A 72,089-nucleotide genomic window follows, 5' to 3' on the forward strand; every position below is an offset into this window, starting at 1 on the left:
GTTTAGGTTAGAAACTTGCCCAAAGTTTTGACTTAACAAATAACAGAACCAGAAGTTGAATCCATATCTAACTACAAAGACTATTTACAGAGTTGACTGGATGTATACAAGGGATATATCAAAGAAAAAAATCAACAAGATTTTGTGAATAATTATTTATAAGAGGGAGTAATGAGTCATGTAAGATACCAACTCTTCATGTATTGATTTTGTGGAGAATTACTCTGCCACTGAGACAGCTATGTCAGAGGGAGAGGAAGAGACGACTTTGGATTTGGATCAGATTGAACCCAGGTTGATGGAAAAGCATGAAAATGTAAATATTGGATAACTCTCAGATAATAGGATACAACTGGGAATATAGATTTGGGAGTTTTAAGCACATTTTGAATGAATAATCCAAAGAACATATAGAAGGGGGGAGAGTTAAAGAAAAAGCTTAGATAAGAGTCTATAGTTGGGTAGTGATGGTGAGAGGGAGAGAAGTAGAAGCCAAAATCAGAAGGGCAGGTAAGAGAAGTGGGAGAACTAAGAAAGTAGTGTCTTGGAAGCCAGGGTTAGGGTTGCAGAGAATTTTAATGGGACCAAGTATGGAAGAGATTTAGGAAAAAAAGAGGGAAGGATAAGACTGAGAAAAGACCATTATATTTGGAATAAAAATATTTTATTGATTATCTGAGAAAGCAGTTAAATGTGATGGGGTACAGTGGTTGAGTTGAAAAAGTCAATGAAGAAAGGAGTGGAAAGGAACTGTGGGTAGCAGACGTGCTTTCTATTGATAAATATAGCTGTAAAAGTAACAGTAATACAGTGCAATTAGAATGGGCAGCAGTTTTAAACTAAGAATTTCTTTAGATTCTGATTTACTTGTGTGGAGCAAGAGGGGAAGTTGCTAATAATAGGTAGGGAGAGATTTTAATGAGTTGTTAGGATAAATGCTTACCTGAGTCAACATTCTATAATTTTTCAAACAGAACATTATATTTCATTGAGGGGATTTAGACGAGAGAATAAAATTTATTATTTAAAACTCTCCAGTAGATGGAACATCTTCATCTTTATTGCTTTTCCAGAAGGAATTTTCACAATGGAATAAGGGGTAGTGGAGTTGGTAGAACTCAGGTATATTTTTATGAGAGTAATTAGGATATGCATAAATGTGAATGTAAATGCAAATAAGTTGATTTTCAGGTCTCAGTAAGGTGGTGTTTCTAGGTTTCCACAATTTTACATAAGAGAATCTACTATCAAGTTGAAGTGGATCAGCTCTTTTGACCTGTCACATTTTCTTGACAGTCATAGCAAAGCAGTGCTAGCAAGACTAATGATAATTTAGCCTTCATATCCATTCTCTCATACCTTCCTAAAAAGGGATAGCTAATAAATATAAACAAGTATAAGAATAAAGCTTCTAAATCTCTCATATCATCAAATTTACATTAAATTAGCCTTGATGACTATCATTAATACTAATGAGCAGCATTACATCACATTATAATAAAATTGGTTATGCATATATGATCTGAAGTACTTAAGCAAAAAAATCTGAAGTATCTTTTTCATTTTAATAATCTGTGAAACAGCTTAGGTTGTTGGGAATTGAGGCAACTATTTACATCATTTAGTATTAAAAACATTTTCACCAGAAATATACCAATAATGAAGGCAGTTTGGGGGACTATTTGTTTAATTATTGTGAACAAGTTATAAACCATAAATAATTTATAAATTATAAATAAAGTGAACTCTTTATTTCACCTTGTATATGCAAAGTCTAAGAGCATAAATTATCCAAAGACAGCATTTTGGACAGAAAATATTAATGTGCATTTTATTTGAAACTAAATAAATGAGTCACTCTCAAAACATTTTGTTGAATGAAAACGTATTTGAATTCTTATACTTGCTTTTCAAGAAGTTTTGAATGCTGAATGCGAAATTGAATTTTGACGATTCGAGTGGTTTTTGTTGTCATGTTAAAAGTTAATATCAGTTTTAGTGCTGTTCTCCACAATATATTTTAAACTGTTATTTCACAAGCGGAATGGATAGCCTTAAAAAAAAAAAAAACAAACCCAGCCCCTGACAGGTTCCCTAGCCTGGTTCTAGGGCTTCTGACCCCAGCACACCCTTCTGGGGCGGTGGGATGCTGGGTTCTCGCTTCGCCGCGGGAGGGAGGAGGGAGCGCCGCCGCGCAGGTCTCGCGGGGAGTTGCGTGTTTCTGTTCAGCGCGATCTGCAGCTCCCGCCTTGGGCTTCGCCGGGCCGGGTGGAACGGAGCGGGGCCGAGCGGTGTCGAGGTGGGGCTCTGGTCGTTCTGTGTCGCGACCTGCTGTAGTTTCCTCGGCGCTCGCGACCCTGACTAGAGTCTGGAATCGGGGAAGGAAGGGTGGGCGTTCGGGTCCCAGAGGGGCCGCTGAGGTGGGTGGGAAAGAACTGCGTGTGGCGGTTATTCCTTAGGCAGGCGGCCCTGAGGGGTTTGGGGGGCTGGCGGGCCCTGTCCGCGAAGTACGACCGGACGTCGCGTTCTGGGGGCTTCCCAGCGCGTGGCCTCGCCCTCGGCCACACTGCCGCCCGAGGCTTCGGGGGCCGCCGTGTGGCTGGAGTGTCGGGCACGGACTCGGGTGAGGAGAAACGAGTAGGCTGTGAAGGTAGTCGGCGAGCGAACTCCCCGCTTCAAAACGCGCGGGAAGAGTAGCTCCTCGACTCTGCGGGTAACGAGTGATCCAAACCCCGCCGTACGCGTATTTTTTTTTTAATGCGGCTTGGTAGTCCAGTGAATACCTCCACTTTTGGATTCTCGGTGGTAAATTCTCAAGTGTCGAATTGCACGGTTCCTGTAGGTTTTACTTCGCTGTTGGTGACTGACTTTCTCTAAGAATTTTTCTGCGTGTAGTAGTACACACGCCGAGAAAGGACATATTCAGAGATATTATTTCTTTTAAAGGCATATCCTTTTAAGAAATCTAGATGTCCGTGGACTCCAGAACATCCAATGACTTATGGCACGACCATGTATAAACAATTATGAAGTTTCAGTCATGCAACAACATTCAATTTATTTTATTATAGATAACTGTATACATTTATTTTAATATATATAACGACTTTCATTTATTAAATACCTGCTAGGGCTCTGCCCAGTACCGGGATGAAGGTGTCTCTTCCCTCCCCACTTCTTGCTTCACCCACATTTTTCTGTAATAATGCTATGTCAAAAGGTTGTTTTTAGAAAACCCTTCCTTATTATTCTTTTTTAGCAAAGTATCCAAGATGAGTGACAGCCTATTTGTCAGTTTGGACAGACTTTTGCTAGAATTTGGTAGGTATAAAATGGAAATAAAAAGTAGATAACTATTTGTATTATCATTGGACATTTTAACAATGAAATGAAGTCACAAAAGAGTAATTTATTTTAGTTTTCCAGTATGAGCAAGATATAAGTACTAAAGAAGATATGATTCAACGAATTAATAGTAAGTAGTTTTGCATGACAAAGATGTTTTTATTTTTTTATGGAATGTAAGATATTATGCTGTTGCCTTGTTTAGGGTAATTTATAGTTGGCATTAGAACTTTTCCCCTGGTTCTATCTAGTGACTAATAATGAGCTATTTACCCTAACTATTTTTTCAATAATTTTCTGTATTCAGCGTTTAATTATTTTGTGTTTAAGAATTTTGTTCTAAGTAGAAATCACCCTTAATTAAATACAATTGAAAATGTTATTTTTCTCAAATAACACAGGTTATTTTAAACATTTGAGTGAAAATTTTAAAATATTTTTAGAAATCATCAAAAGTCAGTGGCCAGGATTAATGGAAGCCACATTTTCAGGAATGCTAATTATGAAAATTAATATTATGAGTGGAATGACAAAGCAAATTACGTAAATATAGTATTTTAAGATCCTACATAAAAACTATCAAAAGAAACTACACTCATTAATTTCTTAATAGTTCTGAAAGGTATTACAGAATTTGGTTATCTTTTCTGCAGCAAAAAAGAATATTGGATATTAAGAATTTATTTTAATCTTTTTAAGAAATTACATTTTATTTTTAGCTTGTGTTTACTCACTATAACAAAGAAATAAGTGAGTTGAAGGTGCATTAAATAATGACATGGAATTGATGAATAGAAATTCCACATTTGTCAAAAACAAAACTCTTATGTTAGTATCATATGAGTAAATGTTTACATGAACTCATAGCATCATAAGATGCCATTGATCTTAGATATTACTTAATCCAGCCCTCTTACATTAAAGATGTGGGACGGGGACGTTTATTTCTCTTCAATCTAAAGCACTAATCCTTAGCTTCTGGGTCTAGGAGCAAGCCTGACTCTGGTCCTGTGCTTTTTAGTATAGGGCCCTTCCCATCTCAAGCCTCACTTCCTCTCCATTCTCTGGTTCTCCTTTTCTAGGTCAGTTGCCATACCTTTTTGTCTACTGTATTTATTTTGAATTTATGATTTCCAGAATGCTTTGAAGATATTAAAGAAAACAAAGCGACTATTTGTAAGATACATGAAACTATAAATACAACAGATGAGGAAATCGGTCATTACTGTAAACATAGTAAGGAGATCAAAGACAACTGTAGTAAGTGAGTATTTTAAAGAAACTTTCAATAGTTGTCATTAAATTCTCTTATTCAAGGTTTTTGAGTTTATAGTTGAAGACACTGTTGCTTTAAAGTAGTATTTTATATTAGGAAAATGATGAATCAAGTGTTACATTTCCTTGTTATATGCCACTGTAAAAGGGATCACAGAAGTTTCAAAAGAAAAATAGAAGAGCTGTAAGATCTCTCTAATTCAGATCCACTTAGTCTAAATACAGTATGTTGAATAATCTAGGCTCAGTATAGAAAATTCCTATTAGATAAATAAATTTGAAATAATTTCCATCTTTGAATTTTCAAGATCTTATTTTTGTCTAAGGGAACCTAGCCTAAAATTAGTAGCTTTTCAAAATAAAACTATTTAGTAAGTTAAGAATTCTTTCAGTATAGCTTCAGGTTCCGGATTCTAGTAGTTACATCTATTATAAGACAAATATTTTGAAACAAAGACTTGTTAATGGAACTTAATTGTATGGACAGGTACTTACAAAAATAAAATGTTTAGTTTTCTGTATTTAATTTTATGTGGATCACTGTCTTTGTATTAAGTACTATATTAAGAATCATATTTGTTTTAAAATATTTTGTTATTTAAAAATTTCATAAACTTTTTGGTTTTCCCTCATTACTTTTTTTATATTGGTTTTAAAACTTTATAAAAGTAACACATGCCTAGTATAAAAATTCAAAGACTATACAAATGTATGGAGTAAAAAGTTTTTCCCTGCCTGTAGTCCCCATCCCCACCCTGTCCTCTTCCTTACAGGTGATCACTCTTAACAGTGAGTACCCTTCCAGACCTTTTAAAATATATATTCAACATCACTATTACATATGCTTATATATACATCTACCTGTATATCTGTCTTTCCTTTTTTAAAAAATGCGATCATACCATACTTATTTTTCAACTTGTTTTTTAACTTTAACAATATGTAATGTAAATGGTACTATACATGTAATGATTATGTATGGATTGCATTCTTTTTTTTAACAGCTCCATAGTATTTTATAGTATTGATGTATCCTAAGTTATTTTACCATTCTCCTATTAATAGACATTTAGGTTATTTCCAGTTATTTCCTATTATAAACAACATGTACAGGTATCCTTCCATATTTCTAGACCAGTTGCTATAGAATGACCTCGTGGAAGTGAGATTGCCAGGTTGAAGAGTATGCATGTTTAAATATTTGATAAGTAATGCCAAACTGCTCTCCCCAAAAAATTATACTAATTTATACTTTCACCAACAATATATGAGAGTTTCTATTCCTCACACCATTGCTAACACTGAAATTATCAATGTTTAAATTTTTTGGCAATCTGATCAACGAAAAAACTACATATTGTTGAACTTTTTCTTTTAGTTTGATTTAGGTTTATGGTAGTTAAGTTTTACCAGTGGTTTCCCTCAAGTAGCTGCAAAGGGTGCTGGAAAAGTACTGGTATCTTCCCCGCAGAACCTACTGTGTCCAAGATGTACTTTACTTTATACAAGATTATTCTCTGCTGGGTTCTGAGGGCAGTTAGTAGGATCTGTTGATTTTAATGCATGAATACCTCTAGTTCATGATTTCAGCATGCTGGTTAAGAGGTTTAAATGTGACATATGAATTCATGAAAGTATTAGAAGAAAATATAGGTGACTATAATCTTTGAGAGAGGAAGGCCTTTCTAAGTATGTCATCAAAGGTAGAAACCACATGGGAAACAATGGATAAATATGACACATGCAAATTAAAAAGAAAAACACCTCAAAATGATACAAAAAGCAAAAGCGTAAGGTAGGAAAATGTCAAAGAAGGGTTAATTTTTAAAATATAAAGTGCTTGTAGAAATTAATAAGAAAGAGCCAAAGTCCCATTAGAAAAATAAGCAAAGAAGGTGAACAGGTAAATACCAAAATGAAGAAATGTATATCTAATAAACGTGAACAAATGCTCAATCTTACTAATAATCAAAGACATCCAAATTAAAGCAATAATAAAATACTATATATTCTTTTGCCTTTAAGTTTTGCAGAAATTTAAAGAAGGATAATACCCAATGTTGGCCAGGAAATAAGAAAATCACCTCTTTCATACACTGTAGGAATGTACACTGGTATATACCTTTTGGATGACATATAAGTATACTTTAAAGGCTTTAAAAATAAACATGACTTTTGATTAAACGGTTCTATTTCTGATAATTTTTCGTAAGGAAACAATTAGGCATTTTCTCAAAGATGTAATGTACAACAAGGTATTTATTTCAACTTTTTTTATGATAGGAAAACATTGGAAGCAACTCAAATGTTCAACATTAGGTGATTGTTTAAATGAATTTTGGTATATCCATATGAATGAACAGTAGGCAGCCCATTAGTTTATGATATAAGTGAATATTGACATGGAAAGGTGTTAACAGTATATTACAAATTGAACAAAACATTAAAACAACATTCATAGAATAAACTCAATTTAGTAATTGTGTATTTATGTATAATTTAAAAAGTCTAGAAATATGTACATCAAAATGGTTACAGTGAATATCTTTTCAGTGAGTGTGTATTTCTTATGGAATTTTAAAAATATTCAGAATGTATGTATTTATAACCTTTGACCTTATAATTCCATTTTGGGGAATGTTGCCTAAGGAAATGATTGTAAACTCAGACAAGTGTTTAAGTACAAGTTCTTAAGAGAAACTTAGACTAACCAAAATGGCCAACAATATTGGAATGGTTAGATAAATTGTGTAATATGTTGTATTTATTAAAACCTTTACAGTGAATTCTTAGTGACAAAGAAAATGTATATATTGATAGTTTAAAAGTAAGTGATAAATGATGGTATGTTGTATATGTGAATATGAACTCAAAGATGTTAAACTATATACTTATAGTAAAATCTGGAGATAATTTATTAAAATAATATCAGTATTAGTAGTTATTATTCAGTGTTGAGAATATAGATGATAATTATTTTCTTATGTATACTTTTCTTTTCTTCCAAAATGGGTATGCATACTTTTTGAATCTGAAAAAATAAAAAAGATTAGAGAAAAGAGCTAGAGGAAATATTTGAACAATACTTAGAATGTAAGCTGCCATGGTGTATACTTAATTTTAGATTTTTCACACTGGCAACATTTTTCGAGTCATGTAATAAAACAAATGTATAAGTTGAATATTCATTTTATTCTTGCTATCTGATTTTATAATTCATTATGGTCTAGTTTCTTTCTTTCAAGTTCAGGAGGGTATAAAACCTGACTTTCTAAATTTCAAAGGAGAAAAAAGCCTCTCTTTATCCCTTATCCTAGCTCTTTAAATGTTTACTCCAAAAGAATTTCTTAGCTAAGATCTTAGAAGTATGATGAGAAACAAAGCCTGATGTTGGAGTGTTGCAGAGTATATTCCAGAAATGCCATAGTAATACACAGTCCATCCATGTCACATTTGTTCCTTCCCTAGTCATGGTTCCAAAACAGGCTTTATGTAAAAATTAATCGATATTGATATTTGAGCATATGTATGATTGCATGAATGGTCATAGTGGTGGTGATCGGAGATGGGAATGTTTTTCTTGATGTAAGCTTGTTTCTTCCAGGAAAGGAAAGAGTTGTTTATCTTTAAATGGTTACATTCATTTTTATTATTTCTTAAATTTGTTTATCATTCTGAGATGCTAATTACAGTATTTTTTTTCCATAGCTGGAGGCCAACATGTGATGTATTTCATAAACATGAAAACTATATGCAGGACCAGTTTACTATTTATCAAGAAACTGTTGAAAAAGACAAGTACAGTACATATATTAATTTAAGCTTATCAATTCTATAGCTTAGTATTAAGATATTCTTTGCAAAAATATTAATTGAAAAATACACAAAATTTTATTTATTTATTTATTTATTTATAAAGTAAATTCAGTGTTTTGGACTCTGGTTGTCACTGTTGGCCTACCTATTTGTTGTAAAGCTCTATCCAACCTTGGATATGTTTAAATATGTTCTTAGATAGAAACTAATTATCAGTAGCAGTTATAAGGCAGAGTGCTTCAATTAATATTTTTTATGACTGAATTGCTATAGTCAAACATCTGGGGGAGTAGTTAGCTGTATAATTAGCTTATGAAAAATTTGGAGTATTGACTTTTGAAGGGTATTTTTATATTGAACTTGTCTTTCAGAGTGCTGATTTAGTGGGGTGTTATATTCTGACAGAGAAATACTATTGGGTTGGCCAAAAATTAAGATGTTATGGAGAAATCCGAATGAACTTTTTGGCCAACCCAATAATATTTGTGTGGGCTTATTTTATTATGTGTTAAATCACCTGGTTTGGGAGACTAAATGTAATTAATGAATATAATGAAACAAGGTGAGGAACTTTGAACACGTTATATAGCATTATAATTTCGCTTAATTTAAAAAATTGAAATGTTTTTATTTTTAACATAACTGGACAAGAGCAGTGTTGATTTAATTTTTAATTTTTATTATTTATTTATCTTACTACTTTCCCCCCAGCTTTATTGAGGTATAATTGACATATAGCAGTAAGTCTGAGGTGTAAAACATGATTTAATACCTGTGTGTATTGTGAAATGATTACCACAATAAGGTTAGGTAACACATATATCACTCTATTATATTTTTTGTAGTGAGAATATTTAAGATTTATTCTTTTAACAACTTTCAAGTATATAATACAGTATTATTATATTCACCATGCTTTATATTAGATCCCCAGAACTTATTCAGCTTTTAACTAGAAGCTTGTACTCTCTGACCAATATCTTTTCATTTCCTATACCTGTCAGCCCCTGGAAACCACCATTATACTCTCTGCTTCTATGAATTCAGCTTTTTAAAAAGATTTTACATATAAGTGAGATCATAACAGTATTTGTCTTTGTCTGACTTATTCAGTTAGCATAACACTCTCAAGGTCCATCTGTGTTGTCACAAATGGCAGGATTTCCTTCTTTTTTAGTGGCTAAATAACATTCCATTTTTATATACATCACATTCAAAAAATCTATTCATCTGTCAGTGGACACTTAGGTTGTTTCCATGTCTTGGCCATTGTGAATAATGCTTTAATGAACATGGTGCAGATATCTCTTTGGGATAGTGATTTTCTTTCCTTTGAATATATAACTAGAAGTGGGATTACTGGATCATATGGCTTTTCTATTTTTAATTTTTTGAGGTGCCTCCATACTGTTTTCCATGGTGGCTGTATCAATTTACATTCCCACCACCAGTATACAAGGGTTCCCTTTTCTCTACATCCTTGCCAACACCTATCTTGTCTTTTCGGTAATAGCCATTCTACACATATGAGGTACTATCTCATTGTGGTTTTGATTGGCATTTCTCTGATAATTGGTGGTGTTGAGCATCTTTTCATGTACCTGTTGACTATTTGTATGTCTTCTTTGGAAAAATGTCTCTCAGCCCTTTGCCCATTTTTAACTTGGATTATTAGTCTTGCTATTCAGTTGTATGAGTTCCTTATGTATTTTGGATATTAACCCCTTATTGGATATATGGTTTGCAAACATTTTCTCCCATTCTATAGTCTGCCTCTTCATTTTGTTGATTGATTCTTTTGCTGTGCAGAAGCTTTTATAGTTTGATGTAGTCCCACTTGTTTATTTTTGCTTTTGTTGCTTGTGCTTTTGGTATCATATCCCCAAAAATCATTGCCAAAACCAACATCAAGGAGATTTTTCCCCTAGGAGTTTTATGATTTCAGGTCTTACATTTAATTTAAGTCTTTAACCCATTTTGAGTTCATCCTTATGAGTGGTATAAGATAGGGGTCCAATTCCATTCTTTTGCATGTGGCTATCCAGTTTTCCCAGCACTGTTTATTGCAGACTATCCTTTCCCCATTGAGTATTCTTGGCTTCCTTTCCAAATATTGGCTGACTGTATATGCATGGATTTATTTCTGGACTCTTGATTCTGTTCCATTGGTTTATCTGTCTGTTTTTATGCCAGTACCATACTGTTTTGATTACTATATCTTTGTAGCATAGTTTGAAATGAGGAAGTGTGATGCTTCCACCTTGTTCTTTTTTGAGATTTCCAGAAATTGACTATTTGGGGTCTCTTGTGGTTCCATACAAATTTTGGGATTTTTTTTCTATTTCTGTGAAAAATGCCATTGTAATTTTGATGGGATTGCATTGAATTTATAGATGGCTTTGGATAGTATGGATATTATAACAGTATTAATTCTTATGATCTGTGAGCACAGAATATCTTTCCATATTTATGTCTTCTTTAGTTTCTTTCATAGTGTCTTATAGTTTTCAGTGTACAAATCTTTCACCTTCTTGGTTAAATTTATTCCTAAGTTTTTAAATGTGTTTGATGCTACTGTAAATGGGATTATTTTCTTTATTTTTTTTTCAGGTAGTTCGTTGTTTGTGTATAGAAGTGCAACTGATTTTTGTATGTTGATTTTGTATCCTGAAACTTTATTGAATTTATTGATTAGTTCTAATAGGTTTTTGGTGGAGTCTTAGAATTTTCTATATATTGATATAAGGATATACTGTTTACAAACAGACCATTTTACTTTTTCCTTTCCTATTTGGATGCCTTTTATTGCTTTTTGTTGCCTAATTGCTTTAGCTAGCTCTTCCAGTATTATATTGAATAAGAGTGGTGCGAATGGCACCTTTGTCTTGTTTCTGATTTTGGAGGAAAAGCTTTTAGCTATTTACCACTGAGTATGATATTAGTTATGGACTTGTCATATATAGCCTTTATTATGTTGAGGTATACCCAATTTATTGAAAGTTTTTATCATGAAAGGGTGTCAGATTTTGCCAAATACTTTTTCTGCATCTATTGAGATCATATAATTTTTATCCTTCATTCTATTAATGTGGTATTTCATGTTTAATGATTTGTGTAAATTGAACCATCCTTGCCTCCAAGGATAAATCCCACTTCATATTCATGTATGATTCTTTTAAAGTGCTGTTGAATTTGTTTGCTAGTATTTTTTTTTGAGAATCTTTTCATCCATATTCATCAGGAATATTGGCTTGTAGTTTTCTTTTCTTGTAGTGTCCTTATTTGGCTTTTTATCAGGCTAATGCTGGCCTCATAAAATGAATTGGAGAGTGTTTTCTCCTCTTCCATTTTTTGGGAAGAATTTGAGAAGGATTGATGTTAGTTCTTCTTTAAATGTTTGGTACAGTTTACCAGTGAAACCATCTGGTCCTGGGCTTTTCTTTGTTGGGAGGGTTTTGATTACTGCTTCTATCTCCTTACTAGGAATTGACCTGTTCAGATTTTTAATTTTTTCATAATTCAATCTTGGTAGGTTGTATGTTTCTAGAAATTTATCCATTTCTTTTAGGTTATTTAATTTGTTGTCCTATAATTGTTAATAGTAGCCTCTTAAGAGCTTTTGTATTTCTTTGGTGTCAGGTATAGTATCTCCTCTTTCATTTATAACTTTGTTTGAGTCCTCTCTCTTTCCCTTGGTTAGTCTAGCTAAAGGTTTGTAAATTTTGTTTATCTTTTCAAAAAAGCAACTTTTTGTTTCATTGATGTTTTCCTGTTGTCTTTCATGTCTCTAGTCCATTTATTTCTGCTCTAACCTTTGTTATTTCCTTCTTTCTGCTATCTTTATGGTTAGATAGTTCTTCTTTTTCTAATTCCTTGGGAAGTGACCTTCTTTGTCTCTTGTGACTGATTTTGACTGAAAGTCTATCTTATCTGATATAAGTATAAGCACTTCTGATCTCTTTTGGTTACATTTGTATGGAATATCTTTTTCCATCCCTTCACTTTCAGCTCATGTGTTTCATTAAAACTAAAGTGAGTTTCTTGCAGGCAGCGTATTGTTGGGTCTTGTTTTTTTTAATGCACTCAGCCACTCTTTGTCTTTTGTATTTAGTCTATTTACATTTAAAGTAATTATTGATAGGTATGGACTTACTATTGCCATTTAATTAATCGTTTTCTGAGTGTATTTTTAGTCCCTTTGTTCCTTTCTTCCTCTCTTGCTGTCTTCCTTTGTGATTTATTTTTTGTAGTGGTATGCGTTAATTCCTTTCTCTTTCTCTTTTGTGTATCTACTATAAATTTTTTCTCTGTGGTTACCATGACGCTTACATAAAACATCTTATAGATATAGCAGACGTATTGATAACAAGTAACCTTCAATTGCGTACAGAAACTGCACTTTTACTTCTCCCCCCCCCACATTTAATGCTATCGATGTCATACTTTATATCTTTTTATATTGTGCATCCATTAACAAATTATTGTAGCTATAATTTTAATAATATTTTAAACTTTCATACTAGAGATTAAAGTGATTTGCATACTATCATTACAGTATTATGGTATTCTGAATTTGAGTATATATTCACCTTTACCATTAAGTTTTATTCTTTTATATGTTTTCATGTTGTTACTTAGCATCCTTTTATTTCAGCTTGAAAAACTCCCCTTAATATTTTCTAAAAGGCAGTAGTAATGAACTCCTTTAGTGGTAATGAACTCCCTTAGCTTTTGTCTGTCTGGGAATGTCCTTATTTTTCCTTCATTTCTAAAGGACAGTTTTGCTGGATGTAGTATTTTTGGTTGGCAGCTTTTTCTTTCAGTACTTTGGATATGTGATCCCATTCTCTTCTGGCCTGGAAGATTTGTGCAGAGAAATCTCCTGATGACATTACAGGGGTTCCCTTGTGATGAGTTATTTTTCTCTTGATGCTTTCAAAATTCTTTTTGTCTTTGCATTTTAACATTTTGATTATAATGTGTCTTGGAGCAATCTTCTTTGGGTTGATCTTGGTTGGGGTGGGCTTCCTGTACCCAGATGTCTATCTCTTTCCTAATATTTGGGAAGTTTTCAGCTATTATTTCTTTTCTTTTTAAAAAAATTTTTGTTGGGGTATAATCAGTTTACAATGTTGTGTTAGTTTCAGGTGTACAGCAAAGTGAATCTGTTATACAAATACATATATCCACTCTTTTTTAGATTCTTTTCCCATATAGGCCATTACGGAGTATTGAGTAGAGTTCCTTGTGTTATACAGTAGGTCCTTATTAGTTATCTGGTTTTTTAAAAATAAATTTATTTATATGTTTATCTTTGGCTGTGTTGGGTCTTTGTTGCTTTGCACAGGCTTTCTCTAGTTGCAGCAAGCAGGGGCTACTCTTCGTTGTGGTGTGCGGGCTTCTTATTTTGGTGGCTTCTCTTGTTGTGGAGTATAGACTCTAGGTGCGTGGGCTTCAGTAATTGTGGCACATGGGCTCAGTAGTTGTGGCTTGCGGGCTCTAGAGTGCGCGCTCAGTAGTTGTGGTGCACGGGCTTAGTTGCTCTGTGGCATGTGGGATCTTCCCGGACCAGGGCTCGAACCCGTGTCCCCATGCAGGTGGATTCTTAACCACTGTGCCCCCAGGGAAGCCCTAGTTATCTGTTTTATATATAGTAGTGTGTATGTGTCAATTCCAATCTTCCACTTTATCCCTCCTCCCCCAACCCCTGGTAACCATAAGTTTATTTTCTACATCCGTAACTCTATTTCTGTTTTGTAGATAAGTTCATTTCTAGCCTTTTTTAAGATTCCACATATAAGTGATATCATATGATATTTGTCTTTCTCTGTATGACTTACTTGACTCAGTATGAGAAGCTCTAGGTCCATCCATGTTGCTGCAAATGGCATTATTTTGTTCTTTTTTATAGCTGAGTAATCAGCTATTATTTCTTTAAATAAGCTTTCTGCCTTTTTCGCTCTCTCTTTTCTCCTTCTGGGACTTCCGTGATGCAAATATTTGTTCGCTTTGCAGTGTTCCATAATTTATGTGATTTTCTTCACTCTTTTTCATTCTTTTTCTTTTTGTTCCTCTAAGTAGCTAATTTCAAATGAATAGTCTTTGAGTTTGCCGATTGTTTCTTTTATATGATCAAGTCTCTTATTGATGCTCTCTATTGAATACTTCAGTCCTGCTATTGTGTTCTTTAGCTCCACAGTTTCTGTTTGGTTCTATTTTATGGTTTCTATTTCTTTATTAAACTTCTCATTTTGTACATGCATTGTTTTCCTGATTTTGTTTAGTTGTCTGTGTTCTCTTGCATTTTACTGAGTTTCTTTAAGATGATTACTTTGAATTCTTTGCAAGGCAAACTGTAGATCTCCATTTCTTTGGGGTCAGTTACTGAAGATTTATTACTTTTCTTTTGATGGTGTCATGTTTGCCTAATTTTTGTGATATGCTTAGCCTTGCATTGGTGTCTGTGCACTTGAATGAACAAACACTTCTTCCAGTCTTTACAGTCTGGTTTTGGGAAGTAAAGACCTTCTCTTGTTGGTTTCCTGGGCTGATGGGATTACCTATAGAACTGCAGTTGTGCTGGGTTGGAGCTGATTTTGAAGCTGTCATTGAGTTTGTAGTGGGATCCATGGTTGGTGTGCTTGTTACCAGGGGCTCAGGCAGGTATGGATCCTGTCTGGCCCCTGGGTGGGTGAGACTTCCTCCAGTACTTTGTTCAGTAGGATAGTACTGGGACAAAGGTCTGATTCAGGTTCCACAGTTGGGTCCTTAGTCAGCAGGCATATTACCAAGTGTGTAGACAAGTTTGTCTCCCAGCAAGTCCCTGGGAGAGTTCATGCCTAGTCACTGAATGGATTCATGGGTGGTCAGAACTGGCCCTGGACTGTGGCTGAGAGGGGCTAGAACTGAGTCTCAGGGCTGTTTCAGATTCTACAAACAAAATTGAGGTCTACAGTCCTGGTTCTCAAGGCACAGATAGGCATGTCTCCAACCAGGTCCCTCCGTGGGCTGGACTGCTCCCTGATTGTGGCTAGAGGGGCTGGAGCCAAGTATAGGGCCCTTTCAAGATCTCCAGGGGAGCATATAGCAGTATCTCTTTGGGTCCCTGGGCCAGAAGTTCTGTTAATGCTAGACTGCTTGAGATCTAGAACCAAGTATGGGTCCTTACAGGATCTATGGGGTGCAGACCAGGAGTGTCTCTTGCTTGAACCTTGGACCCTCAGTACTGTGGACAAACTGTGCTGTGAGAGGGCTGGAACCAACTATAGGGTGCTTTAGGATCTTTAGGGGCATAGACAGGAGTGTATCCTGCTGGGTCTCTGTGCCAGCAGGATTCTTCAGTGACTGTGGCTGGGACAGGTTGGAATCCAGTTACAGGGCCCTTTCAGAATCTACAGTCTCACTGAGTTTGGCAGGTTTATCTCCTGGTATTCCCAGACCATGGCCATGAAGGGCTGGAACTGGTTCACCTGCCACTTCTGAGACCACAGCCAGGACCAGGGTCTGTATGCCTATTGCCTGACACACAGGTGGGTGTGACTTCTCCCAGGTCCCTTGGTTTATGGGGCTGGTTACAGACCCAAAGCTAGATAGGCCTGTAGCTGAGTTCTCAGGGGTACAGAGATATTTTCTGGTTCTGTAGCCAGGACCACAGTCAGCAAGTTAAACCACCAAGATGTGAGTCCGTCTTCTCAAAATGGCTCTCCCCAGTCTTGGACTGCACCAGGATTTCACAGTCTCCTACCTGGATTCCAAAGCTTCCACAAAGGCACTTTTGTCCATGGTTGGATGACAAACTTTTATTGCTGAGGGGGTGATATGCTCAAGGGACGTTTTATTCTGCCATCTTGCCGATGTCACTCCTATTCTAATTAAAAACACCCACACAAAATCTAGAATGCAATACATTTCATATTAATAAATGGGTCTTAAGGTAGGGACTGAGGTATAGATTTGGACTTCATTGGCATTTGAAATCATAAAAATAGATGAGATTGCCCAGGGAAAGTATAAAGCAAAAAGAAGAGAAAGCTGGAGTACATGATCATCCAAGAAATAGGCAGAGGGTAGAATTAACAAAGGAGACTTATTTTGTTATTTATAGGCCCCACTTCAATTCAAAAAGAATTTGAAATGATTTATATAAATAATACCATAGTGTTAAAGTTAGACATACAAATTGAGGCTATAGGGAAGTAAGGGTAATGTAGGAAGATGAAGCCTTTGGTCTGGATAGAAATTCATACTATATGGTCTTACACATTTGTTAGATATAGGCAAAATTAAGCTTTGAAATTCCTAATAGTAGTCAAAACATTGTGGAAGTGTCATCAATTTGGAATTCAGAATATTCATTTAAAAAACAGTTCAGTTGCTTAGGATAAGCAGAGGTTTTTTCCCTAGTACTCAGACTTGAGAGAAATTTGTTCCCTGGATTCTCATAAAGGGGAAATTGTGCAATATGGTAGTCAGTATCTTCAGTGGCCTCCCCCAAATAAACACAATATGTATTACTGCTTCTTATAACATCTCTCAGTGTAAGCTATAGCTATAAAATATTATTTAAAATGATTCTATGAGGGGCTAAAACAAACCAGTCCAATAAGTACTTCTCTGATAGTGTTTGTTGTGGATGACTTCTCTTAGCTAGCCAGAGGTATGGAGGTGAAAACAGCTATCTCTTTCTTTCTTAAACCAGCCACAGAGGTTGATTGACTTGATGACTCAATACTATGTATTTATAAGAGGAAAAGAGTCCATTTGTTGGTATCATGGGTAATGAAGGAAGTAGAGGCACCAGCTACTTATTTCTCCTAATCACCCATCCCTGTCCCAGGCATTCATGAAGACTAGCATTGCTGGCAAGAGATGAGATAGTAATGGCTCTTCTTGAATCATGGCTTGGGCTAGCAAGGTTCTTGTATGGAGTATATTAGAAGAGTTGCCATGAATATGCAGTCTGAACAGGATAGATGGGGTATGCTAATCTCATCTGAAACTGGTGGCCCAGACTCAGTTTTCTTATAGGTATTTCCCTCCTTTTGGACTATTTTCCCAAGAAGTGAAGGCTTAATTAGCAAATATGCATTTAGAAGAATAGGAAGAAACTTGTTTTGGGCTAAACTACTTTATCCTGCCTAAGGGGGCAGAGTTTAGTAATATTAAGAAATTAAAACATTCTTAAGATTCAGACCTGCTGACCAGTAGAAGAAGGCTGTTATCCTTACTTTTCTTCTTACTATACAAGCAGTTTATGAATACTTCTTTTCTCATCTGCTAAGGCGAGATAATCATTGAAGTACCTTTTAAGAAATTCCCCCATATAGTATGGCTTGATTTAGAAAATTTATAAAATTTTGAGGAATATAAGGACTATATATTTTTAGAAAAGTTTCTATGAATGTTATTTTTTGAAAGTATGTATTTGTTAATAACTCGGTAAAAAAAGGATCCAAGAATGTATTTTCTTTTTTAAAATTGAAGTATAGTTGATTTACAATGTTTACAATATTGTGTTAGTTTCAGTGTACAGCAAAGTGATCAGTTATATATATGTATATATATATAAATACATATATATACATATACATTTTCCGATTGTTTTCCATTATAGGTTATTATAAGATATTGAATACAGTTCCCTGTGCTATACAGTAAAGCCTTGTTGTTTATCTGTTTTATATATGGTAGTGCGTATCTGTTTGCTTTCTATGTCTATGAGTCTGTTTCTGTTTTGTAAATAAGTTCATTTGTACTTTTTTTTTTTTTTAGATTCCACATATAAGTGATATCATATGGTATTTGTCTTTCTCTGTCTGACTTACTTCACTTAGCATGATAATCTCTAGGTCCATCCCTATTGCTGCAAAAGGCATTATTTCATTCTTTTTTATGTCTGAGTAATATTTTATGATATATATATGCCACGTCTTCTTTATCCATTCATCTGTTGATGGACACTTAGGTTGCTTCCATATCTTGCCTGTTGTAAACAGTGATGCTGTGATCAGTGGGGTGCATGTATCTTTTCAAATTAGAGTTTTCATCTTTTACAGATATACGCCCAGTAGTGGTAACTCTATTTTTAGTTTTTTAAGGAACCTCCGTATTGTTTTCCATAGTGGCTGCACCAATTTACATTCCCACCAACAGTGTAGGAGGGTACCCTTTTCTCCACACCCTATCCAGCATTTATTATTTGTAGACTGTGAGGTGATACCTCATTGTAGTTTTGCTTTGCATTTCTCTAATAATTAGCAATGTTGAGCATCTTTTCATGTGTCTGTTGGCCATCTGTATGTCTTCTTTCGAGAAATGTCTATTTAGTCTTCTGCCCGTTTTTTGATTGGGTTGTTTGTTTCTCTGATATTGAGTTGTATGAGCTCTCTGTATGTTTTGGAAATTAAGCCCCTGTCAGCTGCATTCTTTGCAAATATTTTCTCCCAGTCCGTAGGTTGTCTCTTTGTTTTGTTTATGGTTTCCTTTACTGTGTGAAAGCTGTTAAGTTTGATTAGGTCCCATTTGTTTATTTTTGCTTTTATTTATTTTGCCTTGAGAGACTGACCCAAGAAAACATTGGTGCGATTTATGTCAAAGAATGTTTTGCCTATGTTCTCTTCTAGGAGTTTTATGGTGTCATGTTTTATATTTAAGTCTTTAAGCCATTTTGAATTTATTTTTGTGTGTGGTATGAGGGAGTGTTCTGACTTCATTGATTTACATGAGTCTGTCCAGCTTTCCCAACACCACTTGCTGAAGAGACTGTCTTTTCTCCATTGTATATTCTTGCCTCCTTGGTCGAAGGTTAATTGGCCATAGGTGTGGGGGTTTATTTCTGGGCCCTCTATTCTGTTCCATCTCTATATGTCTGTTTTTGTGCCAATACCACCCTGTTTTGATTACTGTAGCTTTGTAATATTGCCTGAAGTCTAGAATGGTTATGCCCCCAGCTTTGTTCTTTTCCCTCAGGATTGCTTTGGCAATTCTGGGTCTTTTGTGGTTCCATATAAATTTTAGAATTATTTGTTCTAGTTCTGTGAAAAATGTCATGGGTAATTTGATAGGGATTGCATTAAATCTGTAGATTCGTTTGGGTAGTATGGCAATTTTAACTATATTAATTCTTCCAACCCAAGACCATGGGATATCTTTTCATTTCTTTGAATCATCTTCAGTTTCCTTTATCAGTGTTTTATAGTTCTCAGCATATAAATCTTTCACCTCCTTGGTTAGGTTTATTCCTAGGTTTTTTTTTTTTTGCTGCAATATGATTTTAAACAGGATTGCTTTTTTACTTTCTCTTTCTGATACTTCATTGTTAGTGTAAAGAAGTGCAACAGATTTCTGTATATTAATCTTGTATCCTGATACCTTGCTGAATTCGTTTATCAGTTCTGGTAGTTTTTGTGTAGAGTCTTAAGGGTTTTCTGTATAGAGTATCATGTTATCTGCATATAATGACAGTTTTACCTCTTGCCTTCTAATTTGGATGCCTTTTATTTCTTTTTCTTGCCTGATTGCTGTGGCTAGGACTACCAATAATATGTTGAATAAAGGTAGTGAGAGTGGGCATCCTTGTCTTATTCCAGCACTTAGTGGGAAGGCTTTCAGCTTTTCACCATTTAGTATCATGTAAGCTGTGGGTTTGTCATAAATGGCTTTTATTATGTTATGTTCCCTTTATACCCACTTTGGTGAGAGTTTTTATCATGAATGGATATTGAATTTTATCAAATGCTTTTTCTGCATCTATTGAGATGATCATGTGGTTTTTGTATTTTCTTTTGTTGTTGTGGTGTATCACATTGATTGATTTGTGTTTGTTGAACCATCCTTGTGACTCTGGGATGAATCCAATTTGATTATGGTGTATGGCCCTTTTTATGTGTTGTTGGACTTGGTTTGCTAATATTTTGTTGAGGATTTTTGCGTCTACATTCATCAAAGATATTGGCCTGTAATTTTCTTTTTGGTAGTGTCTTTTTCTGGTTTTGGTATTAGGGTGATGGTGACTTCATAGAATGACTTTGGGAGTGTTCCCTCCTCTTCAGTCTTTTGCAAGAGTTTGAAAGGATAGATATAAGTTCTTCTTTGTATGTTTGGTAGAATAACCCAGTGAAGCCATCCAGTCCTGGACTTTTGTTTGTAGGGAGCCTTTTTTATTACAGATTCTATTTCACTTCTAGTGATCAGTCTGTTCAAATTATCTGTTTCTTCTTGATGCAGTTTTGGCAGACTGTATGTTTCTGGCAACTTGTCAATTTCTTCTAGGTTGTCAAATTTGTTGGTATATAACTGTTCATAATATTTTCTTAGTAATTTTTTTGTATTTCTATGGTTTTGTTACCGAGTCCAAGCTCACTCTGCTTGCCACATGGCAGGCCAATAAATCGGGAGAAGAGGTGTCAAGGCAAGGAATAGTGACTTTATTCAGAAAGCCAGCAGACCAAGAAGATGGCAGACTAGTGTCTTAGAAGAACCATCTTATTGGGCTGTGGATGCCAGTTTCTTCTATAGAACAGAGAGGGAGCAGAGGTGAGGAAGTAAAGTAAAAAGGCCATAAATCTTGCAAATATCTCCTGGAATAGCCAGCCTTGGGAAAGGGATGTGTTAATTTCTTCTTTCTTGCAGCCATTCACAGGTGGACAGGGTCAGGATGTTTCCCTGAACAAAGGCACTTTGGTTTAACATTCAGGCAGAGGGGCAGGTTCCCTGAAGCAGACCATTATGTATAGACAGTAACCTTTTAGTGAACAAAAGCAGCAGGAAGCAAAGGTTAAAGTAAGAGAAACAGATCCAACATGTAGTCAGATTTGTTCTTCCCTGTAACAATATCGGTTGTTATTTCTCCTCTTCCATTTCTTATTTCATTTATTTGTATCCTGTCTCTTTTCTTCTTGGTGAGCTTGGCTAGAGGCTTGTCAATTTCATTTATCCTTTCAACTATCTCTTGGTTTTATTGATTTTTTTCTATTTTTTAAATCTCCATTTATTTATTTCCTCTCTGATCTTTATTATTTCCTTCCTTCTGCTGAATTTAGGTTTTGTTTGTTTTACTTTTTCTAATTCTTTTAGGTGGTGGGTTAGGTTTAAGATTTAAGATTTTTCTTGTTTTTGGAAGAAGACCTGTATTGCTATGAACTTCTCTCTTCGAACTGCTTTTTCTGCATCCCATAGATTTTGTATGGTTGTGTTTTCATTGTCGTTTGTTTCGAGGTATTTTTAAATTTCCTCTTTGATTTCATCACTGACGCATTGGTTTTTTAGTGGCATGTTGTTTAGTCTCCATGTAATCATTTTTTTTCTCATTTCTCTTTCTGTGGTTGATATCTAGTTTCATACCGTTGCACTCAGAAAAGTTGCTTGAAATAATTTCTGTCCTCTTAAATTTGTTGAGGTTTGTTTTGTGTCCTAGTATGTGGTCTATCCTAGGGAATGTTCCATGTGCTCTTGAAAAGAATGTGTATTCTGGTTTTTTTGGATGTAGTGTCCTGTAGATATCAATTAAGTCTAACTGTTCTATTGTGTCATTTAGGATCTCTGTTACCTTATTGATTTTCTGTCTGGAAGATCTGTCCATTGATGTCAGTACAGTGTTAAACTCTCCTACTATTGTTGTATTCCCATCAATTTCTCCCTTTTTGTCTCTTGGTATTTGTTTTATGTATTTTGGTCCTCCTATATTGGGTGCATATGTGTTAATGAGTGTGATATCCTCTTGTATTGATCATCTTATTATATGTTGACCTTCATTGTCTTTCTTTGTGGCCTTCGTTTTAAAGTCTGTTTTGTCTGATGTGAGTATTGCTACCCCCACTTTCTTGTCATTTCCTTTTGCATGAAATATCTTTTTCCATCTGCTCACTTTCAATCTATATGTGTCTTTCACCCTGAAGTGGGTCTCCTGTAGGCAGCATATTGTAGATACTTGTTTCATTATCTAACCTGCCACTCTATGTATTTGATTGGTGCATTTAGTCCATTTATGTATAAAGTAATTATTGATAATATGTATTTATTGCCATTTTAAACCTTGTTTTCCAGTTGATTTTGCACATCTTTGTTCCTTTCTCCTCCTTTTTGTTTTCCTGTTTGTGGTTTGTATTATGCTTGAGTTCCTTTCTTTTTGGTTTTTGTGAATCTATTTTATGTTTTTGATTTGTGATTACCCTGATTTTCAAGTATGTTATCTCATAACTGTATCTACTTCCTTTAGATTCATAATCATATAAGCTCAAACACATTCTAAAAGATCTGCATTTTCTTACTCCCCTCCCCCACATTTTGTGATTTTGATGTCCTAGTTTACATCTTAATGTTTATCTTTTTGCTGTTCATTGTACTTATAATTGCTTTCACAGAATTTTTTTGATTGTTTTTTAATCCATGTACTGGCTTATTTAAGTGATATTCAATCCTTTTATATATTTGCCTTTCCTATTGTGAGTTTACCTTTTTTATTGATTCCTGCTTCTTTTCTATTTAGAGAAGATCTCAATATTTCTTTTAGGGTAGATTTAGTATTGCTGTCTTCTTTTAGTTTTTGCTTGTCTGAGAAATTGTTTATCTCTCCTTCTACACTAAATGACAGTCTGGCCGGGTAGAGTATCCTAGGTTGCAGGTTTTTGTTTTTCAGGACTTTGGATATATCTTGCCCCTCCTTTATGGCCTGCAAAGTTTCTTTAGAGAAATTAGCTGGTAGCCTTATGGGGGTTCCCTTGTAACTGACTCTTTGTTTTTTCTCTTGCTGCCTTTAGAATCCTCTCTTTATCTTTCACTTTTGCCATTTTAATTATGATATGTCTTAGATTTGGTCTGTTTGGGTTCATCTTGTTTGGGAACCTCTGTGCTTCCTGTACCAGGATTGCTGTTTCCTTCTTTAGGTTTGGGAAGTTTTCAGCCATAATTTCTTTGAAAACATTTTTTTTTAAATTTTATTTATTTATTTATTTATTTATTTATTTATGGCTGCGTTGGGTCTTCGTTTCTGTGCGAGGGCTTTCTCTAGTTGCGGCAAGCGGGGGCCACTCTTCATCGCGGTGCGCGGGTCTCTCACTATCGCGGCCTCTCTTGTTGCGGAGCACAGGCTCCAGACACGCAGGCTCAGTAATTGTGGATCACGGGCCTAGTTGCTCCGCGGCATGTGGGATCTTCCCAGACCAGGGCTCGAACCCGTGTCCCCTGCATTGGCAGGAGGATTCTCAACCACTGTGCCACCAGGGAAGCCCCTCTTTGAAAACATTTTTGATCCCCCTTTCTCTTTCTTTTTTTCCTGGGATTCCTATTATGCGTAGATTGGCTTGCTTTTATTATCCCATAGATCTCATATGTTGCTTTCTTTCTCTTTTTTTTAAATTTATTTATTTATTTATTTATGGCTGTGTTGGGTCTTCGTTTCTGTGTGAGGGCTTTCTCTAGTTGCAGCGAGCGGGGGCCACTCTTCATCGCGGTGCGCGGGCCTCTCACTATCGCGGCCTCTCTTGTTGCGGAGCACAGGCTCCAGACACGCAGGCTCAGTAATTGTGGCTCACGGGCCCAATTGCTCCGCGGCATGTGGGATCTTCCCGGACCAGGGCTCAAACCCGTGTCCCCTGCATTGGCAGGCAGATTCCCAACCACTGCGCCACCAAGGAAGCCCTCTTTCTTTTTTTCATTTGTCTTTCTGTCTGCTGTTCTGCTTGGGTGATTTCAGTTATTCTGTCTTCCAGATCACTTCTTATTCTGCATTATTTAGTTTACTATTTATGCCTTTTGCTCAGTTTTCATTTTGGCAATTGAGTTGTCTAATTTCTATTGGCTTCTTTTTATAGTTTCTAATTCCTTGTTACAGTGATCTGCGTTTCTATTGATTTTCTTAGTTCCTTCAGCATTTTTATTACCTCTCTTTTGAACTCAGGGTCTGGTAGATTGGAGAGGTCTGTTTCATTGTTCTTTCAGGGAATTTCTCTGGTTCTTTTAATTCAGAGTAGTTCCTCTGCTTTTTTCATTTTACTTATATTTCTCCAACTCTATGAATTTTGGAGAAACACTTATCTACTGTGGTCTTGAAGATCTGTTTTTATGGGACAGTGGGAGTGACCCTTGTGTAGACTGTGTGAGTGCAATATTTTCAGTGTGAGGGCTGTTTGTGGTATGGATGCTTGCCAAGACTTTCCTCAGGTTGTGCTGGCCCTTGTCCCCTTGATAGGGGATGTGTTTGGTGTTGTGGTTACCAGAGCCTGCACTGGATGTTGGGTGGGGCCTCCTCTTTGCTCTGGTGGTTGTCATAGCCCTGTCAGGGTCAGGGTCTGCTCCCCAGTTGTTGGAGTAGAAGCCCCCAGATCCGATTCTAAGCTGTGATGTGAGGTAGGTGGGACTGGGAGCACTCCCTCTGAGAAAGGAGCCACTGCGTGTTCTTCCCCAGGAGCTGTCCACTGTGACATGCAACTCTGTGATGCCGCCTGCCACTTGGTGTGCACGCCCACAAAGAAATCTGTTGTTGGCGCTGCCCTCAAGGGGCCACATCCACTGCGGAAGTGCTCATAATGAGCTCAGAGGTCCTTTAGGCATGCATGTGTGCTCGCAAATCTGCCTGCACAAGAACCTGCCCAAGCCTCACCCCCATGCCAAGGGGAAGTGCAGGTAATTGGCTCAGATTTCAGCCCTTCTGCAGGAGCAGTGGTTACCTGGGAATTTTTCTTGTAGCTTTGGTTGTATGAGATCTTCTGCAAGCTTTCAGTAGGTATTCTGTGAGAATTGTTCCACTTGTAGATGTAGTTTTGATGTGTTTGTGGAGGAGGTGAGCTCCACGTCCCTCTACTCTGCCATCTTTTTCTCCTCCCAAGAATATGTTTTTTGCAATGAACCTGGATTGAACATGTTCAGTGTTGTAGATGAGGACTGACAAACTTTTTTTTGTAAAGGGCCATATAGTAAACATTCCAGGCTTTGTGGGAATATACTGTCTTTGTCACAGCTACTCAAGTCTGATACTGTGGTACAGGAGCAACTTTAGGCAGTACGTAAGTGATTGACTGTGTTCTAATAAAACTTTATTTATGGACATTGCAGTTTGATTTTCATATAATTTTAATATGTCATGAAACATTATTATTCTTTTGATTTTTTTTAATCATTTAAAAACGTAAAAATTGTTCTTAGCTCATAGGCTGTACAAAAACAGGTGGCAGATTAGATTTGGCCCATAGATCATAGTAACTGACCCCTATTGTAGATCAAGCAAAGTTCAAATGAGAAGGAAGAGTTAATATCCTTTTGCAAGAATTGACCATCTCATTCAAGACTGGTTCCAAAATAGATGACCATGCACCTCTACCTTAGTTGTACTTGAAGGAGTTCCTCCAAACAGTGCTGAAATTTTCTTATAAAATAGTTCTGGAGTATACAAGAATGATTGTGAACCCAAAGTTCTATCACCTAGAACATGATAACTTTAGCTTAGAAAACTGAAGGAGATTTAATAGCATAGTTATAGAGGTAGCTGAACTGGGAAGAATAGAGATTCAGAACTCAGGGAGGATAGAGATTCAAGAAGTCATCAAAAGAACCAGGTTCTGCAGTGTCATTTAGGATGAAAAGTGAAAAGAGATCACTAAGGTGGACAAATTAGATCATTGATAACCTTGGGAAGGGTAGTTTCATTAAACTGGTGGAAGTGGAAGTTTAATTGAACATGATTGAGGAGTGAGTAACTCAGGCAGTGAAGAAAAAGAGTAGAGAATTGAAAAGTGTAATAGAGTTAAGAAAAGTTTGAAGGACAGACAGTATTGAGGGAAGCAAGAATAAGTAGATTTTTAACTTGTCTGTTATGCTTAATTTAGTAGACTTTTAACAAGTGATTTTAGATATACTTTTGTTATAGTGATATCATTTCTTTTAATTTTAACAGAAAAATGTACCACGGTTATATATGTCAGTATAAAGATGTTTTAAAGCAATACCAACAAAAATACTCAGAAACACCTCTTTCACATGAATATTATGAGAAGAAAAGAGAACATGAAGAAATTCAAAACAGAGTGTTGGCACGTACTGAACAACTAAAAATGAATGAAACTATTTTTATGGAATTTTTAGGTATTAATGGTTTTGTTACATACTGTTTTAATAACATTATCTTTGTAATGAAAAAAATATAATAAATTAGTCTAAAATATGACTTTGTTTTTCAGTGCCTGCTCCCTTTCCATCACTTACCAGTTGGACATTACATATGTATCCACAGTAGTATTTCTACTTAGAATTTTTATTGGATAAGTATTATTTCTGTATTTTAATTGTTATTGCGTTTCCCTGTGAGAATCACATTGATTTGGTATTTTGTTTAATTAAAAAATTTAGAGATTACTTTAAAGATCATCTGGGATTAGTTTTCATACATGTGCATGTCATCAGAAGCAAGAAATTTTAATGCCAATAAGTGGTATATGTATCTGTCTTTAAGTGGCATATCTTATCAACCAAACCAATGAAAAAGTCATCTTGCTCTGTCTTACCAAAGAGTTCCAATTAAATCAATTGATTATTACTTGTTAAGATGGAAGATGGTAAGGAGGTGAGTCACAATTCATTGGGTACCTACTTTGTGCCAGGCAGTACTCAAGAAGATACAGAGCTTTCTTACAAGGAGCTCACAGTTTAGTAGAGGAGACAGACATGTAAAGAAGTAATACAGTGGCATTGTATTAGATGCTTAAGTAATTCTTAATTGGTCTAAGTCTCATCTGTTTGTCAAGGAGATCTTCCCTGATGATGAACTTGGAACTTTAATCCTCTTCCAACCTCCACAATCCTTCATATGCTTTCCTATCAGATTATAACTCCACTGTTTGTACTAAGTCTTCTTTATCCCTGCATTCTACCTTGCTTCATTCTACTTCATCCCAAATCATCCTTTTAACTCCTTTGCTGCTTGCTCTCTCCATGTTTGGGTTTTAGCTTATTCTGTACTTAGTTGTTCATTTGCTGCCCATCTGTGTTTTAACTTCTCAATAGGAAGAGGCAGAGGTTGGTAGATGCATAAGGCACAGCAGGGGTTTAGGGAGTTGGATGTAGAAACGGATGAGGCATAAGATTACATGACAAACATGAAGAGGTGATGGAGGTAGGGAGAATTGAAGATTAGGATTTAAATGTCTATATCTAAAATTTTAAATTGATACTTTTGATAACAGCATAGCATTATAAATAATGTTCATCTGAAATTTTATGTGCTAGCATATAAATCATAAGTTTTAGCGAAATAGGAAAGGTCTGATAAAGATTTTCTCTGGAATTCTTGTTCATTAACACTGTTTTATTCATTTTTAAATTCTCCTAAATGGATTGTAGAGTAACTTAGGAAATGGTAGTAGCTAATAACCATGCAGGGTGTCTGTTAACAGCTGAGAAATTCTCTACTTGAAATTGGGTATAAATCCAGTTCAAGCAGAAAGTTCAGATAGAAGATGCAGCTCTCTTTTGAGTTCTGCAGTGTGCACTGATGGACCTTAAAGAGCAAGAAAAGGAAAATTGAGTGGATTTTTAATGTTGACTTTGGAACAAATAAATTACAGAAACACAAGACGTTAAGTTTGGACCTGAATTGATTATGTTCATCATGCCAAATGACATGATAAAGTTGGGTAAAAACCAAAAGTAAAAAACCACCCTGTGAAAATATTTAACTGAAAGAAAAAATCCTGACACATATTTTTGAAGAAATGTTATTTTTAAGCTAAATATATAACATAGGTGAACAATAAATTGTCTTTGTCAGTTTGCCAAATGTTTGTACTAGTCTTACAGCTATTTTCAGATACTGTTATTAATATTACTTATATATACATATACAAATAATGTTATATAATACTAATTATTTTTGATATAGTGTATGTAAGTGTGAAAGTTACTTGTATAACATAGTTCCTTAACATAAAAGGGTTAATTTGAGATGTAAAACACAAGATACTCTTAAACATGCCAACAAATTTTCCAAAAGATCATATGAATTGAAGAAAGAAGTAGATGATGTGGAAATAGAAATTAATTATTTAAACCAGGTATTAATTTTGTTATATGTTTCTAATATACGTGTTAATGTATAAGTGTAATGGTGTGTTAGATGAACGTCTAAGAAGAGCTGTTTCTAAAGAGCCTCGATATGGAGAAAAACTTATAATTATTTATTTGCCTCAGATTACCATTGAAGCCAAAATGTGTTTTAGATATTGAGTGTATTCAGATCTGAGTTTTGGGGAATAGTTTAACTTTCTTTGGGTTCTAAGGAAAGAAGATAGGAAGGAACAAGATGGAGCTTAATAATAGGTACTTAAAGGCATTAGCAGAGCTTACAACAGTGTTGTCAAAAAAGAGAACAAGGCAGTAAATAATTTAAAAGACTTACTCTAGAAAATTTATGACTATAATCTTTATAAAGCTAGTTTAGCCTTTAAGATTGATGGTGCATGATATTTTCATGAATACATTTTTAGTATTGTATTGAAATGTGGCTTTCATTGATGGGTATGAGAACCCATCAAATTCACTTCCAAATTTTGAAAAAAAGTTGAATAGCTGATTTTCTAAATTTTCTGAAAACTGTAAACATGGTATATTTATCGTTCATAGGCATGAGGTTCCAAATAGTATTAATATCATTTTAGTAATGAGAAGAAAGTGGATGCCACTTTCTTTAAAATATATGGTAACTACATCTCTATGTAGGGAATCAATGTCTACTTTGCTTCTGACTGTCCTTTTTAAAAAAGAAGTTGAAAGTTCATTGAAATCTAATGGGTTTGCTAATGGAGTTATAAGGAAAAATAAAAGGAGTATGATTTATTGTTAATTTTGACTCTTTTCACTAAAAGATTGCTAATACTACCAAAAATATGTCTTGTGATTATGTAGAAAAAAATCATATTCATTAGTTAGGATAAACCATATGTTCCTTAATGCTTTGCAGGTAATTATTTTGTTTTGCTTTATCATTTTTCCTTTTAGCAGATTGCAAGACTTTATGAAATGAAGAATCTTTCAGAAACTCTGGAAGAAGAAAATAAAAATATAGAAAAGAGAAAGGAATCGAAAGAAAGGTATAAGTAAACTTTAAAATGGGATTTTATGTGAACAGATATTCTGCATTTAAAATTTGATTACATATTGTAGCCCAAGCCACTAATATTTACATAGTATCTATAAACATTTATTGTGCAGGCTGTTTTCTATTCATTTCTTATGAAAAATATTAATTTATACCTTTAAATATTATGGACTAATATTCAAATTTGCTTATTATTTAGTAAGGTAAAGGATAATGTGTAGAGAGAAATAGGGTAGCAGCAGCCCATTTGCTGTTCTGTAACCTGTCAGTTGTACATTTCATCCAGTTTTCCATTATGGGTCACCAAAAGGAGTAAAACAAGAGGAAAAATGATGGGAACAGCAATGTATTTGCCTTTTTATCATCCTGTCACCAGCTTGACCAGTTCTCCTTTGCCACAGAGAGTGAAGAGGAATCAAAATGTTACTGAATCTGTGGCATCGTATGTTTGCTTGTCTTTCATCCTAATGGTGATAAAATAGACATCAGTGGTGGAGGCACTTAAAAAGAAAAGATTGATTTTGTCTGTTACTGTGTGACAGAAAAATAGATGTATTACTGTTGCTGTTTTTGATAAATTTTCTTTTTGTCTTTCTGCCTATACCCTTTTAAAATCTTAAATTCTTCTTCTCAGGCTATATTGCTCTTAATCTGATTTTTCAACACACTGTTCTCCCAAGTTAATTTCCCTTATCCTATTTCCTTGGATCTGTTATTTTTATTGATTTCCCCACTCCCACGTCTCACATCCATGGTAATGTGTCTTTAATTTTATAATGACATTGATAAGAAAAATAAGTAAATGTACAGAATTTCACTTTATTGATAACTTTTTAATATAAAAATTCTCTGTTGAGAGAAACATATAACTATTTAGTTATTTTTACTTATATTTTGATAGTTATTATCAAATAATACCAGTATTTAAATTATTATTTAACTATTAATAATATAAATTATTTCTCTAATTTAGGAAAAATTCAATGAAATTATTCTTCCAGTAAAATACTTAAAAGATCCATTTATGATTGTAATATTGCTTTAATGATGTCTGTGTTCATGCTAGTTGATTTTTTTCTGAATAAATCTTTTTAAAGTTTGAAGTAGTACTTCAAAATCTAAAGCATGCTATTTGCAAATACAGTTTTGGTTTAAAATGTTTTTCACAGGTTTAGAAAGTCTGTTAAAATGATTATGTTTTAAAAATGAGAGTGTGGTACATTGAGAAGAGCCCTGGACTTAATCAGGAAAAGTGTGTTTTAGTTGTGACACTAGTAAGTAATTTAATAATATTGGGCGGATTTGTTAAATTCTCTGGAACTTCTTTTCATTATCTGCAAATTGATGAGTTTTAACTATATAATATCTAAATATCTCTTCTAGCTTTAAAATATATTAATTTTTTACTTAGCTAATATTTATAATTCACTCTTTAGAATTTTTGAAAAAGATGAACAGCATGTACTTACGTTGAATAAAACCCCTCAAAACAGTCAATTATTTCTTCCATATGAATCTCGGAAATTAGTCAAACCAATAAAGATGCATCCTTCAGAACCAAGAGTTAAAGGTACAGTATCTGTTTATTATTCAAAAACTTAGTTTTCTTTGAAAACACATAAAAGAAGAAATAGAAAGGAGCAACTTTAGTTATCATTTGGTGTAAGCAAGAGCAAACAATACTGGATACCTATAGACTCAGTAAAGTGCCACTTTGATTTTTTCTGAGAGCAAACAAGATGTGCCTTCTATACACAACATTTTTCTCTTTGAGAAAGAAATCACTCATACGATATTTTTTTAAAAAGTGTTTCAGTCTGGTTTCCAGCTGCCAGGGGAGGATGAATAATTATATATTTTTCATTTGAGAGGTTGTATTATCAGTATGTATGATTAAAGTGGGTGGCAGACTTGTGATAATGATATTTATGACTTAGTCACTGAGATATTTGAATGTTTCATTCAATGGATAGATTAACTACAATGTATTAGGTTAACTGCATTGGCTGTTTTAGTCCCCCAGTCATTAATATCACCACTCTTTGTTATTTGGTTCCCCATTATAAAGATGTAGTCCCATTATAAAGATGTAGTTTTGTCAGCTGTTTTTTTAAATTTAATTTAATTAGTTTATTTTTGTCAGCTGTTTTTCATTTTACATTCATGGTTATTGTAATAGCTATTATAGAGGAATTAAGAATATGTAGTGATTCATAATTCTTTATTTTAATTTAAATTAAATATTAATGTAACTTGATTTTTTAAAATTACAAGGTTAGGTTAAATATTGGGCATGCCATTTGATTCTATTTCTGGAATTGATTTGAAGTTGTACCATTTAATAACCTAGATAAAAAAGAAGAAAGTTCTGTGAAGCAGTCAAAACTTGCCAATATTGACTTCAGACAAAAAGAAAGTGATATTCAGGTAGGTATTTCTTTTTTAATAGTACAAATTAAATGCTTGCATTAAATGAGATAGTGAATGTATTGCATTTAGGACATGTGTGTGTGTGTGTGTGTGTTATATATATATTAAAGTAGCCATTAGTACAATCTCAGGATCTAAAAGACTTAAAAGAGTTTCAATATGGCAGCCTGAGCATATACTGTAGCCTTCTCCCTTACTTCTAAAAATAAAAGATATTTGAAAATACCAATCTCTATACCCAGTAGACCAAAAACGGTAAGACATTTCTAAAGGAATTGTATTGAAGAGGGAAATTGTGGCACCATCTCCACAATGTCATCATTTCTCAAGCTCCATTGGTGTTTTCTTTCCCTGTTATCCTTAATGCTAGGCTTTCACCTCAAGGTTATTTCATGGTCAGAAGCTAACCATTACAACTTGCCATCATATCTTCCTTCTAGGCAGGAAAGAAGAAGGGGAGAAAGGCTAGTTGAGTCAGCCTCATTTTAGGGATCTTTTATGGAAGCTCCTTAAACAATTTATGTTAATGTTTCATTGGCCAGAAGTTTGTAACATGGCTACCTCCATCTGCAGAAAGGTTGAGAAATATGATGGGCTTTTTTGTTTGTTTGCTTTTTAAATCAGAACACAAAGGAAATGTAGATTTTGGATAGGATAGAAAACTGGCAGTTTCTGTCATAAGAACGAATCAAATAGATGAAAAATAAGTAAGGATGTAGAGGACCTGAGTAGCACAATTAGCAAACTTTGTACCCAACATACACAGAATTCAGTTAAATTTTGTTTGCAGTATTCACCAAAATTGACTATTTACTAGAACAAAAAGGATATCTCAACCAATTCTAAAAAGCTGCTATCTTCACTAACCACAGCATACAAAAATACAAGTTAAACAAAAAGATAGCCCTCTCCTCAAAAAACTATTTGGCTGAGAAAAAAGAAATTCGCATACTTTGAAATTACTTTTGGGTTATAGAAGAAATCAAAATAGAATTTAAAAACTATTCAAAAGAATACTATAAACCCAAACCTGTGAAATGTAGCCAAATTGGTCCTCAGAGAGACATTTATATTTGAAAACAAACATACTAGAAAATAAGAAAGATTAAAATTAACTGAACTTTAAGTATAAAAAGTTGCACTCAAAGTATGAAAAGCTTAACTGAAAATACAGAAATAAAATAATAAATGCAAAGAAAGTAGAAATTAATGAAATTTAAAAGTTGGGTTAATTAATATAGCCAAAGCTAGTAAGTTTCAGCAAGTGTAGAGAAAAAAGAGAATACCCCCCCCAACAAAAGAAAAGAATAAAAGGGGGGAAAAGTGCATATCTCTACACTTATGTAAGAAATCTTTTCTAAGTCCTAAAAGGATACTATAAAACTATATACCCATAAATTTGAAAATTTAGGTAAGATGGACAGCTTTTTAGCACAATATAAATTGCTAAATAGACTGAAAAAGAGAAACATGAATAGATCAATAACCTAGAAGAAACAGATGTAAGTGAAACTGAAATGTATATAAATACCTATTTCCCTCTTTTCTCCCTTATTTCCCTCCCTTTTCCCTCTACCACACATGCCCTTCAGAACACGCCAGACTCAATTTTTCAGGTGAATTCTACCAAACCTTTAAGGATTAGATCAGAGTTTCTCAATAGTGGCACTTTGACATTTTGGGTCAGATAATTCTTTGTTGTGGGGTCATCTTGTGACCCACTAGAGTCCAGTAGCACCTCATCCCCAAATTATGACAATCAAAAATATCTCCATTGCCAAATGTCTCCTAAGAGGCAAAATTGCCCCCAGTTGAGAACCATTGGATTAAATAATCTTTTTATACAAACAATTCCAGAGTATAAAAAGAGTTGGAAACTATCCAACAAATTATAAATGAATAATCCATTAGATAGCAAGGACAAGGATAGTGAAAGAAAAGAAAAATTATGGTACGTAGTCTCAAGAATGAACATAGATGTAAAAATCCTAAATAAGTTATTAGCAAACCAAATTTTGCAATGTAACATTGAAAGAGTAATATATTATGACTAACCTTGGTTTTCCCAAAGAATACAATGATTGTTTAGCATTAAGAAAAATCTAACAATATGATTTCCTACATTAATAGATTAATAAATGATTTTAAATAAAGATTTTTAAAAGAATGTTAGGGAGACTCTTACTACCAGATATTAAAATGTTTATTTTTAAACTTTCGTTACTGAGATATAATTCACATATAAAATTGATTGTTTTAAAGTGTACAATTTAGTGGTTTTTAGTATGTTCACAAGATAGTGTAACCATCATCACTGTCTAATTTCAGAACATTTTCATCATCCCCAAACATTTTTAAACATTATCAAAGTGCAGTTATTATAACAGTGTAGTACAATAAAAGACAAATTGATCAATGGAGTATATCAAAATAAAAAAGCTTTTGTATGGTGAAAGACACTAACAGAGTTAAAAGAGTGACAGAATTGTCACTTAGGGGATTGGTATCTGGAATGTATAATATACAAAGAAATACATAATAATTCTTAAAAATTAATTTAAAAAACTATAAAAATGGTCAAAAGATAAGTCAGCTTACATAAAAGGAAAGACTAAGGGTCACTAAACATAACAAATGCCTGACCTCAGGAGAACAGGGAAATGCAAATTAAACCAATGAGATACCTGGTTTCACCTGTCAGATTTGCAGACATTAAAACATTTGATAATGTCTAGTGAAGTCAACAACAGTGGGAGTATAATTTGGGACAACTGCTTTAGGGGACTGGTTCACAGTACTCATTAAAAATAAAAATGCACATACTCAGCAATTTCACTTCTTGGCACCTACTCTAAACAATTACTTGAAATACTTGTACCAGGAGGAATATACAAGCATGTATATTTTTTAAAACATACATCAAAACTGTAATGACACTCGTTCTTTAAGGGCCAAGTGTTCTTTGAGGGACAAGGTCTTTTTCTTATGATCTAAAGGCACATAAGATGACAGAATTAAGACCAGTGGCTGTTATAACAAATATAAATGGATAAACTTTCCTATTAAAGGTATTTTAATTTCAGGTCAAATAAGAAAAATCAGTGACTCTTCAAAATGAGTGACTCAGGGAGGATGAAAGACTTGAAACAGACAATACAAACATTAGTAAAGTAGTGATTTAAATATTAGTATTAAATTTAATTAAAGTTAAAAATGAAATATTAGCTTTGTCATACATATCATACATATTTTAAAAAGAAAGTTTCAGGCTTTAATCTTTTAACCTACTGTTTTCCTTTCCTATAGTCAATTTGTGAGATTATAGGGGATGGAGGGACACAGACATCAGGTTATTAGTTGAGAAAATGGTAAGATTCACTTGATCATGAATAAGGAATAAAAATTTTAAAGTTTACCTTAAATGAAGAAATACTCTCAGGCATAGTTATTATACTTGTCAAAAACATCAAATTCCTTGAGAGTTAAACCATTTTGTTTCCCAGTGTTTGACTTAATGTTTTGTATGTAGTTGTTTCATTTAATTTAATGTTTTGTTTGTAGTTGTTGTTGATGTTGATAATAACAGTGAGGATGAGGAAGGTGACAGTGTTCTTGGAGAGCCCTGATTATCCATGGCAAGCAAAACATTTTATTGTTTTGTGTAGTCAATTCTAATGCTTAATTTCTTTTGTTCAGGTATTGAATGACTCTGCTGTGAATAACTGTTCAAAGTGTTCACATGTTACGGCTTTTAAAAGTTCACAAAATTTTATGCAGTTCAGGTAACCTTTAAAAATAAGAAAATGCTTTAATTTCTGAAATAATTTATCAGCTCAGTAAATAATATAAAAATTTTGTTTATTGTATTTTAGATTGTTAACTCCACAGAAACAATCAAGTTGCAATCAATGGTTGGAAAAGGGAGATACAGGTATTTGCTGTTTATATTTTTCCTAAGAAATGGGAGTAACAAGTTATATCAGGTTTTTATACTAGTCAAATAAATTATTTGTATTGGTTGCATCTCTGGTTAACTGACCATGCATGCCTAGTTTTTAAATACATTTTTCTTAAATATAAAACAAATACATTTTATTGTAGAAAATTTGGAAAATGGAGAAAAATATAAAAGAAACAAAAATACGACCACCCAGGTAAAACTGACACTACATAATACTGTTGTATATTCTTATATTTTTTCTGTGCATATCTGTGTTTTGTTCTTTTAGTTTATTCCTCCAAATTTGAAGCATTCTATGTATAGTATTTTGTATCCTTTTCTTTCCACTTGATGTACTGTTGAGGATATTTTTCCATGCCATTAAATAGATTTTATTTGTGATGACTTATAATAGGTCTTTGCATCGGTATGCTGTAATTTATTTAGCCATTCTTTCACAGTGAATATTTTGTTATTTCCAGGTTTTTTGCTGTTATAAATAATGCTACTATATTCTTTTATATAAATATTTTATTATCTTGGATTATTTTCTTTGAATAAAATCATAGAAAGGTCACAGAATATATATGTATGAGTTTATTATCCTAGAATCAACTAGCTGTTGGAACTTTGATGCACCCTTGAGAGACAGAGACTCATTCTCTCTCTATGTATATATGTATATGTATACGTGTATGTATATGTATATATAAAATATATATCATAGAGACACATAGATATATATGTATATATATATATATTTTTTTGGTAGCCCAATAATGAATAGTAATTATTCCATTCATTAGGCTATATAAAAGTCTTTACCTCTTCTTGTCTATAGCATGTGGATTACTGACTTATTTTGAAATTAAAAAAATGGCTCATTCTGGCAGTATAAAATTCTGCAAATATATGCACATTCAGAATGGTCATATAATATACTATGAGTCTATTCCTCTCACTCTCAATATAGGATTCAACCAAGACAATATGCTTATTTAATGCAGGTGGATATTCTTCCTGCTTTCTTCTGGAAAAAAGAATTATATCTTATCTGCCCAGGTGATATATTTCACCTGTTTATAATCCTCTATATATGCTAAGCTGACAGAGTGTTAGACAAGGGAGGAACAGATAATCTCTAGGAGCAATATACCCCCTAATACAGATATATGGGGAAATGCATGTATCTGGCATAGTCCTAGCTGCCATTGAGCATGTATGGTGAGGCTTCACACCCAAGAAGGCATATAATTATCTTGGAAGAAGAAAAGACTCTCTTCCACAGTCTCCAACCCTATCTTTTGAAGAAGTTAATATGTGGTGAAAATAATAGTGTGACTGAACTCAAGAGACAAAAGTATAAAGCATTCAGATGACCAAATAGGGAAACATTTATTCAAGATAGGAAATAATTTCTTAAAAAGAATTAAAAAGCCCAATCGTAAAAGAAAAATTGATAAATTTGGCTATATTAAAATTAAGAATTTCTATTCATCAAAAGACACTATGAAAAGAACGGGAGGCAAGAGAATATATTTCCAATACATAAAACTGTCAAAGGACTAGTTTCCAAAAATGTATAAAAAACTTCTACAAACCAAGAATAAAAATACGGACAACCCAATTAGAAATATGTGCAAAATAAATGAATAGGCACTTCAAATAGAGAAACTTTTGTGGCCGATAAATATATGAAAAGATGTTCAACAAATCAGGAAACTGAAAAATAAACCCACAATGAGATATTATACACCCATCAGATGAGCAAAATGCGGAAAGTCTGACAATACTAGATGTTGATGAGAATGTAGGACAGTTAGAACTCTCATAACTATTGGTAGGGACTGTCATTTATAAATGAAATATATTGTCATATAACTAAATTATACTTGGAACTAGTAATTTTGTCTGGTGAAATCTAATGATTTCCTAGGGTAGCTCAGGATGGCTAGCTGCCACAACAAAAATTGTTGAATAGTTTCAAAACTAAAGTTTGGAAAATAGTTTAACATCTGGTAAAATGAAAGATACACTACCCTATATTTTGTAATTCCACACCTAGGTATATACCTAGAGAAATACAAGTACATATATACAAGTATATATGTAGAAGAATGTTAACAACATTGTTTGTAATAGCCTCAAAGCAGAAACACCCCAAATGTCCATTTGCAGTAGAATGGATAGATAGATAGATTGTGTTGTGTTTGTACAATGGAATACTTTACATCCGTAAAAGGAAGCAAACTATGTCTATATACAACAATACATACGAATCTCATAAGTGTATACTAAACAAAAAAAAAGCATGACAAATGTATTATTATTTCATCATATTTTAAAACAGGAAAAAAAACTATATTGCTTAGGTGATAAAACTGTATAAAGCAAATCAGGGTATTGATTATTACAGAAGTCAGGATAGTGTTTACCGATGAGAAGGAAGATAAGTGGAATATGGGGCCTTATGGAGAACTCATAATGTTCTATTTCTTTACCTAGGTGGTGGTTACATGGGGTGTTCTCTTTATAATTTTGTTCGTTAAACTGTTCCTATAGGTTTTATTGTCTTATCTTTATGTATTGGGTTGAACTATCTAAAATTTCCATTTTTATAGATCCAGAATAGTTAAATATTGGCAATTTCATATGGTTTGGCTAATATGTTTTATTTACAATTAAATTACAAACAGAAAAAATATTTTGTTCTCATATAACAAACAGATGCTGAGTGTGGAGATAAAGGGACAGTAAAACAATTGAGAGAATCAAAATGTACTTCACAAGTAAGTCAAATGTTTGGTTTCTAATTTCTAAGCAAAATATTACAATTTAAAATATTCTGTTTCCATTTTAATTTCAATTTGATATAATGAAAATTATTTATGTGAGGTCTAGATCTTATTAGTTTGATAATCAAGTTGCTGTGATGTTACAGATTCTATCCCTTGGAGGAGTTATAGATTTAAAAACGAAGCCACAAAAAGTTTACATGAAAATTTACACAAAAAATTGTCATTAATAATTGACTATATATAATTGATACCACAACAACTAAATCATAACTGAAGAAAACAATTTTGTTTGATAAGATTGAATTATTTGCCCAGGCTGCCACAAAAGTATCTTCAAAATATTTTTTAATAGTGGAAAGCTTTAACGATGATAGGTGTAGGCAATGTACCGTAGCTACTAAGGGATAAGACAAGAGAAACAAGAGTAGTATTCTGCTGTAAAGAAATACAGGTAAAAAGCACATTTTCATTTTTTTGCTGGAGGGACCCAAACTGTTTCTGTAATGGGATTTGGTAACAAACATTTGGGAAATCATATTCCTAGCCTACAAAATGATATAAAGGAAAATTAGTATTCAAGTTCTCAATCTTTGCAGGGAAAGTAGTATAATGAATTTATTAGGGCAAAAAGTGCAAAGAACATAACCAGTGAGAGCAAGATTGCTCTTTTCTTTCAAGGGGTTATCATATACAAATCTTGACCCAGAGCATGATGTGGAAATTTTAAAAGAAAAATCATTCCTAACCATTTTTCTTCATCAATCTGAGTGTGTCCTGGTTATGAGTTACTTTTTCAGGTAGGGGTAGGTGGGATAGACCTGGGAAGAAAAGAAAAATTGGAAAATTAAAAATAATTATTTTCCTGTTTTTTGAACAGATATATTTTGGTATCACTTTCACCAATTATTCTTATTTTACTTATTTTGTCTATGAAATGATAACATCATATGTTAATATGATGTTTTTAACCTCATATTTATACATATGTGAGTTTATTAATACAATAACATTCATTTTTATAGTTTTCTGTTACTTTGAATTTGCAGGTTACATATGCCGAACATTTGGGGAAGCCAATAGAAAGTAATAGTGATGAAGTAGAAGAAAGGGCTGAGATTTTTCCACAAACTCCTGAAATTCCTTTATTTTTAAGGACTCCTGAAGCTGTGAGAACACCTGACTCTGTGGAGAAATTACCTAAAACCCCCTCATTTGAAATGTAAGATTTTAATTAGTAATTATAATGAAAGAGTCTACATATTGAGTTATATAAGTAATTGATAGGAATAGTAAAATGCCTAATACCTGTAACTTTTAAAAGTTTTTATTATGGAATATTTCAAATATACAAAGGAGAGAGAGAGTAGTATAATGAACTCTCATGTACCTATCACTCTGTTGGAACAGTTATAAACATTCTGCCATCTTGTTTCTTAGATCCTCTTCCCCATTTTCCCTGAAACATTTAGCTGAAGGTGGACTAGATCCTGAGTACTTATCAAGTTCAATAGTATAAGATTTAAGATTTTCAGAAGAATTAAAAATGTATGGAAAAATTTTAAATGTCAAGCTAAAAAGTTACTATCACATTTGGTAAGTTGTGGACATTGAATAATGTTCCAGCAGTCATTTTTCCTTAATGTTATAGTGTCTAAAACAAGAGTTACCGTTCTTTTAATTAACCTTGGTAGGCATAAATATCTCTAACATCATTTAACTTTGGAAAATACAGATTTGTAGTTTACAGCCAAGAAAATAGTTCTGCATTCAAGCTCTCTGTTTAGTTCAATCTTTTCTTAAATCTGAACCCTGAGATTCTTCTAAAATATATGTCAAACAGATTTCACTTCATCAGGAATCTCTCACCTGTGTTCTACTCTGTTTTTTAAATTGCTACTAAGATTTTTATATATGAATGTCATGCTGTTGACTCAAACACAGCATGTTCAAAGTGGAACTCATCATCAAATCTGAGAACTGTAAAAGGATGTGGCATTCGTATACTAAAACCTCTCTTTATGGGTGAGAAAACCAGTCTGTAAAGTGACTCATTAATGGTCATGGAGAGAGTTATAGAAGTATCTTCAGACTTCTATTATTTAACACACACTTAATAGCACTATGTGTAAGCATTTAATAAATATTGCTCCTTTCATGTTCACAACGGCTTTATGAGATGTAAGTACATTATTATCCTTATTTTATAGAAGAGGAAACAGAATCACAGGTGATACAACTCGTCGGTGACAGAGTTGAGATTTAAACCCAGGCAGTTCTGCCTCCAGAATTCATGCTTTTAACCACTGTGTTATATACTGTCTTGTCTAATTATTTTTCCCAAATCATTTTATAACTTAACTTCCTTATGAAACAATCTGTCATGACTGGCTTCTCATTAAGACTAAAATTTTGTGACTGCTTTCAAGATCTTGGGGACAGTATAGCATCAGGCTTAAGAGCTTAGACTTTGAATCGTTGTTGCTACATTCAAATCCCAACTCTGGCACTTACATTCTTTTGAGCAAATCATTTAATCTTCCTATGCTTCAAAATCCTCTTCTCTGAAATGGAGGTGATAATAATGGTAGCTATCTCATAGGGTTATTGTGAGGAATAAGTAAATTAATGATGATGAAAATACATAGAATAGAGCCTGACAGTATATTCTTAGTAGGAATTCTTTATTATCATTTCATAATTGATTATTCTACTTTAGTTAATATTATTCTCCACCCAAAACCATAGATTTGTTTTTTTCTCCATAGGTTTGTCACTTCAATAACTACTTCCTCCCTTTTCCTGCTATGCTAATTCTTACCTCTATGCCATTGCCTATGGTGCTTACCAGTCTGCAATATTTAATAATATGTATTTAACATTTTGATGATTTCTTATTTCTCTGTATCAGAAATAGAAATACAGCTACGGAATGTCAAACACAAAAGGAATCCCCTGGATTTTCTTTTTTAATGAGTTATACTTCTAGATCTCCTGGATTGAATTTATTTGATTCTTCTGTATTTGATTCAGAAATCTCATCACATCAGGTAATATGAGAAGCTAAAGTTTTATTTCTAAAAAAATTGTACACTGAAACCTCAAAAAGTTTAATTCTTTAATACTAAACTTCCTTGGAGCACAGTACAAAACAGAGGCAATTTATTTTATTTTTTAAAAAAATTTTATTGGTGTATAGTTGATGCACAATGTTGTGTTCATTTCTGCTGTACAGCAAAGTGAGTCAGTTATATATATATATATATATATTCTTTTTCATATTCTTTTCCATTATGGTTCGCCACAGGATACTTAATATAGTTCCCTGTGCTGTACAGTCAGAACTTGTTGTTTATCCATCCTATATACAAAGTCTGCCTTTGCTAATCCTAGACTCCCAATCCTTCCCTCCCCTTACCCCTCCTTGGCAACCGCAAGTCCGTTCTCTATATCTGTGAGTCTGTTTTTGTTTTGTAGATATGTTGACTTGTGTCATATTTTAGATTCCACATGTAAGTGATATCATATGGTATTTGTATTTCTCTTTCTGACTTAGTTCACTTAGTATGATAATTTCTAGGTTCATCCATGTTGCTGCAACATGGCATCATTTCATTCTTTTTAATGACTGAGTAATATTCCATTGTATATATATATGCCACATCTTCTTTATCCATTCATCTGTCGATAGACATTTAGGTTGTTTCCACGTCTTGGCTATTATAAGTAGTGCTGCTGTGAACACAGGGGTGTATGTATTTTTTAGAATTATAGTTTTGTCCAGATATATGCCCAGTAATGGGATTGCTGGATCGTATGGCAACTCTATTTTTAGTTTTTTGAGGAACCTCCATGCTGTTTTCCATAGTGGCTACACCAACTTACATTCCCACCAACAGTGTAGGAGGGTTCCCTTTTCTCCACATCCTCTCCAACATTTGTTATTTGTAAACTTTTTAATTACGGCCACTCTGACTGGTGTGAGGTGGTATCTCATTGTACTTTTGATTTGCATTTCTCTAATAATTAGCGATATTAAGCATCTTTTCGTGTGCCTATTGGCCATCTGTATGTCTTCTTTGGAGAAATGTCTGTTTAGTTCTTCTGCCCATTTTTTGATTGGGTTGTTTGTTTTGTTGTTGTTGTTGAGTTGTATGAGCTGTTTCTGTGTTTTGGAAATTAAGCCCTGTTGGTCACATCATTTGCAAATATTTTCTCCCAGTCTGTAGGTTGTCTTTTCGTTTTGTTTAAGGTTTCTTTTGCTGTGCAAAAGCTTGTAAGTTTGATTAGGTTCTATTTGTTTATTTTTGCTTTTACTTCTATTGCATTGGGAGACTGACCTAAGAAAACATTGGTATGATTTATGTCAGAGAATGTTTTGCCTATGTTCTCTTCTAGGAGTTTTATGGTGTTTTGTTTTATATTTAAGTCTTTAAGCCATTTTGAGTTTATTTTTGTGTATGGCATGAAGGTGTGTTCTAACTTCGTTGATTTACATGTAGCTCTCCAACTTTCCCAATACCACTTGCAGAGGCAATTTTTTAAAAGATTCTGAGTATTGATAGCATAACAACGTTCCCCCATTATCTTTATGTTTTCAACTTCAGGTGGCTCAAATTGACATCTGTTCATAAAACAGAATCTCAGGATAGCAATGATTTAAATTTCAGTTAAAGGCAGTTTAAAAATTAATTTGGCTTTGTAATTCTAAATAAACTTCATATATTCTCAGTGTGAAAAAATTTTCAGGTAGGTAGTTGGTCTTTTCAACTACATGTGTATGTAGAAACAAAAATTGACAGGATTAAAGGGAGAAATAGACAAAAACACAAACTTAGTTGGAGATTTTTAACACCCCTTTCTCAGCAATTGATAGAATTAGGCAACACAATCAAGAAAGATCTTATATAAAATCTGAACAACCCCATCGACCCCCTCGACCTAACAGACATTTATAGAATACCACATCCAACAACTGCAGCATATTTATTCTTTTCAAGCGCTGATGGTACATTCACCAAGATAGACCATATTCTGGGCCATTAAATGGCTCCTAATAAATTTAAAAGGATAGAAATTATATGGAGTATGTTATCTGATCATAATGGAATTAAATTAGAAATCAATAAGATATTAGGAGAGTCCTAAATATTTAGGCCATGGATCAAAGAAGAAATTAGAAAAAATTTTGAAATGAATGGTTATGAAAATTCAGCATATCAAAAATTGTAGGTTGCTGCCAAATCCAGAGCAAAATAACTTTAAATAATTTAATTAACCATTTAAATAATTAAATTAATAGAAAAGAAGAAAGGTCTGTAATCAGTGACCTAAAGTTCCACCTTGAAAAGCTAAAAAAAGAAGAAAGTAAACCCAAAGTAAGTAGAATGAAAAACTACGAAAAATAAGAAGTCAATGAAATAGAAAACAAACAATAGAGAAAATTAGCAAAGCCAGAGTTGGTTGTTTGAAAAAAATGGACAAAATTTATAAACTTACTAGATTGACAAAGAAAAAGATAAGATTTACCTATATTAGGAATGAAAGAGAGGATATTATTATGGCTCCTACTGATTTTAATAATAAGAGAATATTATGAAATAGAAGACTGATAAGGGGGTACTTCACTTTCTACATAAACCTAGAGCAATCAAAATAGTGTGGTAAAGGTACAAGGATTGATTGATTGATCAATGGCATGGGAAATGTCTTGAAACAAAAGAATTTAGAATGCGATATAGATAGGACCACAAATTAGTGGGGATAAATTAGGCATTTGTCTTACACTGTACACCAATAGATATTATAGATGCATTAAATTTTAAAATGTTAACCATAAAATATTTCAGGAGAAATATAGGTGAATATTTACCAGATCTTAAGAGAAGGAAGTATTCTCTAAGCATAAAAACAGTGGAAGAAGAGCCAAAAGAAAATAAAGAGGGTTTTGGTTTGGTTACATACAAAATTTTATATGTTAAAAAAATTTAAAGGCAAAATGATAATGTGATATAAAATATTTGCAATAATATGACAAACAGTTAAGATCTTTATTATATAAAGAGCTTATATGTACCAGCAAGAAAATTACTGCCTCAACAGAGATATGGACAGAGTCTATTTGGTGAATCGATAATTCACCGAAAAAGAAATTCAAGTGCCTTATAAAATCTCTGGGAAAAACAGCTTTCCTTATTAATTGTCAAAGAAGTATAAATCTGTGCATAATAGTATATATTCAAGTGTGATTTATATTAGAAAAAAATAGAAACAACCTAAAGTTTTAAACAAAAGAATGATTGAAACTATATTGTATGTCCATATTAGAAGAATATTAAAATGCCATAAAAAGAATAAGGTTTTGGAAGAATAGTTATGTGGAAAAATGCTCATAATGCAATGTTAAGAGGAAAAAAAAGAAGACAGAAAACTATGTTTCATGATCCCATTTTTTGAAAACCCTGTTTTACAGAGAAAACGGACCCTCTTGGCAGCAAAACTTTATTTGAACTGACATGAAGCTGTAATACTTTGTATTATTTTTATAGTCAGGAAAGCAGTAACAACAACCTGATTTGTAAAAGGCCTTCAGAATAAAACAAAGTTAATTAGAATTTTAGGTTATATTAATATTCCAAAGTATGAAGTATCCTTGGTATAATATATATATATTGCCTATTAATATTTTATCTATTGCCAGAGTCAAATCAATAAACCTTATTTTAATATAAGTCAATGATAGTTTTGAAGATAGATCTCTTTTTAATTACAATAATGTGCTATATAGAATGTTGCAATTTTGTCTACTCTAATTATGCTTATTAGAAGAACTAGGCTTTAGAGTCTAATATAAATGCTGTACCTACTGTTCTACTGATTTCATGAGTAATATTTAATGGAAATTATTTTTCAGTATAATGAACATTATTCTGCAGGAAATTTAAATCTTCTCTCATCACAACAAGAAATTGGTAAGTGATTTGAAGTTTGCTATATATAAAACCATGTTAACTTTCACCGTTTGTGTTTAGTTTGTCTCTGATTTTCTTAGGCACTCAGTTTATTCTTTAAAAATAGCCGTTACTTCTGCACCATTCACTAATTATTATTATTATTTTTTAGCAATTTATCTTCTTCTCTCACTACTCTACCAAAACTTGCTTTTTCCAATATTACTAATGACTTACTAATTATCAAACATTATGAGTATTTTATACTTATTATCATATTCAGTCACTTTGCAGCATTTGATATTGTTGACTATTCCCATCTCCCTTCTGGAGTTTTTGGATTTCTTCTTGTCTCGCTGGGGCTTACTTTTTATTGGATCTTCTTTCTTCATTTATCCGTTGATTAATTCATTTATTCAACATATAAAAATAAATATATGTATATATAGTATATTTTATATCAGGTACTGCTTCTGGCTCTGGTGATAGAATAGTGGACAAGAATGCAAAGTTCTCATAGGGTTTATGTTCTAGTGGGAGAAACTGAAAATAGACAATGATTATATGTAAGGTAATGCACTAAAAAACAGTTGATATGGATTTGAATTGGCAGTCAGACTCACTGTCACAATTTTTAGTCTTAGATTTACTTAGCTTTATAGAAAGATACAGGATAGGATATAACAGCATGTACAGCATCTTTATCTTATTGAGAGGCCCACCGGCAACCCAAATAATAAGCTTTCTTTTGCTACCTCGTCTACATGGGACATGTAAAGCTGCTATGGACAGAAGGCATGGCGCAGGTAAATCACCTTGACACACAAAAGCTGCAGCCTTGGTTTCCCACCTGAGAGCTAGGAAGGACTATATACAAAGTCACAGGTCCTCTAATTCAGGTGTAGTCCCACCCAGTCGACTAGTCAAACACATCATTATACATTTACCTTAATTCTTATTTTCTAAGAAAACAGTGCTGTGAGGAGTCAGACTCCAAGGTCATTCTTCCAGGTGGGCCTGGATCAGCACAGGCCTGATGTTAACTCTACTCACTTGTGGGGATAAATATTATGAAGAAAACTAAAGCAGAGTAAGGGAAATAGGGAGTATTTGGATTGGGAAGATAGTTGCTGTGTTCCAAGGGAATCAGAGAAGGCATCACTAAAAGGCAGCATTTGAGCAGAGACCTGAAGGAGGTGCAGGTACAAGCTACTGGGATAACTGTCCTAGGCAGAGGGTTCAAAGGCCTTGAGATGGGAGTGTGCTCAGCATGTTCATTGAACAGCAGCTTAATTGATATAATTGGAATCAAATAAGGAAGGAAAAACTGTTAAGAAATTAAATCAGAGAAGTTGGAGGGAGAGCAAACCATAGGGGACACTTAGACCATTTAAGGACTTTGGGGTGTTTTTTTTTCTGTTTGAGATGGGAAGCTATTGGAGAGTTTTCAGCAAGGACTGAAATGATCTGACAGGTTTTAAAAGAATTGTTTGGCTGCTATACGGAGAACAGACCATATGGAAACGTGGGGGAGATCAGGGAGATTGATTAGGGAGCTATTGAAGTAATACAGGTGAGAACTGATAATGGTGCGGATGATGTCAGTGGAAGTGGTGAGAAGAGGTCAGATTTTGGTTATTAAGTTTTCTGAAGGTAGAGTTGTAAGGATCTGCTTATGGGCTGGATATAAGGATTAAGAGAAAGAAGGATGATGCCAAGATTTTGACCTGAATAATTTTAAGAATGGAATTAACATCTGTTGAAATATAGAAGGCTGTAGAAGTTAATTTGAGATTGACAAGAGTTTAATTTTAGAAGTGTTATCACTGAAAAGCCTATATTAGATATCTGAGTGAAAGTAAGTAGGAAATTTTATATATGAACCTGGAATTCATTGGGGTGAGGCATAAATTTTGGAATTGTCATAAATGGTTATTAAATGCCACAAGACCAGAACGAATCCAGCAATTGTAGACATTCTTTAAATGCGACTATCTAAAATATTAAATCTATTTACATTCTCCCCTTTGACACTCTCATTTGACACTCAATCACTTCAGCATTTTCAAATATTATAATACATATCTTCCCTCCCTGACTTCTCCTAATTCTCTTAAACTCCTGGACCTTACTTTTCTTAGCCTCCCCCCACGTTTTACTGAGATAAAATTGTCATACACCACTGTATAAATTTAAGGTGTGTTACATAATGGTTTGAAGTACTTATATTGTGAAATGATTCCTGCAGTAAGTTTAGTTAGCATCCATCATCAAATATAGAAACAATTTAAAAAATTCTTTTCTTCTTTGTTATGAGAACTTTTAGGATTTAATCCCTTAACAATTTTCATATATATAACACAGTAATGTTAACTCTGGCATCATGTTGTACATTACATCCCTAGTACTTATTTATCTTATAACTGGAAGTTTGTACCTTTTGACCACCTTCTCCCAATTTCCCCTCTCCATATCCTCACCTCTGGTAACCACAAATCTGATCTCTTTTTCTGGGAGTTTGGTTTCTTTCTTTTCTAATTTTTTAGTTTCTACTTATAAGTGAGATCATACAGGTCTGACTTATTTCACTTAGCATAATGCCCTCAAGGTCCATCCATGTTGTTGTAAATGACAGGATTTTCTCCTTTTTTATGGATGAATAATATTTGTATATGTATGTATACATATTTAGGTATCTCACAACTTCTTTATCCATTCATCCATCATTTCACACACAGGTTATTTCCGTATCTTGGTTATTGTAAATAATGCTGCTATGAACATAGGGGTGCAGATATCTTTTTAAGTTAGTGTTTCATTTCTTTTGGATATATTCCCAGAAGTGGAATTGCTGGATCATATAGTGGTTATATTTTTAATTTTTTGAGGAATTTCCATACTGTTTCCATAGTGGCTTTAGCAGTCTATAATCCCACCAATAGTGCACAAGAGTTCCTTTTTCTGTACATCCTCTCCAACATTTGTTATTTCTTGTCTTTTTGATGATGGCCATTCTAACAGGTATGAGAAGATATCTCATTGTGTTTCTGTTGTTGTTTTTTTCATTTTTTCTTTTTTTTTTGTGGCTGCACTAGGTCTTCATTGATGCACGCAGGCTTTCTCTAGTTGTGGCAAGCGGGGGCTATTTGTTGTGGTGTGCGGGCTTCTCATTGCAGTGGCTTTTCTTGTTGTGGAACATGGGCTGTAGGTGTGCGGGCTTCAGTAGTTGTGGCCCATGGGCTCAGTAGTTGCGGTGCACAGGCGCTAGAATGCACGGGCTTCAGTAGTTGTGGTGCACGGGCTCTAGAGCATGAGCTCAGTAGTTGTGGTGCATGGGCTTAGTTGCCCCACAGCATGTGGGATCTTCCCGGACGAGGGATCGAACCCATGTCCCCTGCATTGACAGGCGGATTCTTAACCACTGGACCACCAGGGAAGTCCCTCATTGTGTTTTTAATTTGTATTTTCCTAGTGACTAGTGACGTTGAGCATCTTTTAATGTACCTGTTGCCCATTTGTATATCTTCTTTGGAAAAATGCCCATTCAGATTGTTTGCCCATTTTTTAATTGAATTATTTGTTTGTTTGCTGTTGTGTTGTATAAGTTCTTTATATATTTTGGATGTTAACCCTTTATTGGATATATGGTTTACAAATATATTTTCCCATTTTGTAAGTTGTCTTTTCACATTGTTGATTGTTTCTTTTGTTGTGAAGAAGCTTCTTAGTTTGATGCAATCCCATTTATTTTTCATTCTGTTGCTTGTGCTTTAGGTGTCATATCCAATATTGTTGCCAAGACTCATATCAAGGATCTTTTTTCCTATATTTTCTTCTAGGAGTTTCATGGTGTCAGGTCTTACATTTAAGTCTTTACTCTGTTTTGAGTTAATTTTTGTGAGTGATGTAAGGTAGTGGGTCTAGTTTCATTCTTCTACATATGAATATCCTATTTTCCCAGCACCATTTATTGAAGAGACTATCTTTTCTCCATTGAGTATTCTTGGCTCCCCTGTCAAATATCAGTTAATTGTGTGTGCTTGGGTTTATTTCTGGGCTCTCAGTTCTGGTCCATTGATCTATTTGTCTGTTTTTATATCAGTACCATTCTGTTTTGATTACTATAGCTTGAAATCAGGAGTGTGATGCCTCCCTCCTTGTTCTTTCTCAGGATTGCTTTGGCTTTTCTTTTGTGGTTCCATATAAATTTTGGATTTTTTTTCTACTTCTGTAAAAAATGTCATTAGAATCTTGATAGACATCATCCTGAATCTATAGATGGCTTTTGGTAGTATTGGCATTTTAGCAATATTAATTCTTCCAATCTGTGAACATGGGATACCTTTCCATTTATTTCTGTCTTCAATTTTTTTCACCAGTGTCTTGTAGTTTTCAGAGTAGAGGTCTTTTACCTCTTTGGTTAAGTTTATTCCTAAGTCTTTAATTGTTTTGGTGTAAATGGGATCATTTCCTTTATTCCTTTTTCAGATAATTTGTTAGTGTACAGAAATGCTACTGATTTTTGGATGTTTATTATGTATCTTGCAACTTTAGTGAATTTGTTGTTTAGATATAACAATTTTTTGGTGGAGTCTTTAGGATTTTCTATATATAAAATCATGCCATCTGTAAATAGAAATAATTTTGCCTCTTACTTTCCAATTTTGAGACTTTTTATTTCTTTTTCTTGCCTGAATGCTCTGACATGGACTCTCGATACTGTGTTGAATGGGAGTGGACACTCTTGTCTTGTTCCTGATCTTAGAGGAAAAGCTTTCAATCTTTTATTATTGTGTATGATGTTAGCTATGGGCTTATCGTATATAGCCTTTATTATGCTTATTATGTTGAGGTGAGTTTCTTCTATACCTAATTTTTTAAGAGTTTTATCATGAATGAGTTGAATTTGTCAAATGCTGTCTCTGCAACTATTGAGATGATCATATGATTTTTTTCTTTCATTCTATTAATGTGATGTATCATGTTGATTGATTTGCATACATCAAACCATCCTTGCATCCCAGGTATAAGTCCCACTTGAGCATGATGAATGATCCTTTTAACATGCTGCTTAATTCAGTTTGCAAGTATTTTAGTGAGAATTTTTGCATCTATATTCATCGGAGATATTGGTCTGTAGTTTTTTTTCTGGTAGTGTCCTTTTCTGGCTTTGGTATGAAGGTAATGCTGGCCTCATAAAATGAGTTTGGAAATGTTCCCTCTTTGATTTCCTTGAAGAGCTTGAGAAAGATTGACAATTAATTCTTTAAATGTTTGGTAAAATTCACCAGTGAAGTCGTCTGGTAGGACTTTATTTATAATTGTATAATTGATATCTCTTTATATCTAAGGCATCTGTTGACATTAAAAACTCAGTATATCTGAAATCAAACTTGTTCTCTTTCTGATATACCTAATGGTCTCTCCATTATTCTAGTTGCCAAGACTCAGAACATCAGTGTTAATTTTAACTTCCTTCTGTGCCTGTGACTACATTCAGCTAGTCATCAAGTTTTATCAGTTCTCTCTCTGAAATATTTATTTTCTTTTTTTCTATTTTCATTATATGGAAATCATTATATTTCAAAGTCTTATTACCATTCACTTGGGCTATTGCAGTAACATTGTGGTTGGTCTTTTCATCCTTTTAGCTTACTTATAGATCATACCCCAATTACTCTCCTTATGCATAATGTTGGCCATCTCATTGCCCTGGTTAAATACCTTTAGTGGCTCCCCTGGAGTAGCAAATTATGCTCCCAGTTTTCTAACCTAGCTCCTAAACCTTTTCTCCTATAAAAATTATCTGTGCTTTGCCCATACTGAAGAACTCACTTCATCCCAAATCTGCCCACACTTTCTTACCCACTTTTTCTTCCTGAAATCCTCAACTTCTATCACTTTCTAACCATCTTTTCAAGACCAAGTTCTCTTCCACAGAACCTATTTTTCCCCTTTGACATTCCATTCCAAAAAGGTCTCTCCCTAAAAGGGGCTAGATGAAGACTATTCCCCAAGCTGCAAAACTTGGGGCTCTGGTTGCCTAACAGAAAGTAAAGAGGATATTATCTGAAGACTAAGTAACTGAGTCTATGAAAACTTCCCAGATCAACAACAGACGGACAGCAATTGGAATTGACTTTCCATTAGTCATTTTTAAAACATGGTAAAAGTAAAGTAGCCATATTTAATTAGGTTATTTCTAGGTATACGACTTCTGCACATACTATTACAAATTATAAATTTTAAAGATATTTTTCTGAATTTTTAGTCGTTAACATAGAAATAAAATTTGTTTTCTATTTTGAAAAAAGAAGCTCTTTCCCTCACTTTTCTGAATGTCTTTTTTAAAATACTTTCTTGTATCTATACCATTATTATACTCTCATTATTTATGAATATATATAAAACCTTTTCTAATCATAGGTTCTTTGAGGGCAGGGACTCTTGTTTTGTTTACCTTTGAATTCTCCACTGCACCTAGACTACACAGTAATCTTGCACAGTAATCTATTATTTTATTTAAGGTGATCACAGGAGTTTTATGAAGACTTCATATGAACTTCTTTTGTTCTGAAATTAAAATAATGTCAAATTCATTTTTCAAAGGGAGATTCAAGATTTTTAGTTCTTTCTGCATCTATAGCTATGTTATAGCTGTTTTCCTTTGTTTAAGTCTTATGGATATGTACTGAAGTGAGAAAGGGAGAGAGGAAGAACCCAAGGATCAGTCCATCCATCTGTCCATCCCTCCAGCCATCCATCTACCCACCCACCCTATTGCTGGTTGGCTCAGCTTTATTTAGGGTAAAATAACTGAGATATTTGAAAATATATGAAATTTCAAAGTGGCACAAAGTAAATTGTTTTGCTTAATGTATTAATTGAATTGGTTCTCTGTGGAAAAAATATAAATGCTTTAAAAGACTTATTTCAAGTAAGTCTTTGGATTACTGTACATTTAAAATTGTTTAATAGTAATTAAAAATTCTAATTAAGATGTTGAAAATATATTTTTATAATTATAGTCTTAAATAATATAATGAATGAAAAACAATATTTTTCCTTAAAGGCAATTCTGGGAATCATTAACCAAGTAATTCTTTATGTAAAGTTGATTTCAAAAATTCCTTTTAAAACTATAAAATCCTTTTCACTGTTCTGTCAATTTCCTTGAACAGTGCCATAAACAGTATATTGTAGTTATGCAATAAGTAATAGTTGAATAAATTTGACTTATACAATATGTCTCAAATCTAACATTTCTTTCTCCATTCCCTTTTCTATGATTGTAGGTAATGCCAAGCTTTCATTATCTCTTTCCTGTTAGCCCCATTTCTAAACATTTTCCTGTTCCAGGCTTTCTACACATTCTCTCCTGAGTAATCCTTATAAAGCAGTTCAAATCTTGTCATATCTCTGCTTGTAAACTTTTAATGGGTTCATCTTATCTATCAAATAAAGTCCAGATTCTATAGCTGGAAATTCAGCAGTCTTTACAAGCTCATCTTTATTAATTCCATTTTAATAACTCTTTGTTATTTCTCAATGCTTATGATAAGCTGAACTGACTTCTGTTACCCTTATATTTCCTATGCGCACCTATTTCTGTTCCTGTGTGCTATTCTCTCCATTTGAGATTTATTACTCCTCTTTCTACCCTATATACTAGTTCTTTATATACTTGAATTCAAATTACATGAAAGTGGGGTTTAAGTTTGGACCTGTTTAACCTTCCACAGTACAAAGGACAATGCTTTACACATAAGAGGAAAACAGTTAAATATGTGATTCAATGTTAACCTATTTATTGTGTGCAGTATACTGTAATTTGGTAGATTATAACCAAATTAATCATATTATGTAACATGAATAGCATGATATTGTAATATTTATCTTCCTCAGGAAACTTATTTGGGAAACCAGAAGGAGAAGATACCTTTACTTTTTCTTTTCCATCGGACTCTTCAACTCATACATTTGGAGCTGGAAGAGATGATTTTAGTTTTCCATTTCCATTTGAACAGGATCAAAACTCAACACCTTCTTCTGTAAAAGAGTTTTCATCCTCCTCACAAAATACCACACAATTTACTTTTTTTTGAACTAGTTACTAATCTATTGAATTATTTTACTACTCTGTAATCATCTAGGGCAGAAATTTACATTATTAAACTATGAAGACCACTTTCTTTTGTTGATTAAAGAAATAATGGGTTACCATAGTAACATTATTTGATTATATTTATTTAAATATTGAAGGAAATTAAGACTGTCATCTACTTTTGTTTTTATTTGCAGCATTAGCTATCATTATTTATTTTGGTTTTGATTTTGCAAGCTATATTCGTACAGAACCTATGCTTCACTGCTGCAGTAAAAGAGTGGTACTTTAATAATGATCTCAAAGAATTTATGTTATTGATAGTGAATAAAATATGTTATTTTCTTCTAATACAACAAAAATTCAAATATTATCATTTATTCTAATAGCTTTAGTAGAAGGAAATTAAATGTGAAAGGCTAGAGTAATTTCTGAAAATTGGTTGGTTGCATTAATTGTGATACTGTTAATATTTATTTTTGCTTAAACTTTTTTGAAGAACATTTAAAATTTTGTTTCCTGTCTTCAACAAAAAATTCACCTTTATGTTTTATATGTAGTATTTGCTTGTCAATCAATTATATAGCTTAAATGAAGATAATTAAAATTTGATGAAATTATATAAACATAATTGCTCAATATCTTTGTATTTGTGCTTTTTAAAATTAGTTGTATTGAGTTATCAAGAAATAAAGAGTCTGATCCATATCTAGATGTGTGACTGCTGAAAGATTTTGAGCCTCACCCTGTTTTCTTCCCCTTCTGCCCCACATCTGGTCAAGCTGGTAAGAAAGCACAGGTGTTTCCTTCTTTGGCATCACTGGGAAGTTCAAACCATGTATAGGAACTTTTGCCATGGCCCACCCCTAACCACCATAAAAACCAAAAGCCAGTCTCCCTTCTCTGCTCTATCAAGCCATTTTCAGACCAGCTTGTGAGGGCTGGTCTGCTCTCCCCAGAAAATGTTATTATATGAGTAATAACTTTTTCATACCCTATTGGAATGTGTGGTGTCATCAATCTCAACATCCAAACCAAATTTTGGGTGAGAATCAATCTTGCTTCTTCAGGGTGTCCCTAACATATCACAATTGTATTAAAGTAAACCTTCCCAAACTTTTTAGAAGTCAAAAGGATGGTATAACTAATGATAGAAAGAATTTAAGGAAACTTTGGATTGTGTTTTAAAAAACCTTCAACAGTTGGTTTAAAGATGAAAATTTCAGTTAAAAACCTGGAATTTTTCTTTTTATACCAACTTTTTTTTTTAATGTTGCTATCCATTTATTTATTTATTTATTTATTTATTTTTAGAGATAACATACATATTTAATTTAATTTATTTATTTATTTATTTTTGGCTGTGTTGGGTCTCCGTTTCTGTGCGAGGGCTTTCTCTAGTTGTGGCGAGCGGGGGCCTCTCACTATCGTGGCCTCTATTGTTGCGGAGCACAGGCTCCAGACGTGCAGGCTCAGTAATTGTGGCTCACGGGCCCAGTTGCTCCGTGGCATGTGGGATCTTCCCAGACCAGGGCTCCAACCCGTGTCCCCTGCATTGGCAGGCAGATTCTCAACCACTGCACCACCAGGGAAGCCTGCATTCTAATAGGTATAAAGTGGTATATTGCTGTAGTTTTAATTTGTATTTCCCTAGAGTCTAATGATGTTGAGCATCTTTTCACATGCTTATTTTCCATCTGAATATCTGTTTTCATTAAAAATTTGGGTTGTTTGTTTTCTTATTGTTGAATTATGCAAATTCTTTATGTATTCTGGACACAGGTCCTTTATTTGCAAATATTTTCTCCCCATCTGTGGCTTATCTTTTTATTCTCTTAACAGTGTCTTTCACAGAATAAAAAATTTTAATTTTGATAAAGTCTGATCTATAATTGGAACATGCTTTTGGTGTCATATTTAAAAGCTCTTTGCCAAACCCAAGGTCATAAATTTTTCTCCTATGTTTTCTTTTAAAAGTTTTAGAGTTTTGTACTTACATTTATGTCTGTGGTACATTTTAAGTTTTTATATAAGATGTGAGGTATGTATCAAGATACATTTTTTTTTTGCATCATTTGCTGAAAAGACTACCCTTTCTCCATTGAACTGCATTTGTACCTTTGGCAATAATCAATTTTTTTTTCCTTTGGCTGCGCTGTGCAGCTTGCGGGGTCTCAGTTCCCCAACCAGGGATTGCACTTGGGCCACGACAGTGAAAGCCCGGAATCCTAACCACTAGGCAACCAGGGAGCTCCCTGGCAATAATCAATTGACCATGTTTGTATGGGTCTATTTCTGGACTCCCTATTCTTTTCCATTGATTTGTATGTCTGTCCTTTTACCAATACCACATTGTTTTGATTACTGTAGATTTATAATGAATCTTGAGATTGGGTGGTGCAAGTCCTCTAACCTTGTTCTTTTTACTTTTTTTTCTTTTCTAAAATGCTCTTTTTCTTCTTTATTTTTTAAGTTGAGGTATAGTTGATTTACAATATTATATAAGTTTCAGATGTATAACATAGTGATTCACAGTTTAAAGGTTATACTCCATTTATAGCTATTCTAAAATATTAGCTGTATTCTGTATGCTGTACAATATATCCTTGCAGATTATTTATTTTATATATAGTAGTTGGTACCTCTTAACCCCCTACTCCTATCTCGTCTCTCCCCTCTTCCCTTTCCACACAGGTAACCACTAGTGTTCTCTGTATCTGTGTCTGCTTCTTTTTTTGTTATATTCACTAGTTTGTTGTATTTTTTAGATTCCACATATAAGTGATATCATACAGTATTTGCTTTCTCTGTCTGACTTTCTTCACTAAGCATAATAACCTCCAAGTCCATCCATGTCGTTGCAAATGGCAAAAATTCATTCTTTTTTATGGCTAAGTTGTATTCCATTACATATATATATATATATATATATATATATATATATATATATATATATATATCTCACATTTTCTTTATCCATTCATCTGTTGATGGACCCTTAGGTTGCTTCCATATCTTGGCTATTGTAAATAATGCTGCTATGGACATTGGGGTGCATATATCTTTTCAAGTTCACGTTTTTGTTTTCATATATATACCCAGGAGTGGAATTGCTGGGTCATATGGTAGTTCTATTTTTAGTTATTTTAGGAACCTTCATACTGTTTTCCACAGTGACTGCACCAGTTTACATTCCCACCAACAGTGTACAAGGGTTCTCTTCTCCACATCCTCACCAACATTTGGTTTTTGTGGTTTTTTTGATGATAGCTACTCTTGCAGATGTGAGGTGGTATTTCATTGTGGTTTTGATTTGTATTTCTCTGGTAGTTAACGATGTTGAGCATCTTTTCATGTGCCTGTTGACTATCTTTGTGTTCTTTGGAGAAATGTCTATTCAGGTCTTCTGCCCATTTTTTAATCAGGTTTTTTTTTTTTTTTTTTTTGACATTGAGTAGTATGAGCTGTTTATATTTTGAATATTAACGCCTTATCAGTCATATCATTTTGCAAATATTTTCTCCTATTCAGTAGGTTGTCTATTCATTTTGTTGATGGTTTCCTTTGCTGTGCAAGAGCTTTTAAGTTTAATTAGGTCCTATTTGTTTATTTTTGCTTTTTTTCCCTTTACCTTAGGAGACAGATCCAAAAAAATATTGCTATGATTTATGTCAAAGAGTGTTCTGCCTATGTTTTCTTCTAGGATTTGTATGGTTTCTGGTCTTACATTTAGGTCTTTACCCCATTTTGAGTTTTCGTATATGATGTTAAAAATGTTCTAATTTCATTCTTTTACATGTAGCTGCCCAGTTTTTCTGGGACCACTTACTGAAGAGACTGTCTTTTCTTGCCCCCTTTGTCATAGATTCTTTGACTATAAGTGTGTGGGTTTATTTCTGGGCTCTCTATTCTGTCCCATTGATCTGTGCGTCTGTTTTTCTGACAGTACTATACTGTTTTGATTTTTGTACCACTTTGTTCTTTTTAAAAATTATTTTAGCTCTTCTAGTACTTTGCCTTTCCATATATATATATTTTTTAAATTAATTAATTAATTTATTTATTTTTGGCTGTGTTGGGTCTTTGTTGCTGCATGCAGGCTTTCTCTAGTTGCAGAGAACGGGGGCTACTCTTCATTGCGGTGCATGGGCTTCTCATTGTGGTGGCTTCTCTTGTGGAGCACGGGTTCTAGGGGCGTGGGCTTCAGTAGTTGTGGCACGCAGGCTCAGTAGTTGTGGCTCGTGGGCTCTAGAGCGCAGGTGCAGTAGTTGTGGTGCAAGGGCTTAGTTGCTCCGCGGCATGTGGGATCTTCCTGGACCAGGGCTCCAGCCCGTGTCCCTTGCATTGGCTGGTGGATTCTTAACCACTGTGCCACCAGCGAAGTCCCTCCATATATATTTTGAATCAGCTTGTTAATATTTTTAAATGCCTGTGGGATTTTAATTGGGATTGAATTAGACGTATAGGTGCAACATTTTACCAATTTTGAGTCCTTCAGTCCATGAACATGGTGTATTTCTCTATTTACTTACATCGTCTTTGATTTCCTTTATCAATATTTTGTAATTTTCATAATGCAAATCCTGCACATATCTTGTTGGATTTATACTTATTTTTCTTTTCTTCTTTTTCGGTTTTTGTTACTATTATAAATGATGTTGCTTTTTGATATTTTATTTTGAATGCCCATTATTTATTGCTAGTATATAGAAATAGTTGATTTTTATATTAACCTTATATCCTGTGTTCATGCTAAACCCACGTAGTAGGTCTAGTAGCTTTTTTGTAGATTCTTTGGAATCTTCTATGTAAGCAGTCATGTTGTCTGCAAATGGAGACAGTTTCATTCCTTCCTTTTCAACACATGTGCCTTTTATTTCTCTTTCTTACATAATGTCACCAGATAGGACTTCCAGTAGGATGTCAAATAGGGGTGGGGAGAGAGGATATCTTCACTTTGTACCTAATCTTAGGGGGAAGTTATTCAGTATTTCACCATTAGGTGTGATGTTAGCTGTGGGTTATTACATAGGTGCCTTTATCAGGCTGGAAACATTCCCTTCTATTCCTAGTTTGCTGTTAATTTTTAATATGAATTGCTGTTGAATTTTGCCAAATTATTTTCCTGCATCAATTTATATGATCATACTGTTTTCTTTTTCAGTCTATTAATATTATGAATTACATTGACTTCTTTTAAAATATTGAACCAGCCATACATTCCTGGGATAAACGCTGATGTATTTTCCTCTTTATTTATTCTGATTCAATTTGATAATATTCTATGGAGGATTTTTGCAATGTTCATGAGAAATTCTGATCTGTAGTTTTCCCTTCTTTTATTATCTTTATCTGGTTTTGGTAATAGGGTAGTAGTAGCCTCATAAAATGAGTTAGGAAGTGTTCTATCCTCTTATTTTCTGGAAGATTATGTAGAATTTTTTTTTTCTTAGATTGTTGGGAAAACTTTCAAGTGAAACCATTTCAGTCTGGGGTTTTCTGTGTTAGATAGTTTTAAAACTATGAATTCAATTTCTTTAATAGAGGAATATTCAGGTTATCGATTTCTTCATGAATAAATTTTGGTAGTTTGTGTCTCAGAAAGTTAGTCCATTTCATCTAGAGGCTTATCAATGTTACTATTTTTTCCCCCTAAAAATACCTTTTAGTATCATTGATTTTTCTCTATTTTTCTGTTTTCAACTGCGTTGATTTATACTCTTTATTATTTCCTTCCTACTTTTTGCTATGGCTTTAATTTTCTCTTTTTCCTTTAGTTTCTTAAAATGGAAGCTTGTATTACTGATTTAAGACCATTCTTCTTTTCTTATAAGCACTTAACGCTATAAATTTTCCTCTAAGCCCTGCTTTAGCTATATCCCTCAAATTGCAATATGTTTTATTTTAATTCTCACTTAGATAAAAATATGTTTAACATTCCTTTGAGACTTACTTTGGTACCCATGGGTATTTAAAAGTTTGTTGTTTAATTTCCATACATATAGGGATTTATAGATATCTTTCTGTTATTAGTTTCTAGTTTAATTTCAGTATGACCAAAGAAATACTTTGTATGATTTCTTTTCTTTTAAATTTGTTAATTATTTGTTTTATGATGCAGAATATGGTGTATCTTGGCGTTTATGTCAAGCTTACTGGTTTTCTGTCTAGTAGTTCTATCAAGTACTGAGAGAGAAATATTGACGTCTTCAGCTACTGTTGTGGATTTTTCTCTCCTTTCAGTTCTCAGTTTTTGCTTCATGTATTTTGAAGCTCTGTTGTTATATATATACACATTTAAGATCATGTCTTATTAGAGAATGACCCTTTTATCATTACACAATGCCCCTCTCAAGTCTACTTTGTCTTATATTAATATAGTTTACTTTTGGTTAATGTTTATATGGGATACCTTTTCTCATCCTTTTGACTTTAAATTATTTATGCCTTTGTATTTAAAGAAGGTTTCTTTGTAGACAACATATAGTTGGGTCTTACTTTTTTATCCAACCTGATCATATCTTTTTGTTGGTATGTTTAAGCCATTCAGATTTAAGGTGATTATTGATTGTTGTATTAAAATCTACCACCTGGCTTTTTTTTTTCACTTGTTACATGTGTTCTTTGTTTCTTATTTCCTCTGCCTTTTCTTGAGTTAACTGAGTTTTTAAAAATATAATTCCATTCTATTTATTCTATTGAATTATTTTGTATGCCTCTTTGAAATTTTTTTCTGTTTCCCTGGGGTTTACAATATATGTCTTTAATTAATCAGAGTCTACCTTCAGGTACTATTATACCACTTCATGTGTAGTGTAAGGATCTTATGACAGTCTATTTCCAATTCCCTTTTATCCCTTGGGCTATTGTGTTCATACATTTTACTTTTACATATGCTATAAACAGACAATAATACATCACTACTATTTTTTCTTGAGTCAGTTATCTTTTATATAAATTAGATGGAAATAATTTAATTTTACCATCTTTTATTCAATTTCTAGGGCTCTTATTTCTTTGTGTAAGTCCAAGTTTCTGTCTGAAACTGAAGAATTCTTCTACCTGAAGAATTTCCTTTAACGTTTTTTATAGGTCTGCTGACAAATAACTTTTGCTCTTTTTAGGAATTATATGTTTCTCCTTTATTTTTGAAATATATTCTCACTGGGTATAGAATTCTGAGCTGCCAGGTTTTTTTTTCCTTCCTCTCAGCATTTTAAAGATATCATTCCATTGTTTTCTAGTTTGCATGGTTTCTGAATGGAAGTCTACTGTAATTCTTATCTTTGTTCTCTGTATATAATGTCTTTTTCCTCTTTGGGTACCTCTAAGATTTTCTCTTTGATTTTTATTTTCAGCAGTTGGAATATGATGTACCTAGGAGTTTTGCTTATTTGTTAAGTATTTATCCTGCTTGGAGTTCTGTAAGACTTAAAGATCTCTGTTTGTTGTTTAGTCATTAATTTGGAAAATTTTTAGTCATTGTTTTTTAAAACATTTTTTCTGCCCTGTTTTTTCTCTTCTTTCCTTCTAAGATTCCAATTATGTGTATTTAAAGCCCTTTGATATTGTCCACAACTCATGGATACTGTCTCAACTCTTTTTCCTTTGTTTTTTAGTTAGCGTAGTTTCTATAGACTTATCTTCAAATTCACCGATTCTTTCCTCTGTTGCGTCAGGTCTACTGATGAACCCATCAAAGACATTCCTCATCTTTAATTTTTTTCCTTCTCTAACATTTCCATTTGATACTTCATATGGTTTTCATTTCTCTGCTAAAATTACCCATCTGATCCTGCATGTTGTCTATATTTTAAAGTAGGGGCTTTAACATATGATTCATTGTTAAATTCCCTAACACATTGTTGCAATATCTGTGTCATATTTGAGTCTGATTCTGATGATTGCTTTGTCTCTTGGGAGTGTGTTTTTATTTTTTCCTTTTCATATGCTTTGTGATTTTTTCCCCTTGCTCAAAGCTCCTATCTTGCATAAGATAGGAGTGGCAAAAGAAAATAAGTTTTTATGCCCCTAAATGGAAAACGTTTTCTTTTGCTACACATTTAGTATGGTGGTTTTAGTTCAACTAAGTAAGAGTTTGTCTTGGCTTGAGATTTCTTGTTGATAGGGCTCCCTTCAGTTCACCCCAGGCTTCAGATTCCTCTAGTGACATCTTGTGTTTAGGATGATAGCTTGTGCTCTAGAGAGTTTTCCCCCAACATCTGTTCTATCCTCAACTTTAGGTATTTCCTTTGTGTGGAATCTCCTAAAGAGTATGTCTAACCCCCATGCTTATTAGCCTCGTTGAAGGGAGTGAAGGAAAGAGGAGCATGCTCCTGATTAAGCCTTGTCTTAGGCAGACCTAAGTCCTTGGGTCTTAGGGGTGTGGTCTTCTTAGTGTTCCTTTCCTGCCTCTGGCATTGTTCTAAGCCCAGCAGATATTCCTGCCATCTCCCTAATTGTAGAAGTTTTGCCCTTTTCCCTTTCCCCAGCTTCAGTGGATTTTTGCCAGTGCTTTATGCGTGACAGTGTTTGTTGTCCTTCCATGCACAGATTAAGGTACATAGGGGAGATAGAGGTACAGGTTACTAGCAGACTTTTGTGTCCCTCTTGCCACTGCTGATGTTCTGCACCACAAGGGAGACTTTCTCAGGACTCTCTCAGACTTTTCTATGCCACCTGGTGGGATTTTGAAGTAAAGGCCTGCAAGATGGTGCAAACTCTCCAGTGGCTTAACTCTCTCTGTTTATACCTAGCTGACCTCCATAAATTTGCCATTTGTCTGAATTCTTTGTACAAGTGTCCAGCTACATCTTGCTCAGTTATGCTATTGCTCATATCCAGTGTCTCCCTGCAGGTCCCTGTTTCTCTAGATTTTGGCCACTTGGTTGCTCTCAGAACTTTAATGAGTTGAAGATGTGAACTTAGTATTTGTCCAGCTTTTTGTTGTTGTTGTTGTAAGCCTGTGAGTGATGCTCCTTCTAGCTCTCTATATCCCTGAGTGGAACTGGGAGAAATGATAAATTTTACTTTTCAAAGAGTTTATCAGTTTCATCTAAGTTGTTTAATTTATTAGTATAAAGTTGTTCATAATATTTCCTTATCCTTTCAGGTCTGTAGTGATAATCCATCTTTCATTCCGGATTTGGGCAATTTCTGTTCTTTCTTTTTTATCATTCAACTTGGGGCTTATCAATTTTGTTGATGTTTTCAATGAACCAACTTTTGGCTCTATTAATTGTTTCTATTGATTGTGTTCTATCTTGTTGATTTCTACTCTTATTTTATTCCTTCTACTTACTTTGGGTTTACTTTTGTCTTCTTTTTCTAGCTTTTTAAGACACAAACGAAGATCATTTATTTTATTCCTTACTTCTCTTTAATACAGTTGACCTTTGAACAACATGGTGGTTAGGGGCAACCCTCCATGCAGTCGAAAATCCAGTATAACTTTACAGTTGGCTCTCCATATCCACGGTCCTGCATCCACAGATTCGACCAACTGCAGATCATGTAGTACTATAGTACATAATTACTGGAAAAAAATCGTGTATAAGTGGGTCTGCACACTTCAAAACTGTGTTGTTCAAGGGTCAACTCTATAAGCATTTAAAGCTACAGATTTTCTCTAAGCATGTCTTCTAGCTGCATCCCAGAAAATATATTTTTTTTCATTATCAATTAGGTCAAAATATTCCTTAAATATCTCTCAGTTTCTTCTTTGACCTATGAATTATTTAGAAGTGCATTGTTTAATTTCCAGCTATTTGGAGTTTTGTAAATATTTTATTTTTATTGGTGCCTGATTTAATTCCTTTGGGATCATTTAGAGTATGATTTCCATTCTTTTAAATTTGAGACTTCTGTGGACCCACATATAGTTTATCTTTGTAAACAAATTATGTGTACTTGGAAAGAGTGTATATTTGGCAGTTGTTGGGTGTAATGTAGTAGTCTGTATCAGTTCAGTCAAGGTGTTTGATGGTGTTGTTCAGATCATCTTTATCTTTGCTCTTAATTGCTGAGAAAAGGCTATTAAAAACTATGACTGTGTTTCTGCCTTTAATTTTTTTCATTTTTGTTTCATGTATTTTGAAACATTGTCATTAAGTTTATATACATTATGATTGTTATATCTATCTGATGAATTGACCCTTCTATCATTATGAAATCTCTCACTTTAACTCCCCTAGTACACTTTTTCTTGAATTCTGTTTTATCTGATATTAATATAGCTCCTCTAGCCTTCTTACTATTGTTTTCATGATATATCTTCTCCATCCATTTATTTTCAACCTGTCTGTATCTTTATATTTAAAGTGTAACTCTTGCAGATAGCATATGGTTGTCTCTTTCTTTTAAATCATTCTAATAATCTCTGCACATACTTCCTCTAATAGTCCCACATAATATTGTGGGACTATTAACATATATAATATATATATTATATATTATAGTTAATATATATATCATATATATTATATATATAATATTAATATATATATCCCACATTTTTCTTGTCTGTTCATTTATCAGTGGGCACTTAGGTTGCTTCCATATCTTAGCTATTATAAATAATACTACAATGAATATTGGCATGTGTATATTCTTTTAAATTATTGTTTTCATTTCTTTCAGATGTATACCTAAAGGTGGAATTGCTGGATCATATGGTAGTTCTGTTTTAGTCTTTTCAGGAACCTCCATATTGTTTTCCATAGTGGCTAAACCAATGTACAGTCTCACCAACAGTACACAAGCATTCCATTTTCTCCACATCCCTGCCAGCACTTGTTATTTCTTGTCTTTTTGATAATAGCCATTCTGAAGGGTGAAAGGTGATATCTCATTGTGGTTTTGATTTACCTTTCTGTGATGACTTTAGTGATATTGAGCATATTTTCATGTGTCTGTTGACCATCTTTATGTCTTCCTTGGGAAGAAAAGGTCCTCTGCCCATTTTTAAATTGGATTGTTTGTTTTTTTGATATTGAGATGTATGAATTTATATATATTGGATATTAACCCCATGTCGGATGTATCATTGCAAATATCAATTTGGTAGGTTGCCTTTTGTTTTGTTGATGGTTTCCTTCACTGTGCAAAGCATTTTAGTAGTCCCATTTGTTTATTTTTGCTTCTGTTTCTCTTGCCTGAGTAGCGAGATCCAAAAAAATATTGCTAAGTCCAACATCAAAGAGAGTACTGCCTATGTTTTTTCTAGAAGTTTTATGGTTTCACATCTTATATTTAAGTCTTTAATTCATTTTGAGTTTATTTTTGTGTATGATGTGAGAAAGTAGTCCAAGTTGATTCTTTTGCATGTAGCTGGCCTGTCTTCCCAACACCATTTATTGAAGAGGCTGTCTTTTCCCTATTGTATCTTCTTGCCTCCCTTGTTGTAGATCAATTTGATCAGTATGGGTTTATTCCTGGCCTCTCTATTCTGTTCCATTGATTTATGTGTCTGTTTTTGTGCCAGTAACATAATGTCTTGATTACTGTAGCTTTGTAGTATAGTTTGAAAAAGGGAGTATGACACCTCCAGCTTTGTTCTTTCTCAAGATTATTTGGGTCTTTTGTGTTTCCATACAAATTTTAGAATTATTTATTCTAGTTCTGTGAAAAATGCCAGGGAATTTTTATAGGCAATCTGTGGATTACTTTGGATAGTATGGTCATTTCAACAGTATTGTTTCTTCCAGTCCATGAGCACAGCATATCTTTCTATTTGTTTGTGTCATCGTCAGTTTCTTTCATCAGTGTCTTATAATTTTTGAGTACAGGTCTTTTACCACCTTGGTTATACCTATTCCTAGACTTTTTATTCTTTCTGATATAATTGTAAATGGAATTGTTTTCAATTTTTTAATTAATTAATTTATGTATTTATTTTTGGCTGCTTTGGGTCTTCGTTGCTGTGTGTGGGCTTTCTCTACTTGTGGTGAGCGGGGGCTACCCTTCGTTTTGGTGTGCAGGCTTCTCATTGTGGTGGCTTCTCTTGTTGCGAAGCATGGGCTCTAGACTCATGGGCTTCAGTAGTTGTGGCACATGGGCTCAGTAGTTGTGGCTTGTGGGCTGTAGAGCGCAGGCTCAGTAGTTGTGGCACATGGGCTTAGTTTCTCCACGGCATGTGGCATCTTACTGGACCAGGGCTCGAACCCATGTACCCTGCATTGGCAGGTGGATTCTTAACCACCACACCACCAGGGAAGTCCCTGGAACTGTTTTCCTAATTTCTCTTTCTAATAGTTTGTTGTTAGTGTATAGAAATGATTTTAGTGATATTGAACAATAGATTTCTGTATATTAATTTTGTATCCCTCAACTTTACTGACTTCATTGATGAGTTCTAACAGTTTAGAACTGGTGGTGTCTTTAGGATTTTCTATATGTAGTATCATGTCATCTCAAACAGTAATGGTTTAGTTCATCCTTTTCAATTTGCATTCCTTTTATTTCTTTTTCTTGTCTAATTCTGTGGCTAGGAATTCCAATACTACGTTGAATAAAAGTGGTGAAAGGAGACATCCTCACTTTGTTTCTGATCTTAGAGGAAATTCTTTCAACTTTTAACCATTTAATATGATGTTGGCTGTAAGTTTGTCATATATAGCCTTTATTATGTTGAGGTATGGTTCCCTCTATACCCACTTTGTTGAGAGTTTTTTTCTTTTATCATAAATGGATGTTGACTTTTGTCAAAAGTTTTTTCTGTGTCTATTGAGATCATATGATTTTTATTCTTCAATTTGTTAATGTATCACATTGATTGATTTGTAGCTATTGAATCATCCTGGCATAAATCCCGCTTGATCATGGTGTGTAATCTTTTTAATGTATTGTTTAATTTGGTTTGCTAATATTTTGTGAGGAATTTTGTATCTATGTTCATCAGTGATATTGGCCTGCAGTTTTGTTTTATTGTGGTGTCTCTGTCTGATTTTGGTGTCAGTGTGATGCTGGCCTTGTAGAATGAGTTTGGAAGTGTTCCTTCCTCTTCAATTTTTTGGAATAGCTTCAGAAGGACATTAGTAACTGTTCTTTTAATGTTTGGTAAAATTTATCTGTGATGCTGTCTGGTCCTGGCCTTTTGTTTGTTGGGAATTTTTGATTACTGATTCAGTTTCATTGCTGGTAATTGGCCTCTTCATATTTTCTATTTCTTCCTGACTCAGTCTTAGGAGATTGTACATTTCTAGGAACTTATTCATTTCTTCTAGGTTGTCCTTTTTATTGGCTTATAATTATTTGTAGTAATCTCCTATGATTCTTTGTATTTCTGTGGTGTTGATTGTAACCTCTCTTTCATTTCTGATTTTATTTGGGCCCTCTCTCTTTTTTTTCTTGTTGAGTCTGGCTAAAGATTTATCAGTTTTGTTTATCTTTTCAAAGATACAGCTCTTAGTTTCATTTATCTTCTCTGTTGTTTTTTAATCTCTATTTCACTTATTAACACTCTGATCCTTACTATTTATTTCCTTCTATTAACTTTGGGTTTGTTCTTCTTTTTCTACTTCCTTTAGGTGTAAGATTAAGTTGTTTTTTGGGATTTTTCTTGTATCCTAGGGTAGGCTTCTTTTGCTATAAACTTTCTTCTTAGAACTGCTTTTGCTGCGTCCTTTAGGTTTTGGATCCTTGTGTATCCATTTTCATTTGTCTCCAGGTACCTTTTTTATTGAGATATATAGTTGATCCAGGTATCTTTTGATTTCCTCTTTGATTTCTTCAGTGACTCATTGGTTGCTTAGGAGCATATTGTTCATCCTCCACGTGTTTGTGTTTTTTGCAGTTTTGTCTTGATTTCTAGTCTCATACTATCAGTTAAGAAGCCTGATATAATTCAGTTTTCTTAAATTTGCTGATACTTATTTTGTGGCCTAGCATGTACTCTGTCCTGAAGAATGTTCCATGTGCACTTGAAAAGAATGTGTATTCTGCTGCTTTTGGATGGAATGTTCTAGATATAGCTATTAAGTCCATGTGGTCCAATGTGTTGTTAGGCTAGTGTTTCCTAATTGATTTTCCATGTGGATGATCTGTCCATTGATGTAAGTGGGGTATTAAGATTCCCTACTATTATTGTGTTAACTATCAACTTCTCTGTTTATGTTTGTTAATATTTGTTTTTTTTATTTAGGTGTTCCTCTGTTGGGTACATGTATATTTACAACTGTTTTATCTTCATGTTGGATTGATCCCTTGATCATTATATAATGTCTTTCTTTGTCTCTTGTTACAGTCTTTGTTTTAAAGTCTATTTTTTCTGATATAAATACTGCTTCCTCAGCTTTCTTTTTGTTTCCATTTGCATGGAGTACTTTTTTCCCTCCCCTCACTTTCAGTCTCTCTTGTGTCTTTAGATCTGAAGTGAGTGTCTTGTAGGCTATATATATATATATATATATATATATATATATATATATATATATATATATAGGTCTTTTTTTTTTTTTGTCTATTCAGCTGCTCTATGTCTTTTGATTGGAGCATTTAGTTCATTTACATTTAAAGTAATTGTTGATAGATATGCACTCGTTGCCATTTTGTTTATTGTTTTCTCATTGTTTTCATAGTCTTTTTTGTTCCTTTCTTCTTTTGCTCTCTTCCCTTGTGATTTGATGACTATTTTAGTGTTATGTTTCTTTTTGTTTGTGTGTATCTATTATAGATTTTTGGTTTGTGGTTATCATGAGGATTATATATCACAACATATACATAAAAATATATGTATATATATATATGCACATATATATGTAAAATTAAGTTGATGATCTCTTAAGTTTGAGCTCATCTAACAACCCTACATTTTTATTCCCCTCACCCCATATTTAATGTTGTTGACATCATGTTTTACATCTTTTTGTTTTGCATATCCCTTAACTACTAATTGTGGATATATATATAATTTTACTGCTTTTGTCTTTTAACCTTCCTACTAGCTTTATAAGTGGTTGACATACTACCTTTACTGTATATTTGCCTTTACCAATGAGATTTTTCCAGTCATAATTTTCATATTTCAAGTTGTAGCCTTTTCTGCTTGGAGAAGTCCCTTTAACATTTCTTGTGAAGCCAATTTAGTGGTGCTGAACTCTTTCAGCTTTTGCTTGCCTGTAAAACTATCTCTCATTCAAATATGAATGATACCCTTGCCAGGTAGAGTATTCTTGGTTGTAGGTTTTTTCCTTTCATCACTTTGAATATGCCACTCCCTTCTGGCCTGAAAATTTCTGCTGAAAAGTCAGCTGATAGTCTTACAGGAGTTCCCTTGTACATAACCTGTTGCTTTTCCCTTCTTGCATTTAAGGTTCTCTCTTTATCTTTAATTTTTGCCACTTTAATTACAATGTATCTTGGTGTGTACCTCTTAGAGTTCACTTTGTTAGGGAAGTTAGGGAAGTTTCATCTATTGTGTCTTCGAGTAATTTCTCTGCCCCTTTCTGTCTCTCTTCTCCTACTGGGACCCCTATAATGCAACTGTTAGCACATTTAATGTTGGCCCAGTGATCTCTTAAACTATTCTTGTTTTTAAAAATTCTGCTGTCTTTTTGTTCTATTCACTTAGGTGATTTTCACTACTCTGTCTTTCAGTTTACTAATCTGTTCCTCTGTATCTACTGTTCTTTCCTTCTAGAGTATTTTTTATTTCAGTTTTTATTCTTCAGCTCTGTTTGGTTCTTCTTTATATTTTCTAACTCTTTGTTAAACTTCTCATTGTGTTCATCCATTCTTCTTCTGAGTTTGTTGATCCTCTTTGTGGTCATTACTTTGAACTCTTTATCAGGTAGACTGCTTATCTCCACTTCACTTAGTTCTTCTGGAGTTTTATCTTGTTCCTTCATTTGGAACATATTCCTCTGTTTCCTCATTTTGCTTAATTCTTTCCTTATTTCTGTGTATCAGTAGACTGGTCACATTTCCCAATCTTGGAGAACTAGCCTTATGTAGGAGATCTCCTATGGGGCCCAGCAGTGCAATCCCCTCTGCTCAATAGAGCAACATGCTCTAGGGGTGCCTCCTGTGTGGGCTTCTGTTGTAGCCCTTCTGTTGTGGCAGGTGTGATTACTGAGAGAACACTATTAGGCAGGGCTGACCTCTGGCCTGGTTGTTGCCAGGCAGTGCCTCATGCAGTGACTCCAGCCCACTGGTGGGTGGGGCTCAGGGAGGCCCAGGGCTGGTGCCCACCTACTGCATGGGCCCAGGCCTTGGGGTGGCTGGCTCCGTGCTGGGGCTGTCATGGGGCTGTTGCCAGCCTACTGGTAGGTGGGTAAACCCCTGGTGCTAATAGGCTAGAGGGAGGATTCCAAAATGGCACTTGCCAGCCCCAGTATCCTTGTGATAGAACGAGCTCCCCAAAATGGCTGCCACCAATGTCTGTGTCTCCCTGGGGAGTGCCAGTTGCCTCCTGCCTCTCCAGGAGACTCTCCAAGGTTAACAAGTGCATCTGACCCAGGCCTCTTTCAAATTCCTGCATCTACACTGGGTTCTGGAGTGTGGGATTTTGTGTGCATTCTTTAAGAGCAGATTCGCTGTTTCCTACAGCCCTCTGGCTTTCTTTTAGTCTTCAAAGCCAGGTATTCTGGGGGCTTGTCTTCCCAGTGCAGGACCCTTGGGCTGAGGAGCATGATGTGGAGCTGGATCCCTCAATCCTTGGGGAGAACCTCTGCAATTGTGATTATCCTCCCATTTGTGGGTCACCTACCCAAGAGTATGGGTCTTGACTGCACCACATCTCCAACGCTCCCACCTGTCTTGTGGTTACTTCTGTATATCTTTAGTTATGAAAAATCTTTTCTGCTAGTCTTCAGGTTGTTTTCATAGGTAGTTTCTCTGTAAGTAATTGTAATTTTCGTGTGCTTGTGGGAGAAGGTGTGCTCAGGGTTTTCCTATTCTGCCATCTTCTCCATTTCTTGGTGATGACTTTTTTTTTTTATTATTCTTTTTTTTGGCTTCTTGGGTCTTTGTTGCTGCGTGCGGGCTTTCTCTAGTTGAGGTGAGCGGGGGCTACTCTTTATTGTGGTGCGCAGGCTTCTCACTGCGGTGGCTTCTCTTGTTGCGGAGCACGCGCTCTAGGCATGCAGGCTTCAGTAGTAGTGGCACGCGGGCTCAGTAGTTGTGGCTCGCAGGCTTAGTTGCTCTGTGGCATGTGGGATCTTCCCGGACCAGGGCTCGAACCCATGTCCCCAGCATTGGCAGGCAGATTCTTAACCACTGCACCACCAGGGAAACCCTGGTGATGACTTTTTAGATACAATACTGAAGACACAATCCATGAAAGAAATAATTGATAAGCTGAACTTCATTAAAATCAAAACTTTCTGCTCTGCAAAAGACACTGTCAAGAGAATGAGAAGACAAGCCATAGACTGGGAGAAAATATTTGCAAAAGACATATCTGATAAAGGAGTGTTATCCGGAACATACAAAGAACTCCTAAAACTCAACAATAAGAAAACAAACCACTCAATTAAAAAATGGGCTGCAGATCTGAACAGACACCTCACGAAGAAGATATATAGATGGCAAATAAGCATATGAAAAGATGCTCCACAGCATATGTCATCAGACCAATGCAAGTTAAAACAACAATGTGATACCACTGTACACCGATCAAAATGGCCAAAATCCAGAACATTGACAACACCAAATCCAGAACATTTGACCAAAATGGCCAAAATCCAGAACATTGACAACTGACAAAGAAGTGGAGCAACAGGAACTCTCATTCATTGCTGGTGGGAATGCCAACTGGTACAGCCACTTTGGAAGACACTTTAGCATACACTTACCATCTGATCCAGCAATAGTGCTTCTTGGTATTTTCCCAAAGGAAGTACAAATTATGTCCACACAAACCTGTACCTGGATTACAGTAGCTTTATTCATAATTGCCAAAACTTGGAAGTAACCAAGATGTCCTTTAAGGAGTAGGTGAGTAGATAAGTAAACTGTGGTACATCCAGACAATGGAAGGTTATTCAGTGTTAAAAAGCTATGAAAAGACATGGAGGAAACTTTAATGCATATTACTAAGTAAAAGAAGCCAGCCTGGATAAACTACATACCATACAATTCCAACTATATGACATTCTGGAAAAGGCAAAACTGTGGAGATAGTAAAAATAGTAGTGGTTGTGTGGGGTCAGGAGGTAGGGAAGGATGAATAGGCAGAGCACAGAGGATTTTTAGGACAGTGAAAAGACTCTGTATGATAATATAATGATGGATACATGTCATTATGAATTTGTTCAATCCGATAGAATATACAACACAAAGAGTGAACCCTAATGTAAGCTGTGGACTTTGGGTGATAAAGATGTGTCAGTGTAACTTCATTGATTATTACAGA

General features: G+C 34.1%; 1 protein-coding gene across 1 annotated transcript; it reads left to right on the plus strand.

The window, feature by feature from the left end:
* Positions 1 to 3,272: 3,272 nt before the first annotated feature.
* C1H14orf39 (chromosome 1 C14orf39 homolog) lies at positions 3,273 to 53,738 on the plus strand. Its single transcript, XM_068525147.1, has 18 exons — positions 3,273 to 3,321; positions 3,419 to 3,475; positions 4,483 to 4,609; positions 8,329 to 8,418; positions 26,324 to 26,511; positions 26,607 to 26,649; positions 28,355 to 28,475; positions 29,419 to 29,510; positions 30,955 to 31,088; positions 31,869 to 31,945; positions 35,645 to 35,730; positions 35,821 to 35,879; positions 38,616 to 38,677; positions 39,733 to 39,905; positions 41,298 to 41,303; positions 41,595 to 41,733; positions 45,597 to 45,654; positions 53,539 to 53,738. Exons 1-18 carry the CDS (start codon positions 3,273 to 3,275, stop codon positions 53,736 to 53,738), a joined length of 1,761 nt encoding a protein of 586 aa, XP_068381248.1.
* Positions 53,739 to 72,089: the final 18,351 nt, after the last annotated feature.

Source organism: Eschrichtius robustus, chromosome 1 (assembly GCF_028021215.1).
Source record: "Eschrichtius robustus isolate mEscRob2 chromosome 1, mEscRob2.pri, whole genome shotgun sequence".
Taxonomy (NCBI): Eukaryota; Metazoa; Chordata; class Mammalia; order Artiodactyla; family Eschrichtiidae; genus Eschrichtius; species Eschrichtius robustus.

Excerpts from the sequence above, each read along its gene's own strand:
- C1H14orf39 (XM_068525147.1), top strand. The coding sequence starts at position 3,273 with ATGAGTGACAGCCTATTTGTCAGTTTGGACAGACTTTTGCTAGAATTT. Across the intron at positions 3,322-3,418 it reads CAGACTTTTGCTAGAATTTG|TTTTCCAGTATGAGCAAGAT; the intron begins GTAGGTATAAAA and ends AATTTATTTTAG. Across the intron at positions 35,731-35,820 it reads CAAAATTTTATGCAGTTCAG|ATTGTTAACTCCACAGAAAC; the intron begins GTAACCTTTAAA and ends ATTGTATTTTAG.